The sequence below is a fragment of the Coffea arabica genome, chromosome 5c (genome assembly GCF_036785885.1).
Source record: "Coffea arabica cultivar ET-39 chromosome 5c, Coffea Arabica ET-39 HiFi, whole genome shotgun sequence".
In the NCBI taxonomy this organism is placed as follows: domain Eukaryota; kingdom Viridiplantae; phylum Streptophyta; class Magnoliopsida; order Gentianales; family Rubiaceae; genus Coffea; species Coffea arabica.
Genome location: NC_092319.1, coordinates 35,825,109 through 35,897,197, shown reverse-complemented (window position 1 = coordinate 35,897,197; position 72,089 = coordinate 35,825,109). Strand labels below are relative to the sequence as shown.

The 72,089-nt window shown below is 32.8% G+C and overlaps 4 protein-coding genes and 1 non-coding gene across 7 annotated transcripts; 3 read left to right on the top strand and 2 right to left on the bottom strand.

The window, feature by feature from the left end:
• Positions 1–4,960: 4,960 nt before the first annotated feature.
• Positions 4,961–5,562, bottom strand: LOC140007722 (uncharacterized). The gene has a single exon (XM_072050831.1). The coding sequence runs from the start codon at positions 5,482–5,484 to the stop codon at positions 5,140–5,142; it is 345 nt and encodes a 114-aa protein (XP_071906932.1). The 5' UTR covers positions 5,485–5,562; the 3' UTR covers positions 4,961–5,139.
• A 1,884-nt stretch (positions 5,563–7,446) lies between these two features.
• On the top strand, positions 7,447–14,309 carry LOC113719872 (uncharacterized). Of its 3 annotated transcripts, none has more exons than XR_011815092.1 (6): positions 7,447–7,840; positions 9,062–9,183; positions 10,215–10,306; positions 10,525–10,588; positions 13,874–13,960; positions 14,053–14,087. XR_011815092.1 is itself a non-coding variant. In XM_072050830.1 (5 exons), the coding sequence occupies exons 1-5, from the start codon at positions 7,494–7,496 to the stop codon at positions 14,155–14,157; spliced, it is 753 nt and encodes a 250-aa protein (XP_071906931.1). In that variant the 5' UTR covers positions 7,448–7,493; the 3' UTR covers positions 14,158–14,309. The 3 variants fall into 3 exon arrangements, 1 of the variants encoding a protein (XP_071906931.1); XR_011815091.1 differs by having other exon boundaries at positions 10,507–10,588; XM_072050830.1 differs by lacking the exon at positions 10,525–10,588 and having other exon boundaries at positions 7,448–7,840; positions 14,053–14,309.
• A 9,220-nt stretch (positions 14,310–23,529) lies between these two features.
• Positions 23,530–41,822, top strand: LOC113719869 (cytochrome P450 CYP72A219-like). Its single transcript, XM_072050829.1, has 5 exons — positions 23,530–23,865; positions 38,714–38,931; positions 39,615–39,859; positions 40,011–40,395; positions 41,144–41,822. Exons 1-5 carry the CDS (start codon positions 23,583–23,585, stop codon positions 41,567–41,569), a joined length of 1,557 nt encoding a protein of 518 aa, XP_071906930.1. The 5' UTR covers positions 23,530–23,582; the 3' UTR covers positions 41,570–41,822.
• Positions 41,823–48,539: 6,717 nt separating this feature from the next.
• On the top strand, positions 48,540–49,895 carry LOC140007290 (uncharacterized). Its single transcript, XM_072050006.1, has one exon. It carries the CDS (start codon positions 48,540–48,542, stop codon positions 49,893–49,895), a length of 1,356 nt encoding a protein of 451 aa, XP_071906107.1.
• Positions 48,795–48,901, bottom strand: LOC140007918 (small nucleolar RNA R71). Its single transcript, XR_011815362.1, has one exon. It is a non-coding gene; the product is annotated as a small nucleolar RNA R71 (small nucleolar RNA).
• Positions 49,896–72,089: the final 22,194 nt, after the last annotated feature.

The following is a 72,089-nucleotide window of genomic DNA, read 5'->3' as shown; positions in this document are numbered from 1 at the left end:
ACAAATTACAATGATTAGTGATAAGTTATGTTAGTTACAAACTTATAATTTATTTCAAATCAAAATTAAACTTATTTACTTACATATGTTATTGTGAAAGTCAATACACTAATACATTGATTTGCAATTCATATACATTCACTTACACTGTTTAGTTGTCTTATCTATACTTAAAACCTTAAGATTAGTGAATATGTAATGTAAATTTAGAGTACACTAATACTTGCAAGTTATAGATTACGCATTCAAATATTCAATAATTCAAACATGAATGATGTATCAAATTACCAATATCTAAATTCTAATTACTAATTATGTTTATTGTTTAATATTTAGTATTATACATATATGTATTAATTATTATCTAATTCTAGTCATGTTAGTATGTTACTCATGTATAAAATAATAACTATTATAGTTATCTTATATTGTAATGTATTACTATGCATTATTGTAGTCATATAACAATTAATAAATACTAAAATAATATAAATATATTGTACATTATTATATATTATTAGTATTATAAGTACATGATATGATGATAATACCATATACTAATTATTATTAATAGCATTTACCTATATAATATAATAAAGTATTAGTAGTATATACTAATACTAAATAACATTTATCTATATATTATATAATTTTATATATCAATTTGGTATTCGAATGCGGTAATGCGGTACCCGATTTCAATTACCGAATTTTGAATTCGAAATCGGTTATTACCAAATTCATAATCTCATTACCTATTTTATACCATATTAGAATTCGGTGAATTCGGTATGCACCGAATTGGTACCGAATTACCAAATACCCGATTTCAAATTACCGAATTGAATTTGAAATCGGTTATGAATTCGATACGAACCGAATCTGCTCACCCCTAGGAATAATCATAGCATTTTGTAATATTAACCTAACCACATTTGGTACCGTTGAGTTTGAAAATTATTGTGTTTGTAAACCTACCAGCACTTAAGGCTGTAAAAAAGTCACACACTTCATTTTGAGGTTAAACTCGAATTTACCAGCATTTACACTCGAGCTCGAGTTCGAACTCATGTTCATGCAATTCGTGTCTAGATGAGCTTAAGTTCAAATTACATACAAGTAAAATATAATTATTTAAGTGAATAAAATATATATCTAACTTTAGTAAATATAGCATTCCAATCGAGTTTGAATCGAAGACTGCCAAACTGCGTGCGACTCAGGCCTGAGTCAAGGAATGACTCTTGTGCAACCGCTAAATTCAGCTGTTATGTACCCCGTAGAATGCAATTTGTAAATTATAACTGCAAACGGTTTCTCAAAAAGCGTATGCACGATAGAATTCGTCTATTAGTGGAAGGATTGATCGTTAATTGGACAAACTTTGCATTTGGCAATCCGTTCCCTGTAAATTACAAAACTGGACCATTGATAAAGCAAATTTTAAGAGTAGGAAGAAAAGCACCCGCAGCTCGGATAAACATTTAGCCTTTAGGATAAAGGCTAGCGGAAGAGAATAGCGACAGACAATAGACATGCTATTGTTAACCAAACCATCACATGCATCTCACCTGAATCAATACCAAACAAGTAACAAGCTTGGCACGCTACAATCTACATACCAAGTTACATGTAACTTCGTTCATGATATTCAACAAATATATATATATATATATATATATATATATATATATATATATATATATATATATATTCCAACTTAAGGAAAAGATAAATAACTCAAAAATTAACTCAAGCTGGTGTTCTGTCAAGTTAAATCGATCTGCCCTTTTAGAAAGGTCAACAGTAAATAAAACAACAAAAGTGCAATCATCAAAGGAATGAAACTAGGCGAACTGGCTAGAAGACAATAACATTTTCCAAATTCCGATCTTTAGTGCAGATTATGTAGAATGAATAGGCAAGAAGATGATCAAAGGATAGATATTAAAGAACCTCTAATTTGACCTTTCATATAACAGGATGCTTAAACTCGAAATGTAAGCAATTGGAAAGCTGCTGATTGGAAAGCTGCTGAACCCAAGCTTTAAATTTCTCTATCACAATAGGAGCATTAATAGTTTCACATATTCATAGATGATCTTTCTCATTCAGTGTTCTTTCATCTGCCTAGCTTTGATCCTTCGTTCCAAATTACACATTGCAAATATACTGTCTTACCAGCCCTAAAAATAATAACCAATCCTACGTCAAACTAGGGAAGGTAAAGGAAGTCTTCTTCTATTGATGCCTGCATAATTCATGAGAAAGTTTTAGAGTAGGAAAGTTCATTCCCTAAAGAGTAGATCCCATTCAATGCAAAAAAAGCAGCTTCAGTAACATGTATATGAGGACCCTGGAGATCACCACCTCCACAGAAGCCAAGAAAGGAAAAAATTAAACCAGCTTACTTCAATTACAGCAAAAGAAACCAAACTCAAGCAGTTAGGATCAGCTCCAAAAATCTCCAAAGAAAACATAACATTTTAGCTAAAATTGCATTCCTTCAGTTAGATAAGAAAAATCATGTATAACCATCAAAAAACCATGGATATTGATAAAATACATGTCTGAATCACATATCAACACATTTGAGATTTTAGGCATAAAGTTGGGTGATGGTTGATATGATTCGATTACAAAATCTTAGCGTTATGAGCGTTTATATCCGAGGAGCAAGTAGTCAAAATCCGACATAGCAGGCTTAGAAATAGGTTTAAGGGAGATGAAGGGGAAGCAGACACTCCAGGAATTCCACCTGGATTTCCCTAGAAATAGTTGCCTGAGAGGTTAACTTCATGAAGCAAGCAGAAGGGAAGAACGCAAACCTAAGAATGCATAAATTCATCCATCTCTGATTTACTGAGCTATTTCCACTGGCAGATATATAGATAAAGAGCTAGTCTTGCAGGCTCAGACTTCTAAAGCACCAATGAAGTTTTCAGCTAAGAAAACCAACAACTAAGAAACGTAAAAGCTAAAACATTAAGCAGTCAACTTCAATTCATCAAGCCTAGGAGGCAGCAAACTTGACTTTAAACTTCCACTTTTAACTCCTAAAAAAAAAAATCTCAAGTCTAAACAAAAGAACAATCACACAATGGACAGTATGTACTCTAATAAAAATGACCGGCACCACTGAAACAACAACCAAGTTCACAGATTTGTCATTTTCTAAAATTCTTCAGATGTTCTTATTCTTATGTATGCATTCTGCATCACTTGGGCATAAATGAAATGCAACATTAAGGGCAATTAACATTATCAAGGAAGTGAGTTAGACTGAAAAAGTGAGCCTTTCGACCACTTAGGAATCATAAATTCTTCCCATCAACAGTCCAAGTAAACTTGCTACATGTTAGAAGTAGTTGTTGACACAAAATAGGTGCATTTGCCATGTGAAATGTAGGTTATTCAATTAAACATAACTTTCAATCATCAAATCTGTTGTATAATAGACATGCACATCCAATTCAACCGTAATTTCAAAATTTTATGTTCAAGTTTTCAAAGAATGATTTGTCCATAAGCCTATTTCACTGCAAAATTCATGACATGAGCATTTCATGTCTTTCTTACAACTGATCACCTCTGTGTATCTACATGACAAATTGCACTAGCCAATAGTGCTTTCCAGCTCAATCAGAGATACATTGGCAGAGTAAACAAATCACATTCTATCTTCTTCTAGATCTTTATTTTTCCCGTTCATAATCAGCAAGCACGTTGATAGATAATTATCTAGCTTGGCTAGCACCAGCATTTTGGTGACAAGCTTTGTCCTAAACTTCATTATTAGAGGCGAGTAATCATAAATAATGTCATAAGTAAGACATATAAACTGCCAGAACATTTGAAGGAGCATTCTTTTAGATCTACTCTCTTCTAGAAGGAGCATTCTTTCCTTGCAACAGCTTACTACTGGAAGCAAACAAACATTAGACTATGCACCCAAGCTTTGATCTAAAAAGTGTCCAATGCAAATAAAACACTTAAATGGCAGTACTGAAAGGACAAGCACCCAGTTAACTAGCTATATATAGGGACAAGCTGATTAAACCAACTATATCAACAAACTGGTAAGATACATTTTATCATACACAAAATGAACGAGGAGAAAAACCAAAAAGTGAGATCATACGGATTCTCCAAAGCATCAGTTTCAGAAATTGCATTTAGCTTAATTGACCTAGAACAGTTAGAGGAACCCTGAACCAGAGGGACAGATTCCTTTACGCTAGTATTACTATCTATCCATGATTTCTACTACCAGAGCCTTCTTTCATCTACAACAAGTAATCATCACTCGATTGCAGAGTACATTTTGCAAAGACACTATTTCATGGAACTCTTCTGGAATTAACATTTGCCTCTAAAATCTAAGTTGTGAAAGTAAAGGAAGTCGTCTTCTAATCTGCACATTAGCAAGACAACAGGACATGTCTATCCCATGTTTGTCTGCAAAATCTTAAGGTAAGATAATTGATATTCTAAAAATGAAATCTGAATCAACAAAACACAATCAACTCCAGTAATCATGTGAATAAGAGTCCTAAAATCACTTCTCTCAGCAGCAAAGAAAACAAATGAAAAGCAAGTTACTATTTTCCTCCAATTACAGAAAAAGAAAACAAAACTCAGACATTTTCGCCCAGAAACATTCGAGTCTCGTCACCAAACAATCAGTAATCAATTAATCAACCGAAATCAGCCATTTCGCCCAAAAAAAACATTCAAGTCTCATCACCAAACAATCAGTAATCAATTAATCAACCGAAAATGACTCCTGGAATATATCCAAAATAAAAAAAAAAAAAACTCCAAAGATCACTCAACGTAGTCAGTATAATCCAATTCAATAACTCACAAGCAAGCAAATTTTGTACATGGACAATCAAAATTAAGGTCATCCAAACAAAATCCCGAAATTCGGATCGCAAAAAAATAAAAAATCCCAAGATTAAAAAGCAAAAAAAATTAGAAAATCTTCGTTCAGATTCCAAAAGTATCTCTTATATTACAACTATTCACCGTACAAAACAACTTTTCTAATAGGATCATCATTCCTTGACAAAACCACTACAACAAATTTGCCACTTAAAATATTCCTTCGAGTAGATTCTCAATTCACAATCCAAATCAATCACAGCCCTTGCCATGGGTATGATGATCACAATCATGAACATGATTACCATTTTCATCATCGCTGTCGTCTTCATCGAAGGACTTTTCCTTGTGAAAAATACAGCATTTTTTCGAGCTTTTCTTGTTGAGAAATTCGTTGTCGACGGTGCCTTCTTTCCACGTCACCTTCTTCTTCTTCGGCTTCAATCTCAAAACCAGAGTTTCCTCACGCTGTTGCTGCAATGGCAACGGCGATGGCGACCGTGATGATGACGATGATGGGGTTTCTTGGGTTAGGGTTTGGGTTAGGGATTCAAAAGAAGCTGATGGGCCTAATTGGTGCCTTGTTGCTCTCGCCATTGTTGTTTACTGTGTGTGGTGCGTGTAAAATTAGACGAATACGGGAGGATTTTATAATAGGCTTTGGGTTTTGCAATTTGAATCCATTGTGATTTGCTTTTTCTTGGAAATTGCGTGTCCCGTTCTTTCGAGAATTACATTTGTACCCTAAAAGTTTGACTCCTTGGTCTAAGGGAATCTAGTCAAAGTACCACATATACATACATTCTTTTTTCTTTGTTTTATTTTTTAGCCAAAAAAAAAAAAAAAAAAAAAAAATTGTAGGTAGAACTTCCAATTTAATAGAATTGTTTTGGAATTTGACATTTTATATCTTTTATGATGTTTTTCTTTTTTGCATTGTATATGCATCTTTTAAAAACATTAATTATTAATACAAAACCTTATAATCTACACCAATGTAACGATCTTATGATAGATAGAAATAATAAATATTAACTTTACTTTTACCTTAAATTTAAATTAGACTAACACTTGGTCAATATGACTTATGATTAATTGCTAAAATGGTGTAACTCTGACTAGATTGTTGTTAATGTTCTCGCAACCTATTTTTCCATCAATTTACATGAAAATGTTCGAAGGAAGATCTTTTTATCCTTTTTAAAAAAAAAAATTCAAATAAGAGATGTCGAATTTAGGACCTCTTACTCACAATCTCTCCTCCTCTGCAACCAAATCCATCTCTCCTCCCTAGCTTTTTGCTCATTGATAAGATACTTTTCACTTTTGCTTCTTAGTAGGGGGCAAAATAATGAAATTACTAATTTTTCAATTTTGCAGAAACGTTTGCACATTTATACACACAGCATACTAAGGCATATTTCCAATTGTGTGCTTCCACACCGGTTTTGGAGAAATTTTATTTATTTTATCAGGGTTTGTGGAAATAAAAGGATGTGTAAGAGAACAAGCAACGAGAAGTGATTTGTGTTTTGTTACATGTTTCTTGAATTCCAAGTTCTACGTGCATACTATTCCTTGAATGCCAGTCATTAAATTGATTAATTAATGTGTTCCCAAGTCTCCTTGTGTTCTTCTAGATTTGTGGAAAATTCAACTTGTGGGTCAATGAACATCCTCACAATCATGCTTAAGAGGTACTTATGCCTAGAAGCATTGATTAACTTAAGGTAAATGTTCTGGGATTAATCTTTTCTATATTAATAATGTAAATGCTAAGTAGTGTATGTCATTGTATCTGTAAATCTTGACATCTAAAATCAAATTAAAATTAATTATTATGCATCCAGACAAACATCCCATACACGTGGGGGAAATTTAAAAAAAAAAATTAACTTTTACTTCCAAATTATAGGAACAAACTAAAATACGTCGTTTACTGGCATTATTTTATTAAATTTGCAATCTAATATTCTCAACCTTCACCTTTATAAGTAATCAAGTGGTTTATTTGTGAAGAGCGGATGAATTGTAAGTAAGAGGTCTTAAATTCAAAATCTTTCATTTATAAAAAATGAAAATAAAAAAAGTGATTTATTTGTAGTACATTATATTAAGTAGCTTAAATGAAGAAAGTAAAAGGAGAAAATAAGAGCGAAATCCAAGTTACAGAATAATCTTCTGGATGCAAATTTGGTCATTCAAAATTAACACAAATTTCACTCGTGCTTTGTAATTTATACCCACCATATAAATGTAACTTATATAAATGCTGTACAAACCTTGAATGTTATTCCCTTTTTTTGTTTGCAAAAAGAAGCAAAAGAAAACTACTTGTTCTATTCTTTTTTTTTTCTCTAATTTTTGTTGTCAATTTGGTAACCTTTTTTGCAATTTTCAGTAAATTTCTTAGAAAAATACAAATATATTAGTTTTTTTTTTTTTTTGCTTCTTAGGGATAAAAAGCGTTTTTTTTCTTTTTAAAAAATTTCTTGCCTTTTTTTTTTTCCAGATAAGTGCATACCAAACAAAGCAAAAAAGTCTATAAATAGCCTAAACATAAATATTTCCCTCAGAGCCCCAAAATAAGTCAGAGATCAAAAGAAATGAGTTTTCTTGCAGGAAGATTAGCGAGCACAGAGGGTGCCTATTTCTTGCAAGAATCCAAACAAGCTGTGACCAAAATCATAGAGAAAACCAAGCCAAAACTTCCTTCAAATTCCATCCAAAATGAACCATCATCATCAGCTGATGTTCTTCCTGAGGTTTTGAAGCATTCTTTGCCTCCGAAGATCTTTCAATCTTCATCAACACCAAATTCATCATCTTTTTCGTCACCGTCCAAATGGGTTCTTCAAACTGACCCCAAAAGACCCACTTCTGCATCTTCTGATGCTATTAATCCTCTCAGGGCCTATGTTTCTCTTCCCCAAGTCACTTTTGGTCCCAAACGGTATAATGTCTGTCAAAATTTTCAATAGTTCTTGTGGTTTTATCGATAATTTGGAACCTTTGTTGGCTCTGTATGTGTTGTTTCTATTTGAATCAATCTGGAAGCTTTTTTAATTAGTGTTTCAATTTGCAGATAACTGGGGGACGAAAAAAGAGAAAAATTTATTGGTCAAGATATTGTGTTTACTGGGCATATTGAGTATTTTCACGACTGAATTGGAGTATTAGTCATGGTTATTGATGGTTATGATGATATAATGTTGCTAATCAGTTTGGAAGTTGAGTAGCTTGGTTTGGTTCGCATTTAGTGATCAAGTAGCAGGAAGGGAAAAGCCTGTTTGATTGAGGTTTCTGTTCTGTTCTTTTGATGTATCTGATGAGTTTGACGTAATAAGGTTTCTGTTCTGTGCTTAGTCTGATGAGTTTGAGGTACTGAGGCTTTGGTCTGTGAGGCCCTGTCCCGTTATTTTAGGGATGCATTTTGAAGTTAAATAGAATAGTTGGCTCAGTTGAATTCAGCGATCTCTGCTATGTTACTAACTGACAAATCTTCTAATTGTAGCACGCTTATCTTGTATTTACTGCCACCATAGTGTTTCTTTGTTTTCATGTCTGGATAGTATTTATTAGTTTTACCGAGTGTACTGCAGGCCTTTCAAAGAGAAATATGTGTGGTGAATTTAAGCCACTTATTACTTTTCTGCTTATATGAGTGTCTTCGAGTCAATTTTCCAACTTTGCTTGTACTTTTTTGGTGAACATGTGGTGAATATAACTTATACTATGTACAGAGAAACCGAAAAAATTCATGAAGATAGTTCGCATGTTTCTGTTTTTTCTGTGCATACTACTGCTAAATGCTAATAACTTCAAAAGTATACTGCACAACTGCAGCTAAGAATAGCTATTAGTAAGAGCTTTTATTTGGATCAGTGGAAACAGATATTTGAGAAATGAGAACTACTGTTGATGAATACTGACTCGCTTGACCCAACCATGATCCATGAAGTTGAGAACCATCTACTTATCAAAAAGTTAAAATTTTCAATTTATTAGTCTACTCAACTTAGCTACTTGTATTTTCGGCACAATTTTTTTGAAAAGACAGCTGTGAGTGAAACTTTGAAGTGCATAGAATGACTTATGTACCTTTTCTATCTTATACTGCTTGTTGTTTATGTTGTTTGGAGCATTAAAAGGTTGATCACTGAATGGCATGCAGGTGGCAGTTACCCACTGCAGAGAACGCAGTTTTAGCTTCTACTGCGAATGAGTTACGGCGTGACAAGTACACACCTGTTAATCCTGAGAAGTTGAAGGCTGCTGCTGCAGGGCTATCGCAGGGTAAGACTCACGTTTCTTTGGATGCTTTTAATTATTGAACCTGAAATTAGTTCTAAATAGATTGGAAATGATTTTAGTGCATGTTTTTGTGTTGTATATACTAAAATTTGATTATTGCTACTATCAAGATAATTTAGTCAACATTGATTCTCACATCTAGCTTCTCCACATTGGATTTTGCTTATCATTTATTGCAATTAAACTTTGCATCTGACTTGGTGAAAACATTACAAGGAAAACAAACTTTTATGTTGCTGATGTCAAATCATTATGTTACACCTTGTCATTACAGGTAGCAACTATTTTTTACTCTTCAGGTGATTGAGTACTTGATAGTCCTCCCATATTACAAGACATGAAATTCCACTTCTGTTTGAAATTAACCCTGTATAACATTAGGTGAATTAGCAACAAGAGATGGATATTGCAAGACAGATTTGACAAACTAATGTGGGACAAAAAGTATTTCAGAACAGAGCATCAAGGTGCAAGCGAGATCTAATGCATCTCTTGTGGGCTGTATACTATGTAGGATAATTATTCTGTTGTCAATTAACAATAATTATTTCAGATAGGACTATTACCTGCATACCTAGCAACAGCCTGACCTTGTTTTTTGGCTTTACTCATTGACATGAATGGTTTGTTTTGCTTATCTCAATCAATATTGCCCCATTTGTCTCTGGCCCTTTTTGAAGTGCAAGTCTTGAGGCATGCAACAATATGTGATATTTAGATAGAAAGTTAAACCTAACATATGAATGTAGTTTTGGCTTGTAATAGATTCCTTCATTTGTTCAATTTTCAGCGACCAGATTTCCTCTTGGAAGGAGATGTTCAGTTGAGAAAATGAGTTGCTAATGGCATTACATTTTAGTAACTAGAGTGCCGCATTTATGTGTGTATTTGTTGAATATAACATAATGATATTCTTTTATATGCTTTGTGACTGCTAGAAGTTATGCCTATGAGAATTGCACCTATTTTTCTTGAAACCGAGTAGACTGGTATTTTTGTTCCTCTGACTACAGTTGGAAAAGCATTTATGGCCGCTACTGCTATCGTATTTGGTGGTGCCATCTTGACATTTGAGCTGGCAACCTCTAAGCTTCAGCTGCGCACTGTAAGTACATATTTCTCAAGCCTTTACCTTTGAGAGAAGATAGGTAAATAAGACGCTATTGGTTTGGTCAATTGATCTCTAATGCTTAGCATTTACCATTGACTAAACAATTTTTTTAGAGTATTTTGACTTCTACATGATTCCTCGTGCCTATGTACTACTATATTTAATTTCTGATGTAATTAAGGTTTGAACTGCAGCTCTTATCTTCAATGCAGGATTGCATTTCAATCATAGTTTGGACATGCATGAACAAGCTGGTCGGAAGTAGGAGCTGCTTAGGTCATTGTTACATACATTAAAGACCTACTGAAAGGAGTTCCATATTTTACAAGAGCGAATTTATTTTCATGCCTTGCTTCTCTCCATCCATCCACCCAGCCACCGCCCTTAGTATGACTCTTAGTTTCAGCAAATAAGCAGGTACTTTAAAAGAAATAAATAGGAGAAAGAACCATAATTGGACCTAATCAATTATTTGTTAACAAGATTAGCACAATATGAAACAAAGTTGCAAGCTACACTCAAAAGATGTTGACAAATAAATGATCTTTCGACAGTATCGTTTTTTGAAATATATGCACATACATAAGTTCATGACAGGACACAAATGTACTGTGTCTCATATAAGGATATTTGAACCCTCATTTAGCTCCATTTGGTTTCCTAATGTTTGGAATGTGCCTTAACTGGCCTGAGTCTTGCTCCTAAAGCTAAAGTTAATTCATTTATGAAATCTATTCACCTTAAAAGGTTATCATATAATTGATCCTCCTAATTCATCAGCTTGACACAAAATTTTCTAGTATCTTACAAATCTAATTCCACCTCTTCCGTAACAAGTAGCCTTCAAGATTTCTTTTTGTTGATCATTGTGGTGTATGTATTCTTTCTTACCACAATAACTATGAGCTCCTTGAGTTTGACAGTGATTATGCAGACCTTTATTGAACTTTCTGAAAAAATTACATTGACTTCTGTCAAGCTTTTTTAGTTCCACATTTCTTCATAAAGACTATAGACAGCGTGTTAAAAGTTAAAGGACTGGGTGTTTTATTAAAAGTAAGGTGAAGGTTAGTGTAAGTTTAAAATTCACAAAAGGTCTATTGAGGTTGATGGTACTTGAGGAGTACAGGAAAGCTACTATAAGTTAGCCCTAATGTTTTAAGATATGAAGTAAACTTTGGAAATCTTTATTCTTTTGATGAAAGTGGAAACCTTGAAATATTGATAAAGGCATTTCATTAAAGTTTTGTTGCCCCATTGTTCCTTTTAAACTTCACATTGAACTAAGGGTATTCTGTTAATCAAAATAGCAGAAAAGAAAAAAAAGAAAAATCACTGTCCAGTAGTGCTTTAATTATTTTTAATGTATTTAGTAGTATCATATGCATCTCTGCATTGCTTGAACTACTGTTCTTTAAGCTGGAGGATTTAACTTGGGAATGAATTGCAATAGAGAGGAAGAATGAAATAGTTGAGCATCACCTTGTTACTTTTATTCTTGGTGTTGTGTGTCTAAGCTTGATGCGTTCACATAAACAATGCACAACGATTAAGTAACCAGCAAGCTATTAGTACACCTAAGGATTGCCCTTAAGTAAGTGCTCTGTTACTGCTTCTTTTTGGTTGTGTAACCTGAGATTCTCATGATGCTATATCTTGGCAGTCACATAGTGACAATTTTAAGCTGGTACAAAACTTTTTAATAAACCATAGTATGGAGTACCAAATAGTTCCTTCAGATAACTTGGTTAATTATCTTTGCAGCTTTTTTCATAACATGTACACGTCTCTATTTACTCAGGCACATGCTTATTTATGTTAGGCATGTGTAACAGTATCAGACCTGTTACTTTCAAAAAACATATATGATATTGATATTGGTCATCTTGTGTTTATTGTGGATAGTTAGTTTTCATCAGACATTCTTAATACTGTAAAGATGAATCATTTTTTATCGTGATCTGAAAAGCTGACAAGTAGAAAGTCTTACTTATTAATTGATTAAAATAGGAAAGTACTGAAGGAATGGTTATCATTAAGGTTCATACACTCCAGCACAATGTAATCTTTATGAGACAGTCCAGTAGCAGTCGTAATGAAGTGGTAAATTTGAACTTCTTATATGGTTTCAATTTCTGATCAAGAAATTTTAGAAAGATGCCTACAAGAAAAAGGAAAGAGAGAGAAAATCATCCATAGTTGGAAAATAGGAGGTTAATTATGCCTGCCTTGGCATTTTGGCCCAACAACCATTCTACCCATTGAATTTGAAAACCTACACTCAATTGTTATGACTAAAGGATCTCCAAACCATGTTAAATCATAACTTTTAATGGCCAAGATACCTGCTGTTCAAATTGATATTCCACTGATTACTTCCTAAACTATTATAGATCATCTTAAAAACAAGATACTTCTTTTCTAGCCCATCAAGATACGGATGTTTCAGAGGGTGGCGATATCTCTCTACCTCATCTTCTGAAAGTTCTCCCTGATGGTACCACTGCCCATTTGCTGCCTTCTCGTTCCCATCCACTACCATTCTACCTCCTAGCTGCCATTCTCCTCCCCAAGTGATCATCTTTGGCTCTCAGACTCACTCATTTTGTTCTTCCCACATGCCAGCTGTTTGAAATTTGACCCCTTTCAATGTTGCCTCTCCTCCTTACCATAACCCCATTACTGCTGAACCCCTTCCACAGCTCCAGCTTTGCACACCAGTTGCCCATCGCCCCTCTCCTGCTGTGTCCACCCAAAGCAAAATTGTGTTACAACCTCCCATCTTTGCTTGCTGTTTATTGCTTTTCTTTTCTGTACCTTTCTGTTGATTTTGGTGGTTGGATGCTTGGGTGATGGGGCTATCAACAATGTCATTGGAAGTTAGCAAGGATTTGGGGGTCAAGAAGAAGCAAATTAGGGGCTACTGGTCCTGCTCATTTCTTTGGTTTTACTATATGCATCTTTAGCAAGTAAAATGGGGTATTTAGGACAGTTTGCAGCGTGTCATTTCTTAATAAAACATGGTAACTTTGACCATTAGGACGCCACGTAATTTTTGTTATTTGACCTTAAGTCGGTTCTTTGGTAATTTTTCAAAATTCTGCTGTTGGAAGGCAGTTTGGCCAAAATAGATGGCAATGGAATGTTGTTGATTATTTGATTGTTATTATGATATCTAAGGAGTTTGACGCCAAGTGTTATCTGTAGTGACAGCATTCCATTACAAAGTTTCCAACCTTCATGAATTTGCTGTTTATGATTTTTAGATTTGGTATGACTTAACACATGCTGTTTAGATCAAATATCCCCTTGAATCAACGACGGAATACCTTTTTAAGGATCAAATAATAACATCCTAGTTGATAGATCATAATGGAAACTGAAAAAGATGGGTTGTCAAGGGCATAGTATTCTGGATTGGTGGTTATGGATTAACTTCATTTGCCTCGACAAATTTGCCATCTCTTCCTTTAAGATAAATGGGTAGTGTCATATGGCTCTAATTTCCTATCATGGTTTCTGCTCCTGCTTTCAAGTGACAATGCTGTAATCCTTTGACAGAGTGATGACATTCGAACTAAAGGCCAGAATTTTATACAGCCAAAATTCGAAATGGTCAGGGAGCAATTTTCTCCCATAAGAACTTGGGTATGTTGAGTTATGATATGTATCCTCTAAATCTCTTAAATTGCATGTTAGCTGCTGACTTTGTGCAAGCTCTAATTTTCACCTGATTCCAGGCTGAAGATACCTCAAAGAGATGGCATCTGGAAAAGGATGAAGCATTCAAAGAGAATCCTCTACTGAAGGAGCTTTCTAAAACTTTCAGTTCTAAAGCCAAGTGATTCTTTCTACTTGTCTGTTGTTTAATTATGTGCAGTAGTCCATGCAAGTAGAATTTTGTGATCTGGAATTTTGTTATTGTCATGATCATTTCAGCCTCAATGCCGAGACCCCTGAATCCAATTCTCTTTAATCTAGTCATTGTTCTGCTGTAGATTATCCGCTGAATTTTTAGAAAAAGTTTGAGATTGGCTTGCTTTGGAAATTAGAAAACAAAGGACTTTGGAGGACAACTGTAACATATCTTGTTTGTGTGTTTCAAGCAAATAAAAAATGAAGATCATAATTTGTAAGGACTTCTCAATTTTTCTTGGAGTTATTTCTAACAAGCCCCTCAAAAGAGAAGCCTCTTCCTCCAATTGCCCCCCAGAATGTTTAAATGAACCTATACGCCTCCTGGGCGATTACAAATTTCCAATCAGGTAAAATTGGGTTAGGGAGCCCAACTTCAGGCTGAATTTGTCCTGTTGAAATGCACAAGGTCTCGATTGACAAATTACTTTCCTCACGTATACATTCACATGAAAGTTTTGAACAAATTTTTAGATAAGAAAATAAGTCAAGATGAATTTTGGATAATTACACTTATTATAAAAAATTTTGAACTAATAAAATATGGAGTACAATGTGCTTAACGATCAAATTTTTTTTAGTGGGTTTTGCATTTGTAACAAAGATACAAAAGATGGTAGCCAGATACTGATATTTGAAATAAACTTGAATTATTATCATAAAGACGCACAAAATTAGAATTCGTAGTGATATTGGGAATAATTAGATGTGGTTTAGAACGTATTTCTTTAAGAGTATAGGTAATTAAAAAATTTGGTAACCTAAAACCTTGTGACAAAATTTGGTCACTTCATGAAACTATGTGCGTTGCATATCACTGATTCAACCAAAAATTAGGCTTCCTATTCTAATTGTAGTTGATTGAGAAAATTACAATAGCTTAGGTGGCGAATTGGTTCAATAACATATTCAGGGGACAATATGAGAAAGAGTCATTTTCAAGAGACTTTATTACAATTAACCCTTTTTCTTATTGTGTCACTTTCCTATTCTCTTGAAATTCTTGAGATTAGAGGAAATAGAGAGATTGGATTACTTATTTACAAAAATTTCCAAATACGGAAAGAATGACTTCTCTTTTCTTGCATAATTAATAAGTCGTTCTCTTTTCTCAAGTTTTTTCAACTATTCCATTTATTACGCTAAACAATTCATGGTCTTGAATAAAGTAATTTTTCGATTCTATAGCTGTATTTCAATTACCATGGCATAATCCCTATAAAAATTGGAATTACGCTATTACGTGTTACAAAATTGAGGATGGCAGTTCAACTTAGAAAAGTTTCAAGGGAAAAGTTGATGAAAATTGAATTATTTGAAAGGATGTGCTTTTGAAGAAATCCTATCACATGAACTTGTCCTTTTGTATTACCAAATTGATAAGGGATAAGGTTGCAAATGAGTTGAGTCGAGTCGAAATTTGATATAATTGAAACAAATCTTGACTTAGTTTTACCAAACTCAAGCTTGAACTCGAACTCGACCTCAAATTTGAATTGAGTCGAGCTCGAGTTTGAATTTTAAAAAATAAAAATAATTATTTTATTTTCTAAAAAATGAATAAAATAGTAATCTTTCTTAATAAATAATAAAGTATTAGGGATATATATGTAATTTTACTATTAAAATAAAAACAATTATATATATATATATATAATCGAGTTGGTTTCGTAAGCGAATGAGTTGAGTATGTTTGAACTCGACTCAAGTTCAGTGTTGACCGAATTTGAGTTGAGTTTTAACTCAAATTACTCGAGATCGACTCACGAATGGCTTGACTCGCATACAATCCTAATAGGGAGGTATTCGTGTTTCTTTTGTTCATCCAATTAAAGATGCACTGCCTATCTCTCCAGAAGTTCATATCTAGAATAATCTGTAAGTATCAGCTCTTATTCCACCGCCTCAAATTAGTGCAAGTTAGCAACTGTAAAAACAAAGACCACAAGCCTAATAGATAAAACGACATTGACTAGTATAAATAGGCTTTATGGTGATAAGTTTAGAGCAAAGTAAGGGTACGTTTGACAAAATTAAAATCTGAAAACTGAAATCTGAAATCTAAAATTTGAAGTTTGAATCCATAAGTTATTGAATTGTTAAGTATTAAGGGTCTGTTTGATAACATAAAAAAGTGCTGAATCTGAACTTTTTCAGACATTCAGATGTTTTGAGTATTTGATAAATGAAAATCCATTTGCTGAACTTGCTAAGTAGTGCTGAACTTGTGTGTATTTTTTTCAGCATAAGAATCCTAACTGAATGCTTAATTCTGATAATAATCAATAGACTTACTTTACTTACCTTATCTTATCCACCAAATCTACCCTTGTTTATTAATTATGTTCAAAATTCTTATATAACTAAACAATCTAATATTCTCTATCTAATGATTTTCTATTTCTCTTTTCTCCCTTTTGAATGACTTTCACTTCTTTTCTATACTCCTCATATAATATAATTCATCTTTTATATTAATTTGATTTAAAAATATCTTATATCACTTTCTGTTTCACTTTTTATTATATTACCATTTTTCTTTCATATATGTTGTGTTTTAATTCTTTTTAATTTTTTTTAAATTCAACAACTATTAAAGAGTACAGGGAGCGAGAGTATTAGAGCACTTGTATCGTTTTTTGAAGTGGTAGGCCTAAGGTGAACCACACAAATCTTCCCGAGAGACTTAATCATGAGTCATAGCCATCAAATATGGGGCAAAGTGTTGAAAGAGTTCAGTCCAGAAAGCTTTGCTTGCAATTTGGTTGGGGGCCTCGTACATGTATTGTAGGATTGGCAAAAGTTTTGCTATTTTGGAAGCAAATCTGTTGGCTTTGGCAATTATTCTGCAATGCTTCTTCATCGAGCTTTCACCAATGTTTTCTAGAACCGGACCGGCCGTTGTTGGACCGCGAATCGGACATACCACCGGTCCGGTCTAGTATCAAACTCGGAAGTTAATGAAAAATCACTAGAAATCGATCGAACCATATGAACCGTTAAAAACCGTACAAACCATAACCGGCGGTTTTTAAATTTTCAAACAAAATGTTAAGAATGAAGCTGCGCAAATTCAAACCTGAGTCTCCATGTTTACATAAGACAATCTTACCACTAGACCAGCAAGTTCAGTTTGTCCTAAGAATTCTACTTAACTAAAAAATAGATTAAAAAAATGAAACCTTAACATTAAGAAAAGAAGCAACAAACGCACTTTTCTTTCAATCCATCACTTACTCGGCTTCAGGCTTCTAGGCCAACGGTTCCTCCAGTTCTCCTCTTGAATTTTTTTTTTTCAATTTTTTCTTCTTAACCCTTTCAAACCCAAATATCCATAACAAGATTTTCTCAAGTCTTCACCATTATTATCAGGCTATCATCTTCAGTAGATTGTAGACAAGTTGGAAATTTCAACTTTCACAAGATATTTGAGACTCAAGAGCTTTTCTTGTTTACCATCATCTTGGTAAGTTTAATTTTCCCTTTTCAAGGTTTTGGTTTTCCATATTATTATCTTTAGCCCATTTTTTTGCATTTTCTTCTTTTTTCTCTCAATTTTCATCCGTTTCCCCTAATTTTTGTTTTATTTTTATTTGATTAATTAAGGATGAAATTATGAATCATTAATTATTTTGCAATCATATTTGGAGAAGCTATTTTTTGGATGAAGTATTAAATTAATAAAATTTGACATGGATGAAGTATCAAATTAATAAATTTTGTATCAATGATTGTTAAGTTTTTTTTCTATGATGTTTATTGTGTTTTTATTGCTTTTTCTATGCTAAAGTAATTAGTTTACCGAACGCTCATTCATCTTGAATTTTATAGGTTTCATTGAAGCAACAAAATTAAAGACATGTTAAAGTTGATTTGTGAAAGTTGTCAAACAAAAGCTTAAAAAAAAAGTGCCAAATCGGACCACATGTTTGTATGTCTTGGTAAATCCGTAAATGGTAACCTCAGGATCCCATCAATTGACCATTTATTTACACTTGCCGCTAGGGTCGTTAGAACCATTAAATTTATTGGCACAAAATTGACTGTATCTCAATTGATGTTTGTTTCATTTAAACCTGGTTAGAGTTATTCTTACGCGAAAGTTTCATTTATTCTGTATATTAGATTTTTTTTATTGATTGGTAATATAACATGTTAATTAGTGATGTTTAGTAGCAATTAATTTTTTATGTGTTTAGTTGTATCTTTGTTTTTCAAAATTTTTTGGTTTGTTTTTGAGTTTGAGCAATTAGATTTATATTTTTATAATAAAATTTTAACTTTTTCAGGTTAAGTTGATGAAATTGTGAAGGTGGTGTTGTTGCTTATCATGCCACTGATGGAAGTTTGTTATTCAAATGGTTTGTCTTGAATATGAGTTGGACTCTTTTATGAACTTTTTTAAGTATTGTAAAAGAATTTCAATATTTATTTTATTTATTTTTGTGTTTTTATTTGTGATAATTGGTGAACATTTGGATTGTATCTATTTATGTTTGTAATGAATTTATGAAAACTTGTGAATTATGATATTTTAATTATGTTTATCATTCTAGGTTTTATGTATAACTTTTAGGAAATTTGTTATTATTTCAACTTAAATTTAGTTATGTTGGTGAATGCATTTTAGAAACTTAAGTTATCAATAACCATGTTAAATTGTAGTGTAGAATGAAGCCTTGTAAAGTACTTAACACTAAAGTTGCAAAAAAAAAAAAAAAAAAAAAGCAGAAAACCGTTGAACTGACCGGTTGGACCGATCGGACAGGCCCCCTCTCCGGTTTGCTAGCCGGTCCGAGTTTAAAAACATTGGTTTTCACTATATCCAAGCTCCCATCTAATTGACATCAGTTAAATTAGAGTATGGTGCTCCATTGATTTTGCACACGCTGTAGGATGAATACATAAAGGGAAATTCCTAATTTAGATTTAATATTGCTTATAAGTAATTTCGCTATTATTCTGTAGGTTTATAACTTAGTAAATGAAATATTCCTGCAATTTAAATTTAATGAGTTTTGAGAAAATTATTCAAATATTTTGTTGGGTTTGTTGTAGCTCAGAACTGGTTTCAAAGGTCAAAAATCTCGAATGATGCTAGGAAAAACGTAGCCAAAGAAATTTGAATTTAAAATTCAAATTTCAAATTTTAAATAATTTTCTCTCTGCTTGAGTTAATCCTGACCGTCCATCCAAATATATATATATATATATATATATATATACACATATATATGATAAAAAAATATGGCAAAGAACAAATAATGAAAATGGCTTCATAGCATGGAATGCAGATAACCAATAATAATAATAATAAAGCATGGTATTCAAATACTATTGAAAAGTAAGCTAGGTTTAACAGAAATTATTTTCTAGTTTTCAGTCATAATCTCCTAAACCACGTTCTTAATGATCAAATTTACCAACATTATTTGATTAAATAAAGGGGTAGAAAGAAAATAAACGACCGAATGGTAAAAGATCAATGAGAAACTCCTAAAATTATTACCATGGAATTTTCTACATAAAAATTTTGAAGGTACAACAAATGCAGACCCGAGATAGGACAACAAATAAAGTTCTTTTTTTTTGTTTGAATAAAATTCTTTTGTTTATATATATAAAAGAACAATTATTTGGTCAATGAAGTAAAGAAAGCTGAAAGCATAGACAAGGAAACAAAAGGGCAGACAGGAAAAAAATTGCACGTAAAGTCGAACAGAAACAAAATCCAAAAACTGATTTGCCTTTCATGTTTGTTGGACCAATTGTCATCAACTAGCCAAAAAATTTTAGAAAGCAACATAAAGTAATTGGTGGAAGTTATATCAACAAGAGCCACCACAATACTCATGACTCATGCGTAATCGTACAATTAAAAACCGCCTCTATTATAAATTGTCTGTTATTAATGTTATTGTTTTAATTAAATACTTCTATTCTAATTGTTTTTTAAAGAGAGATGTATAACAGTATTCGAGAAATTAATATAAGAACAATTCTACTTTAATTGACATACGATTTATACGACAGAGATAAATTAAAAGATAGTACAGTTATTGATTTTTAAGAGTTTCTATACTCATGTCTATCACATTGCGCATATTATATCTGTTTTTGAAGTCATTTTTTCAGATGAATATTTTCCATAGTCACTTTTTATGTTTTAGAAATTTACAAGGTACTTTAAAAATGTTTTCAACAGAATTCTACGTGATAGGCGCCACATGTTAATATTTTAAAGTTATTCCACAAACTTTAGCCTTTTAAGTTATCTCCTGTAATCTTACAATGGAATTGAAGTTAATATAAAATTTCACATATTCTTTGAATATGGATAAGACAGCTGTAATTGATTATCCCTTACATAATGCTAAAGGCAAATTAATTTCAGCATCTTTTTGTTGTATTTTTTAAGTTCAAATCAATGGCTAATTTTCAAGGTTGGCATAAACTCAATCAGCTGCCGCAAGTTGGTGATGGTCAGACCAGCATGCTTGTTGTAGAGGAAAATAGTGCAGCAGTTGAAGTTAGTGCAGATACTGACACGAGAGTCATGAAGAAGAGGTCAAAATCAATGCAAAACAAAACAAGATCAAGCAATATCCAGAGATGTTACTTGCTTGTGAATATCGAAAAATGGTCCCGCCTATGAGGTTAGTCTGGGGTTTTCTGTTGTCTGATCGTTGGACACAATGTTGCTTGTTTCCCTATCAGTGAGTTTAAGAATTGCTATGAAACATTCAGTTGATTGAGTGTAACCACAAGGTGGCCCTGAAATATCTAGTCGATGAAGATTGGATCATAAGATTGGTCCGAGATTTGTCTGATTGATTATGATTGCAAACACATAGGTTGGTGAAGAATCCTGTCAGTTGAATTGTGATTATCAAAATTACAACGTGAGTTGTCAATAAATTGATATCAAATTGTGCGGTGGAAACAATCTATTTAGATGCATGGATTATTGCAACGAGAAAAGTATTTGAAGATGAAGAACTAGTATAAAGTGATGTTGGTCGAATTTATAAGGGAGATTATTGTTCGTGATTGTGTTTAAACCTGATCCAGGAGAGAGTTTGATATAAGAGAGACAATGTTAACATATTAAATGTAGAACCCAAAAAATTCTACCAAAATTTGTAGGACATACATTTCATAAAATCAATGTATATGGAAGGGCAATTTACACATACAAATATATGTGGGAGAAGAGGAAAAATATTGATAATATATCAATAATCACACATAATAACAAGGCTATCAAATTTTACTTTTTTCAATTAACAACAATATTAAACTCTCTATTTATGGAGTAGATGATTTAGTAAACAAGCCTTATAATTATAAGAAATTTCTTACATCTAGAAATTTCAACAAAGTACCTACCTCTAGAAAAGTAAGATGCATTTAAAAAAGTTAAACGTTGGAGGTTGCTGAATACCCGAGTTTAGATAGGTGACCGTGAGAGAAGATGATACAGTCATTTAAGGATTCTCAAGACTCTTTTTCCTTGAAATTCAACCAAATTTCTTGTGAAAGTAAGGCCATGTTTAGATTTCAATTTTCTAAACAAATTTTTTTTTGTATTTTTCCCGAACACATTTCTCAATCATCTTTTTATCTCACATACATCAAATCTATACAGTATATATTTTTTTAATAAAAATTTCTAAATATAGCAATTCAAATGAACCTAACTTTACAGGTGAGTGAATAACTCTTGGGATATAATTTATTCCGGTAGTTTCAAAGAAGTCTCAAAAGTGGAAGGATTACTCCAATACTAGGAAAATAATTTTAAACTTGACAGGATTCTAAAATCAAATCCAGACGCCTTTGTGCTACCATAAGTGTTGAGAATGTCACAGGCAAATTCTCACTTGGAGTTTACATTAAACACATTATGCTTGCAGCTCCGTAAAATAGGGCGGCAAGGCTCAAATTTCCTGGCTTTATGTAATTATTTTTTATTATTTAATAAACAGATCTTATTTAAAATAAAAACCGTGTTTATCACATACAAAAATCGTAATATTAACAACATTGTGAACAATGTGAGACAAAAGGAAAATTATCTGCAATCAATTTGTGAAAAATCCATTTGAGTGTAACAAATTTTTAGACGAGTCTACATTGCAACTGAAAAATTATTAATTTTAGCTATGAAATGAATAAAATGCGATGCAGCATAAATTAGTACTAAATTGTCAGAATGGATTTTGTTAGCATCGTTGTACTCAAGAACTTCGATGCACTAATTGGAAAGTATAGAAGACAAAAGAGAGAAACTCACATTTTTATTTCATTTGAAAGTCTTAATTGGCGAAAAAAAATTATGGGGTAAGAGCATATAAGCCACTGTATTATATTTGAACTCTAATTCTCTAATTATTGCTTGAATTTTGATGACAACTGCTAGACAGTTTGTAAGAATCTATGTCTATGTGGCAGTTTCTTGCCTTAACTTTAGAATCGATTATGTTTTCGAAGTCTGAAACTTCTGTAAAACATTAAGAAAAAATGGCCCCTCAAGTAATAAGTTGATGTACTAAAACAAATAGTATGGTATCAACCTGATTAACGTTGAAAACCACCTGCCACCCAATGAACAATTCTTTACTTTTCTTTGACATCACAAACAAATAGTATGGTATCAACCGTTGAAAACCACCTGCCACCCAATGAACAATTCTTTATTTTTCTTTGACATCACAACTTTGGTAATTCTGGAACATAAATCAAAGCCCAAATTTTAAATTTTGTTCTTTGGATGTCGTAAAGATAAGGGTAAATTATATACATCTCCCCCTTGTAGTTTCGTCTATTGCCACATGACCCCTTCTAACATTTCAAAATGTCCACTTCATTTCTCCTATAATTTTACGTAAAGTGAAAACTTAACGAAATATAGCCTATGTAATGTTGTTAATTGAAATTCCAAAATGCCCTTACTTAAATACTAAATCAATCGACGGCTTAATTGCCTGGTATAAAAGTATCAGAGGATTACGTGACTAAATGGAAAAAATCACAAGAGGACAAAGTGAATATTTATACATACCATAAAGGGGTGATATGGAAATTAAAATTTTATCACACTTGCTTTTAGAGCGCGTTTAGTATAAATGTCATAACTGATTGTGTATTCTATCCATTTGCTACTTTACATAAAACTACAGGGGATTATGTGGCTATTTTGAAACCTCAGGATAATCATCTAACATTATATAAAATCATAGGGGGTTATAAGTAATTTACTCTAATGATAACTTTCTTCAACTTCCAAGTGTAAATATGAATGCAAGCTAGAGCAGCTGAACGCAAAAAAAAACCTTTCATCTACAACTCAATAATGGAGACAGCCTACAGTCCTATAGCTGTACCTTGTTCTTGTATTCTTTTATACTTTCTAATGCTTGCATGGAAAGTATTCAACTGCGCGTGGTTAACTCCCAAGAGGCTGGAGAAGCGGCTGAAAGAGCAAGGTCTCAGAGGAAATCCTTACAAATTTCTCCATGGAGACTTCAAACAGATTTCAACCTTGCTCAAGGAAGCTCATTCCAAGACAATCAATCTCTCTGATGACTTATTCCCAAGAGTTATTCCTCATCTCCATGAAGCCGTCAAGAAATATGGCAAGTACTATCTTCTTTTCAATTATGTGATGCTTTCTTTGCAAACATTTCATGGATTTCTTCAATAATTGTAATAATGTTTCAAGACTTTTTGTTTTGTTTTTGACGAATATAATTTTTTGCTTTAAGTCACACTTAATCTTCTATCTTAATAAATTTTCTATTTAGGAAGTTTCAAATAAACAATTGTTAAGTGTAATTGCACCAAACAATGTATATCTCTAACCTTTCTAGTTGAAAATTGTATAATAGATAGTGAATCTTGAAAATAATATTATTTATGTGATAGCGTGCCTCTTGTAATAGGCCAATCAATCGGGTCTAATGAGTCGGACTTTGATAAGCTCAAGTTCAACTTATTTAATTTGGAACATTTTCGGGTTTCGGGCTATGAGTTTCGGGTTCATAAATGTGAAGCTCATACTCAGCTCACATAATATTCGGGTTGTGAGTCTTAATTGGGTTTAGCCCAAACTCACTTATTACTCCTTAATTTTCTTAATATAATTACTATAACTATTAAGTTGTAAAACTAATTTAACATTTACAAAACTATAATATTAAAACTAAACATCAACAAATAATAGTTCTTAAAAAGTATATAAACCAAAATTTTTTCAACAATATTGATATTTAATTCATTCAAAATGCATGAAAAATAGTAATAAAACATACGATCATAAGCAAATACATCTTTAAAAGTTGAAACTTTTTTTTATAATCTTGTGATTTGAATCCAAACATGCTTGATGATTTGTGTTTGTAGATCAAAAAGAAATCAACCAATATTATGTCAACACAAAAATTTATTCAACCAATAAGAAAAATTAGAGATTTAGTTATGCATCACAAATATTGGCTCTCAAGAAAGTTCATGGAAGAGTCTTTAGATGTATTTTTATATTTTGTAATATATATATATATATATTTAGTATTTAAACCAAATATATGAGTGGAACGGAGTCCAAGACACCAAATATATGAGTGGAACGGAGTCCAAGTGCGGACCTTTGGTACGTGGAGCAGAGGAGAGAGTGTGCAGTGAAGCAGAGCTTCTTTCTCTCAATCTTGCTTAGTCCGATATACCACAGATCTTGTTACAGAAAATCTTTTTATTTTTGTATTTTTCTTGTTCTTCTAATTTTTGTCTTTCTATTGATTTTAATTCAGAGTATTTATGCCAAAGTAAATCTATTTTTGCTTGTCTTAAATTTTTTAGAAATGATGCGGGATGGTGGTGTGCTACTTTAGATTAGCTAGCGTCTTCTATTTGTATATGTGCTAAACACTGGTCTGTTGTTTCAATTTTCTCTAAAATTTTGTCAAAATAATAATAGGTGTCTGGTTGTTTGAGGGTTTGTAATGCTAATCTGTATGCGTTTTCTGGAGTAGATGTAAATTGAAAAGGCGGTTCAAAATTCATATAAAATATCAGGATGATTAACTGGAATTTAAGAAATAGATGACTACTAGATACTTTAAGAAAGATAACTGAGATTTTACCTTCCTTACTTTAAATCCAAATTTTCCTTCTGATGCTATGAAAATGGGAATCTTGTGATTAGGAGTTTTGCCTCACCGGATCTTCCCCTGACGCCTGCTTTGTAATTGAAAGGGTTTAATGGGTACTACACCGTCTTTTGGTCTTTTAGGATCCTAAAACAAGGTATCTTTTTTAGAGTTTCCGGTTGTTTGGATCTAATCTAGGGTTGGCTGCCTAAATCTCTACTTTTCTTATTTCTCTTTCGTCTTATGCTAGCAATATGAGAGAGCTAAAGACTGTAGAAACTGCTAAAGAACGTATGAAATTGGAGTTTTTATCGGACGCTTTAATTTACAGGATGTAAGTGCATCGTACCCAACATTGGTCTGGGACATATGCCTTTATAGACTTCTTGTGAAAACTGTGCGGACTTAAAATTTTTGACTCAAAGTCCGTGGATATGACATGTTAACTTTACGGACTTAAGACCTACTGAAATCCGTAAAAGTATCAATATGGCCGAACTATACAGTGTGGCTGACAACTAATAAAAGCTTTATGACCGATCTATACATAGATTCTAAATCAATTTGGCCAGGCTATACAATGTGGCCGACAACTAATAAAAGCTTTATGACCGATCTATACATAGATTCTAAATCAATTTGGCCAGGCTATACAATGTGGCCGACAACTAATAAAGGCTTTATGACCGATCTATACATTATAGCTTTGGACAAGATGGCCGAAAAATTATCCTTCAATCATATTTTCAATGTTGCTCATTTCTTCTGGTCCCAATGTTTCCCAATAATGATCATCATTATATTCTTCATCTGCTTCGATATCCAAATGCCTTGCTCCTGTGCTCATATAATATCCTTCCAAATATTTTTCAAAGACTTCTGGATAATTGGTACTTATAGTGAAATCTTTTTCTAACTTAAACCTGTATGGGACATATATCTTTTGTATCTTATTTTCATATACTAGTCTAATTCCATTTTCCCATTGATCTATGAAATGTCTGTAAGCTAATTGGATCATTTTAGCATTTATCAATTGTTCTTTTAATTCTAATGGACATTCCACTAGACTGCTGCTGATTTTCTCTAGTTCTTCTGTCGTTCTCCTTGCTGGTGGTATATTGCTGACTGTAATCATCATTCTATGTATTGCTGGTTCTATATCAAAAAGTCCTATCCATTTTGCTGGTGCGGATTTGATATGTACAGTTGCCCACTGTCCATAGTCTAGCATTTTTCTGATGAAGTATCCGAGATGAGTTCCAAGACAATAAGTATCTTCTGGATTTGTAACAATAATTTTTTCCAGAAATCCGGCATCCATAAGAAATTGTGGTGTTAAAATAACTCTTTCCCCATTTACTCTTAGTATCTTTGGGGATGAATATTTTGATAAGATAATAGTGGGTCTTGTTATGAAACAACTAAAAGTGTGGATGTCCCTTTGTATTTTCAAGAGGATTAATTCATGATTTATGGTTACATTATGTATAGAAGTTACAATCCATAAATCTATTCATGTAGTGGAGAAACCGTTTCATAGGTTTCTTCATATTATTGTAGTAGTGGATGTTTAATAGGATTTATGTACCTTTAATCTTGTAGTACCTATATATAGAGGTACATTGACATCCTTTGGTAGGACTTTTGTATCTTGTTGGAATCATAAGAATATCATTCTCCATTGCTCTACTTTTCCTCTAATATCTCTATTCATACTATAGTAGTTTATTAGTTTTACAACACGTTATCAGCACGAAAGCTCTACTTTTGAGCAAAATGTGAAAACGGAGGCTCTATCTTGAACAAAAGTGAAACACAAGATTTTGTCGAAATTCTGCTCGCATTTCTTCAAGTAAATTCTGAGGTAAGTTTCTAACTCACAAACTTGTTTCAATTTCTTATGGCTAATATTTGAATTATTGCAAAAAATACAAGTGCCTATTGCTGAACAACCACTAAACATAAATATATATTGTTTAACATCTTTGAGGTAATATTTCTCCTTTTAATTCTACTCATTTATCTTTAGAATTATTTATTATAAACACTTATATTCTGATGCATTGAATTTTGGAGATGCTATTATAGAAAATCAATTATATTTGAGGATCTACTTGTCCTTTGAAATATTTAAAGAAAAATATTCGATCACCTGAAGATGGTCGTTCTTGAACAAAAATATTTGGCCACCAGAAGATGGTCATTATTTCAAAAGGTTGGTATGATAAATTTACCTGTGGCTACAAGAACATAATTATGCGATTTTCAGAATAATTTTCCAGTGGAAATTGTGTTGAGAAAATTTTATTCATAAGATATATTGAAAATGATACTCTCCACAATTGATTTCTCGAATATGCTCCTGTAGTAGCAATATTAAGAGAAAATTTTGAGAAGTATTATGTACTTATTGCATGCTTGTTCTAATCCATTTCCAGAAGTGAATGTGACTAAATTTCAATTTACTAGTTATGGTTGATGCCATGACTATGATTTTGGTAAATATATATTTTACCATAACAAGAGAAAAAATTACCACTTGAAGTGGGATAATAATGATAAGGACAAAAAAGTAAGGATCCTAAGATAAATGTTTCGAAGTACCTATGAGAAATCAAAATTATAATAGCATTTTCACATGACCAATCTTTAAACATCCTGAAGGTGTATGATGCTTGATTTAATTTATGATAGTAATTGACTTTTCTTCCTGAAGAAGAAATGGATGTTAAATATTTGGGATCAAAGGATTATGGTGATGATATTTGTCCCATAAAAATTATGGTGACAATGATATGTGTCTCATTAATAAGTGCTACTACATATACTATATTCCAGTAAGAGAGACAAACACAATCAATAGTTGTGCTCAAGTGATTGAAAACTCCAGAAGAGTCACTACTATATTTCTCCTTGTAGGAGAAAAATTTATCATAAATAAAGCACTACTTTTTACCATGTCTCGAAAAATTTATTGAATTTGAATATCCAAATTGAGACACTAAATGAGACAATGACAAAAATCATGTTTAGAAATCAAATGAGATAAAGGTTAATTATATCATAATAATCATTCGAGAGAGAAATGATTATCTATATAGTTGTCTTCATTCTCATTTGATTTATAATTATCACCTACAGTAAACCAGAAGTTTACTGATCCCAATGGATATATGATTTGACAAAAGTGAGAATATTTGAGAGCCGACAAATATTTATACATACCCCCTTTATATTATATATGGCTCTAAAAGAAATTTAGAATTTATGTCGGGTATGAATCACTTTTTACGATTAAATATCGTAAAATATTTGATGAGCGATCTATTAAATGATTTATTTATTCTGATGAGTTACGATTCCCGACATTAGGGGGAGGAAGAAATCAACCGAAAGAAAATCACCTGAAAAATTGGATTTTCTCGATCCTTATACAAAATAACGTGAACTGAAAGTTCAAGAAATTATTCATTTGCAGAAAATTGCAAACCAGTTGTCAGATATATATCGACTCCAGAAGAGTTATTAAATCAACCATTCCTGCAGGAAATACCTTGATTAAAATTGATGTCCCTGAAGGACATGCACAAATGATACAAATAAATTTAAGGCCGGCCTACCTAAATAAGGTATAAATTGATTTCAAATATCTCCGGAGATTAAATGTCATGACAAAATTCAACCTCTTGAAGAGGTTGCTCCTGAAGAGCCAACTTATGAAGAGAATGAAATCATAAAAAAAAATTAATTGGAGTCTAATAAAATGTAGCACTTGATATTATAGAAGTTGATGAGGATCATAAATCTAAATCGGTTGATGAATGTCGGTATAGAAATGATTGGAAAAATGGAAAGATGCGATTCAATTTGAATTGGACTCATTGGCTACAAGAAAAGTTTTTGGACCTGTAGTCCAAACACCTGAAGGTGTAAAGTCAGTAGAATATAAATGTGTATTTGTGAGAAAAAGAAATGAGAAAAAAGAAATTATGAGGTATAAAGCAAGACTTGTAGCCCAAGAATTTTTACAAAGGTCTGGATTTGATTATGATGAAACGTATTCACCTGTAGTGGATGCTATTATATTTAGATATCTTGTAAGTTTTGCAGTACATGAAAAATTAGATATGCGTCTAATGGACGTCGTTACTGCATATTTATATGGGAATCTTGAAAATAATATTTATATGAGGATCCCCGAAGGATTCAACATGCCTGAAGCATGCAAATCGAAACCTAAAAATATTTATTCTATTAAATTACAAAGGTCTCTGTATGGGCTCAAACAATCTGGACGTATGTGGTATAACCGTCTCAATGAATGTCTGACAAAAGAAGGTTATACCAATGATCCAATATGTCCATGTGTTTTTATTAAGAAAAATGGATCAAATTTTGTGATAATTGCTGTATATGTTGATGATCTAAATTTGATTAGAACTCCTGAAGAGATTCAAAATAATGTTGAATATTTGAAGAAGGATTTTGAGATCAAGAATTTTGGAAAAACAAAATTCTACCTTGATTTATAAATTGAGCATTTGAAAAGTGAAATTTTTATCCACCAAACTGCTTATACCCGGAAGGTATTAAAGCAGCTTTATATGAATAAGTCACATATATTAAATATTCCAATGGTCGTCAGATCATTAGATTATAATAAGGATCCTTTTAGATTGCGAGAGGAAGATGAAGAGATATTTAGTCCTGAAGTACTATATTTCAGTGCAATTGGTGAAGAATATTGGAATGCAACGATTAAAAGATCTCAAATAATGTTTGCATCAGGGGGAGAAATTAATACACAAGAATAGTGTACTCTTTTTCCTTCACTAGGGTTTTTGTCCCGATGGGTTTTTCCCTGGTAAGGTTTTAACGAGGCATATTCTTTGTGTAATTGACATCCAAGGGGGAGTGTTATGAAACAACTAAAAGTGTGGATGTCCCTTTGTATTTCCAAGAGAATTAATTCATGATTTATGGTTACATTATGTATAGAAGTTACAATCCATAAATCTATTCATGTAGTGGAGAAACCGTTTCATAGGTTTCTTCATATTATTGTAGTAGTGGATGTTTAATAGGATTTATGTACCTTTAATCTTGTAGTACCTATACATAGAGGTACATTGACATCCTTTGGTAGGACTTTTGTATCTTGTTGGAATCATAAGAATATCATTCTCCATTGCTCTACTTTTCCTCTAATATCTCTATTCATACTATAGTAGTTTATTAGTTTTACAACAGGTCTGAGGAAAAAATTACTGAGTGTATATATACAATGGCTATTTATTTTCTGGTGGTCACAGGCTTCTGGATTGTTTGGGCAATGTTTTTCTGGGTCGATGAAGAAAGATGGATGTAGTCTAATGGCTGCTGTATTTCTAATTGGGTCTTTTGCTATTTCATAAAAGTATTGTTGGACTGCCATTAATTTTGAATAATATTGGCCTTGGGCTTTTTGGCTAATAATTTCTTGGATATGTAAAGGGAGGAAACTAAGTAGGTGATATGGTTTAAAAAATATTTTGGGCTTAAGAAATTCAAATGGTCTTTCTGAAATGGGCTTTTCTTTTATAAAAATTGGTTGTTTTATTGGGCCGGATGAAGAACTGGCCATTTGAGATGCTGTATGAGACAGCCTTCCTTTGAGCTCCCCAATCTCAGAAATTTGTGAGAGAATAGTATCTCCTTGTGAGCCTGAGATTTTATACATTTCTTTGAGTTGTTCAGTTAAAGATTTTATCTTTTCTTTTTGAGAAAAATCCTCTTCTTCAAAATTTCTACACTTTGAATTTAAACTTCTAATAGCTTGCTCCATACTTTTGCAATGTCTACAAAATTCTATTCTATTTGTGTTATCTTTTTCTAATGCATATTGATAATTTCTACTGCTACTAGGGGCATCTGTATGTTGATATACTGGCACCCTCATGCTATCCATGCTAGTTTTAGGATCTACATAAAATGTTGTTCCTATATTTTGCCTAGCAAATTCTAATGCTTCATGTATGCTATGAAATGCTTTCCATAAAGGATTATGAAAATGGTTTATTTGTTCTATAACGGAAATCCATTTGGAATAGATTCCAGGTGTTTTTCCTTTAATTACTACGTAATATGAAAAACTTTGTTTTGGAAGATTATTAAAATAAAATGCTAATATATTAAGATTTCTAACTTTATCAGTGCTATTTCTGCTATTCCAGAGGTTATTTAAGATATCTGCTGGATGTCTTCTAAATTACCTTCCTCTTGGTTATGGAAATGTAGACTTGTACCTTTAGGGTACTTTGTAAGTTCCCACTGGCCAATTTTGACTTTCTGGAAGTTATATGCCATCTGCTAAGAGATCAGAAGAATTGTTAAAAAACCGTGATAAAAAATCTGCTAAATTATTATCTTTACCTTTAATGTGTTCGAAAACTACTTTATATCCATTACCAATAATACTATCTACAAAATTTAACCATCTTCTAGTAGAACTTCTTTTTTCATTATGTTTATCAAAAAACTTTTTTATTGTTTCACAGTCTGTTCTAATAGTTATTTCAGGTTTGTTGATTATAAAAAGTCTAAAATTATCCAAACTATATTTTACTGCTAATAATTCATTATCTATACTACTTCTATTGTCTTTTTCCTTATATTTACCACTAGCATATCTACAGATTTGTTCATTGTTTTTATCGCTATATTTGTTTGATTTTGCAAAAAGAACTGTTCCCCATCCGGTACTACTGCCATCACATTCTATTATCAAGTAATCTGTGTCTAATGGTAATTTTAGATCATGTAAATTGCTTATTGTTTGTTTAATTTCTTGTATTAGTTTGACGTCTTCTTTATTAAAGAATTTTTGTCCTTTTAAAGAGGTTTTATTATACAATGGTGCTACTAGGTTATTTAAATTTTTAATAAAAGGTCTTGCATAATTTAATAATCCTAAGAATTGTTGAAGTTTCTTTGTTTCTTCTATCTTATCTGGAAATTCTAAAATCTTTTTACAAATATGTGGTTGTAATTTTATTTTTCCTTGTCCTATTTCTGTTCCTAAAAATTCTATATTTTTTCTAAAAAATTGTGCTTTTTTATTACTGATTATTATTCCGTGTTTAATAAATTCTGAGAATACTAATTTTAGATGGCTTACATGTTCTTCTTTGTTTTTTGAAAATACTAATATATCATCTATATATACTATGACAAAATCTTTATATTTATTAAAAATATTATCCATTTTTCTTTGAAATATGGCTGGTGCATTTTTTAACCCAAAAGGCATTACTAACCATTCATAGTGTCCTAAAGGACATGTAAAAGCTGTCCATTCTATACTTTCTTTATGCATTTTTACCTGCCAAAATCCTGACTTACAATCAAAGTTACTAAAAATATATCTATATTGGATTCTATTTATTAACTCATTTTTATCTGGTATATCATAGCTATCTTCTTTAGTATTGTCATTTAATCTTTTATAATTTATTACCATTCTGCTTTTTCCTCCAACTATTTCACTATGTTTTTTAACTATAAATGCTGCACTTCTGTGTGGACTAGTACTTCTTCTAATTATTTTTAACTTATTTAGATCAGCTATATGCATTTCGAATTCTTTTATATCATCATTACTAGCTTCTATTTTTGCTGTGCTAATTTTTAAATTTGGATTTAAAATATCTAACTTACATTATGTTTTGTCCTTATCCCAATGAATAGTTGGATTTTCTCCAAAAATTTCTAATTTTTCTAATTCACTTATTAGTTGGTCTATATCTCTATGTCCTGTTTCTAACAGATCATATAATTTTTCATTATTTAAAATAGTTTCTATTGTGTCATAATTTTCTATCTCTAAATATTCTTCAAATTCTTTGTCTTCTAAACAGTTTTCAATTCTTTGTGACGAATATAAAGGCCTTTCTCCAGTCATCTCCATATTGTCAAAAGAATTAGTTTTCTGATTCCTCCCCCTATATTCCTGGGTTGAATCATTCTTACAGCTACCTTTTATATCACATTTACAATTATCTTTTTCTTCTAGTCCTAAGAGTCTTGTAAATTTATTATCTTTATTTATTTTAAATTTATTGCTGGTTAAAAAAGTATTATATGGTAAAAAATGTTCTCTAAGGAATGTTAATCCTGTTCTAGTAAGAATCATGCCATGATATGCCTGTAAAATAAATGATAGTCCTAATATCATTTGATAAGGAAAACTTCTAATATATATTTCTGTTACCGGATATGGTTGTGTACAGTGTATGCTATCTATTTCAAAAAATAATAAAGAATTATGTAATGCTGTATCATATGTATATGTACTTCCATTCATTTGTCTAGCCGTTCTAATATGGTATGCTTTTTCATAATATTTTTCTGGAATTAATTCTTGTTGGATTACTATATTACTAGCTCCTGTGTCTATTACTGCTAATAATTGTGTCTCAAAATCTCCTATTTTTATTCGAGTTTTTACTTCTATGGATGTTATATTTGATGTTCCTGCTTGTAATAATTCTAGATCATAATTATGTTTTATTTCCTCTATTTCTGGAAAGATTTCTAAATCTATGTTTTCTATAGATATTTCTCTTTCCACTGTTTTTCCTTTGTTTAGTTTTTCTATCTTTTGTTCTAATTGGTCAACCTTATTTTCTAAAATTCTTATTCTTCTTTCCAAATAATGTTCTAAAGGCACATTTTCTTCGATTGTTTCTTTTTTAGTATTTTCTACTAAAACATATTCCTGTGCAAGTTTTTCTAAACAGTATTTGCATCCTTCTATATAACATAGCTGACATTGAAACCTTAATTCTATTGACGGATATTTATTACTGTTATAACATGCTTTACTATAATTTCCTTTCCTATGTTCCCATTTATGGATACATTCTACATCAACTAATTCTAAGTCTTCCAATACTTTAAAGTCTTCTTTCATTTCTTCTAAATATATATTATCCATGATAGTTATGTTTTCTGATTTTTCCAAAATTTCATCTATAAAACTTGTGTTTTCTTGTTCTATAAAATCTGTTAAATTTAAGTCTTCAGATACTATACTATAAATACTTTCTGTCTCTAGTATATTATCATCTATTTCTATTAAATCTTCCGAAAATAATTCTATTAAGTGAGCTACTCTATTAAAAGAGTTATGTTTTTGTGGACAATTTGTTGCTAAATAATTTGGTTGTTTACAAATAAAACAAGATAATCTATTTCCATAAGTTCTTTCTGGTCTATATCTTTTAACATGATGTTCTTTTTTGAGAAATGGTTTTCTAGCTTTGCTTTTCCTAAGATAATATTGTTTTCTAGGGTATCTTTTATAATTTTTATAAGGCTTTCTATATCTTCTTTTTTCTTTATCTTTTTCTCCATATTTTTGTGGCGTGTATATTTCTGAGCAAAAACTATATTCTCCTTTTAATTGTCTTTGTATTTTTATAAAAGTACATTATTCTACTAGTCTATTGATTATAAATCTTACTGCCGTACTCACATTTTTTAATGTTGGTTCCATGGGAGTTGCTTTGTATAAGGTATATATTTTCTTTCCTAAGTCGTCTGGTAATTTTGCAAATAATTTTTCTATAATTCCTTCATCATAAAAACATCCTGCTAAACAACTATAATATAAAAGTCTTGTAGAAAAGGTTTAATATATTTCCAGTTTCTAATTGATAATTGTTCTAGTTTTCTTACAGATTCTATCTGTGTCATTACTCCTCCTCTATTTGGACTTGTTGCTAATAGAATTTCTTTTACTCGATTAACAAAATTCATTGGATTGACCCCATGTGCCTGATCTTGTTGTAACCTATCTGGAAATTTTTGTTTAAATGCTTCCCATGCTGCTCTTGCTACTCCTTCTAAAAATGTTTCTAAATATGTATACATTTCTATTACGTTATGATCGAATCCTTTTTATATATAGTTTCTTACTACTCTAGCTTTCCAGCTTCCTATTACATCTTCTATCATTTGTGGATCGTAAGATGTTAACATTAAAGTTTTTCCTTCATCTACTGAATGTTCTTTTATTTCTAATTCTAATGGTCTTCTTTTTCCCCTAGAACTATATTTTTCCTCTGGTTCTCTATATTCATTATAGACTATTCTGGGTGGTTGTCCTGGTTCATATGTTCTAACATTTCCCGTATGACTAGGATCAGTCTGCATACCTGTTGGTCTGTTACTGCTTTCACCACTTTGTTGTTGTTGGTCCATTAATTCTCTATATGATATTATGCTAGCTACTTCTAAATTATCTTTAGATTTTTCTTCTTCTATTTTAACTCTAATATTTCCTATATTATCATAGTATAATACTTCGTTTAATGCTATTTGTCCATTTGCTTCCAATTTTCTTTCTAAATCAAATAGTTCTTTTTCTGTTAAATTCATTTTTAATTCTTTTGGATAAAGAATCCTATGATCTATTTCTATTAATTCTTCTTCTAATAAATTTATTTCGATAAGGTCTGATTTTATGTTAGATTTGTCTATTTCTTCATTATCTGTTCCTAAAGCTGTTGGTTCATAATTATAAAATCTAAGGCTTGTTCTTCCTTGACTATTTTTATATATTATACTATCTTTTGGTACCATTGGATTATTTTCTTCTATAAATTTACTAATCTCCCATTCTTCTCCTGCCAAGTTTTCTGAACTTACTTCTATTGGTTTTATTAATTTTATTCCTTTACTTGCCGTAGCCTCTACTATTGGCTTTATTTCTACCTTATATCTGGTTTTACTACTATTTGTTAATCTTCCTATAAATCCGATACTTATTGTTAAATTATCTCCTTGAAAATTTTCATATCCTTTAGTTTGTATTCCTATTTCTAAATTTTTTATATCTTCTAAGGTTATCATAAAATCTGGGCTGCAATAAAATATTCCTCCATTCTGATTCATATCTACTTCTATACTGGCTATTAATGCATCTTCTACTTTTTTATGTCTCTTGTCTAATACTGCTAATAATACTTTTTTCCCCAGTCCTTTTCTTATTAGTCCTTTAATTCCTATAACTATTAATCCTATATGCATATATGTATACTGTCTTCTAATTTGGTTTATGCTTTGTTGTGTTATCATTCCAAGATTTACGGGGTTACTTAATGCGCTCACTGGTTCTTCTCTGCTTTGTCTAAATAATCCTGTATTACTTCTAAGAAATCCTACTGAGTACAAGGTTCTTGGGTTTAATAAACTTATTTCATTATTCCTGTATATTTCCAAGTCTCTATCTACGTCTATTGCTTCTTCTAGATGCATGCTCCTATTCCTTCTTAATTGTCTCCCTATATTTAATACACTAGTTCCTACTTGTGTGTTTTCGTTGACTGTTCTGCTAGGTCCTGAAAATGATGTTCTACTAGCCATCTTTTAAAATTTTTGTGGTTTAGGATTTACCGAAAATATATTACTAAGATGTGGTTTACTATCTACAAAATGCTAATACCAATTATCTTAATATAATTACTATAACTATTAAGTTGTAAAACTAATTTAACATTTACAAAACTATAATATTAAAACTAAACATCAACAAATAATAGTTCTTAAAAAGTATATAAACCAAAATTTTTTCAACAATATTGATATTTAATTCATTCAAAATGCATGAAAAATAGTAATAAAACATGCGATCATAAGCAAATACATCTTTAAAAGTTGAAACTTTTTTTTATAATCTTGTGATTTGAATCCAAACATGCTTGATGATTTGTGTTTGTAGATCAAAAAGAAATCAACCAATATTATGTCAACACAAAAATTTATTCAACCAATAAGAAAAATTAGAGATTCAGTTATGCATCACAAATATTGGCTCTCAAGAAAGCTCATGGAAGAGTCTTTAGATGTATTTTTATATTTTGTAATATATATATATATATTTAGTATTTAATAATAATATATTTGGATATATAATTATACATAATATCAAAATATAAATATTATATATGTATACAGATAATTAAAAGGTCGGGCCTATATCGGGTTTGAGCCTAATAGGACCCAAGCTCGGCTCATATTTAATTCGGGTTTAATTTTTAAACTCAAACTCAGACCGGTTCACTAAAATGTCGGACTCATCAGGCTTTTTGTCGGGCCGAATGAGCCAAGATCGAGTTAGCCCAGCCCCATTGACAGTCCTATCCTGTTAGCATGTTGTGTTTACATCTACCATTGTCGTGCTTACATTATCTCAAAAAATCAAAAGAGATTGTTGTTAAGACCCTTAATTCCAAGTACTAATTTTTAACATCATCACGTTTTTAGAATTATAAAAGAAAAACATAAAGATAGCATCATAGCAATACTAATGCAGAGACAAGGAGGTGCTTGATAAGTACACGTTTCAAAAAAAGGAATGAATTTCAATTTGAATCATATCCATTCGTAATGTTTGTTAAAAAATTAATCAGAATCAATTAATAGGTTTCATAAACCATTTCTCTGGTTTCATGACTTACTTTTAAGGAGTAGAGTTTCATTTATTCATTATTTTTTTTATTACAAAACCTATTGCTGTAAAACTACCAATTACTCCAAGGGCTTTTATCAAATCCATTATTATTCCATAAAACAGTAAAACCTCTATAAATTAATAACCTTAGAACCATACAAATTCTATTAATTTAAAGAGGTATTAATTAATCGATAAATTAATAAATTATTAATTTATCTAGTGTACTTACAATTCAAAAAATACTCATTTAATCAATGAAAGTTCTATTTTATTTTATAAAAATATGAATTATTCTATTAATAAAAGGAGGCTAAATGTCTAAGCAATATAAATCAATTCATATCTACTTAATTTGCAAGTATAATTTAATTCTATTAATATCTTTAGTATACATGCATAACTGTTATGTGGAAGGGAGCACTCAAAACATCAATAACTTTTCATAATTTTTTATTACAATATCAGAATTCAAACCCAAAACTTTTAGATACAATAAGAAAAATTAGGGATGAAACTCAAGTAGATTTAAATTTTACGAAAAAACAACAATAGACTCATATTTTAAGAAAATATGATATGTAATTATTAATTTAGAATATGAATGGGACCAAAAGGTTGTGTAATGTTTTCGAAAAAAAAAATATTATCTTATTATTTGATTAAAATTATTAATTTAACTTGTTAGGCCTAGTCGGGACTAGAAAAAATTATTATTTAATAGAGGTTATTAATTTATCGAGATTTTACTTCATATTCTTAGTGATAGTGACGGCTCCTAAGTATCCTTGATTTATGATGTTTGTTTAATTTGAGTTAAAACGAGTGGTAAATGACTCTCAGGTAAGAATACATACATATGGCTTGGACCAAAGCTGAGAGTGGTGATCATGAACCCTGAACACATAAGGGAGATTACATCAAAGCTTTCCATCTTTCAAAAACCTGGTGGTACTCCAGATACCAAATTGTTGGTACAAGGGCTGGCGAGCTATGATGGTGATAAATGGGCTAAACACAGAAAACTCATCACTCCCGCTTTCCATGTGGAGAAATTGAAGGTCTTCTCTAATTTTTTCTGGTTTATTTAGTGAACTATCACTTCATTTTTGATAGGATCTGTTGGAAAATTTATTATTTCATTGAAATGAATGAGTTCCCGTAATAAAGTGGTAGAGTATCAGATTAAGCAACAAACAAATAGGGAAATTACTTGTAACCCCTTTGTACTTTAGCATAACAAATATCAAATGATCCCCTTAAGGTTTCAAAATATCCACATATAAAGTGAAAATTTGATGAACAAAGTCTTCATAGCATTAGCATAATTAGTTGAAATGTTAGTATTACCCATATGTAAGTAATAAATTTAATAGGAGTCTATTCATTTTGTATAAAATTATAGGGGGATTGTACAAATAGATGCAAAACTATAGGGCATTAATTACATATTTATGCAAAATCATGAGACAAGTTAAGCGGATATTATAATTTCACCACATTGAAATGCGTCTCGGTCAATTGTCATAAATAGAGATGCGTTCAGCCCATTTTCTCCATAAGGTTATACGAATATATTAAAATCTTAGGGGATCATATGATGTTAGAGAAAAACACAGGATGGTTGTGAGTAATATACCCAAACAAATATGGTATCTAATAGACAAAATGAACCGAGGATTCTTGCCAGGAAAGTAACATTTCTTAAGACTTATTTTCCCTTGTTCGGTTTTCTTGCCTATAGCACATGGTCCCATCATTTTGTACCTGTGCTGGTGAGATGTTGAGCAAATGGGAGAAGATTGTTTCGACCAATGGCTCCTGTGAGTTGGATGTTTGGCCGGATCTTCGAACTCTGGCTTGTGATGCAATTTCACGGACAGCATTTGGTAGTAACTATAAAGAAGGTACGAGGATATTTGAACTTCAAACAGAACAGGCTCAGTACCACCTAAAGGCTGTACAATCAGTATACTTCCCAGGATGGAGGTAAATGTTATTTACTCACGGCATTCTCTGTACTAAAGAAACTTTTGACTTCAAATTTGATTCTATTGCTTGGATAGATCCCTTTACACAGTTAATGTAGTTGTGATAGATAACCGTTTGTTGCTTGTTGTGAAACTGTGCTTTTTCAAAGGTTCTTGCCAACAAAAAGGAATAGAAGAATGAAACAAATTGCAAAAGATGTTCATGAATCTATCAGGAAAATTATAAATGCAAGATTGGAAGCAATGGAAGCAGGTGACGCTTGTGCAGATGACTTATTGAGTATATTACTCGAATCCAATCCTAAAGAAATTGATTATCATGGAAACAAGGGTTTTGGCATGAGTATTAGAGAGGTTATTGAAGAATGTAAGCTGTTCTATTTTGCGGGGCAGGAGACCACTTCAGTGCTGCTTGTCTGGACAATGATCTTATTGAGTAGGTATCCAAACTGGCAAGCGCGTGCAAGAGAAGAGGTTTTGCAACACTTTGGGACTAACAAGCCAGATTTGGAGGGACTAAATCACCTAAAATTGGTAAGAACTCTTTACAAATTACAAAAATCCTGTTGAAAACTTGTGTTATTAATCTTCTGATGCTTTTTCATTATAGTTTCTTCTGTTCTAGCCACCAGCATAGATGTAAAATCACCTGAAGCTCTTAAATATGAACACTCTATATAGTTTCTTGATAAGGGAAAAGAAATACTTAGCTGTAACTAATATAGCTTTGCTTGGAAGATCTTAATTTACTTGCTTTGATTCGTCTTTATTTGCATTCATTCTTCGGTATCAGAATTGAACTCTATGAAGTAATCATGTCCAGCGAGGTCTAAAGAGTTTTGCTGGGAGGTGTTTGGTAAGCGTGTTTCAACATAAAAAAAATGGGTTTCAATATCAATCACACTCTTATATAATGTTTGTTTAACATCAATCCGAATCAGTTTATGGATTTTATATAACCCTTCTATGAGTTTCATGATCATCTACTAAATAGTAGGGTTTTATAATATTTATTTATGATAAATCAAAATTAGTTAATGGATTATATATATACTCCTTCTATGAGTTTCATGATTAACTATTAAACAATAAGATTTTACTTATCCATTATTCTTATTTACTAAAACCTATTACTGTAAAGTTTTTCTATAAAATCCATAGCCATTGCCCAATTCATCATATTCAGAGTGATAATTGTTGCAGAATTTGGACCAAATAGCTCCTTAGTGTGGAATTGTTAAAACTTTAGTAAGGATTCTGAGTAATTTATTGTATCTGATAGGTCACCATGATACTACACGAGGTTCTCAGACTATATCCACCAGTACCTGAATTGGCTCGAAAAGCCGCTGAAGAAACTCAATTGGGAAATTTAACTCTCCCATCTCAAGTGCAGGTATCATTGCTAGCAATGTTGTTGCACTATGACCCTGAAATATGGGGGGATGATGTGAAGGAGTTTAAGCCAGAGAGGTTTGCTGATGGAGTCTCAAACGCAACAAATGGAAAAGTTGCATTCTTCCCATTTGGTTGGGGACCTCGCATATGTATTGGCCAAAACTTTGCTATGTTAGAAGCAAAAGTGGCACTAGCTATGATTCTGCAGCGCTTCTCCTTTGAACTTTCACCATCTTATACACATGCTCCCCGTGTAGTTTTAACTCTTCAGCCGCAGTATGGAACTCACTTGATTTTGCACAAATTGTAGTGTCGAATACGTAATTTGCTGCTGTTTGTGTATTAGCTTGTATCTGATAAATTTGTATTTCAGATGTTTAAATTGGGATTGGGATAGGCACGGTTGAGTTTAGTACAATTGACTGTGGTTATTATATTTCTTCCACAATTTGATATGTGCTTTAGACGTCATCGTATTTATGTATCAAATTGATGTACACAAATAAAATTTGTGAGGAGGTCTTGAGGCCAAACAACAATAATACTGAGGATTACGACTCCAATTATGGGAGCGCTCTTTTAAGGTGTTTTGTTTGTGATTAAGGTGAAGGTTTCAAAAATTGAAGATCTAAAGTTCAAATCCTCCTATTCTCTCTCCGCTCCTTAAGTCCCACCCGTCCTCTACTAGAAAATTTTGTTTTTAAAAAAAGGTGTTTTAAATTTTATGTTTGTAGAATTGCTAAAGCTGGTAATTTGTAAACAAGAACAGTACAAAGCTTCTGCTTCTTGCCAAGGATAGATCAAGAGGTCAATTTATTCTTTTTTTTTTTTAATTTTAAAGAGGCTTGTTTGTAAACCTTGAGTTGTTAAAATTTAATTTTTAGCAACAAAAATTCATAAGCTATCCTCACTATATATTCCTTTTCTTCTAAACGGATAATTCCAGAGATATTTATCTCTTATATATCCTTCCCATAATTTTTTTCTAGTTCATAAAGAAAAACAATGCAAACTTTGTTTTTACTAAAACATAAGACCAACTGATTGTTTCCATGGACAAAAAACACTTCCGTTGTTGTTGTTGACTTTTTTTTTTTTTTTTTAAATTTGGGTTGATTGCAGGAGATTTGAGCTATGACCAGCCTTTTGGTGCACTATTTGTTCCAATAATTCTATTACCTCAAAAATATTATAACCACACATATATAAAAAGGTGGTATAATTAATTAGTAATAGCTACTATATATTTTTCTCATCAAGTTTCAAGTTGCCTTGTTACTTATGCATTTGTGGGTATTTTGGGTTCTGAATTGAGATAGCCTACGTCATCTTAGTTAAAAAAGAATAAATTTGGAGTGCCAAAATCACAATTGTTTAGAATTGGCTTTTCCTTTTCTTTGTAAAAGAAGAGTTCCAATTGATTATTTATTCACCATAATTATTTCTTAAAAAAGGGTAACCTTTCCAATACGATTTATTCCATGGATGTATCACAGAATGATTAAAGTTCGATAGTGACATGATATATGGCAAAATCAAAATCAATTATAGTAGGTTGTGGGTTATCTACCCTTTTTATTGGTTCGATCTAGAACGAGTTGAAAAGGGATGAAACGGGGTCGTATAACTAAAGGAAGGAATCAACTTTCAAAAGCCTTATTTATAGCGGATACGCGCGCAGGTCCAATCCAAAGATAAATACTATTTTTTTTTTTATCACGATCCACAAGCGAACTCATTATGTGGACGTGGATCTATCTGGGATCCAACGCAGACAATAACAATAAATGTTTAGCGAAGTTTATCTTATATAAATTTTTTAAATAATTTTAACTATAATAATCTCAAAAAACTCTTTAAAATTTTTAAACCACGCATTTTAAAATATTCAAAAATTTACATGTTTCAAAAGTTTTTCCTACAACTTTTATAATAAATTACAGTAAAATTTTAGACAAATACCCAAAAAATTCATTTACCAAACGAGGTATCCTGCTGGTCCTCAAACTATTATGTTTATATTCTTTTATTAGTTATTATTTTTAATTTTTTCTCCCGCTAACTTCTAAAAGCACATATTTTTTAGCCTTTGTTTGTTTGGGGCTGTTAAAAATTGCACCACACTCAATCCCATATGTAAAAACCAAAGGTATGATAAGTTAAAATAGGAAAAGAGATAGTCCTTAGAAAAAGGGCTTTTATTCGATGCAAATATGACCAAATAAATCAAAATAAGGAATTCAGTGGAATAAGTGTTAGAGAATTTAACACAAAATGGGCCTTGAAGTAATTAATATGGAAATAATCACGAGTGAAAATTTAGTAATTTCGTACCAAAGTCCTTGCCTCTTTGAACTTTCTTATTCCAAGGAATATTTTGATATGTGATTCCAAAGACATTATAAAGGATTGTAAAATGGTGGTAAAACTATCTTCTTTTTTTTTTTTTTTTTTTTTTTTTTAAATCTACTCAAATCTTGCAAGATTCATAGAAAATTGAACATAAATTTGGAATCTACACAAAACCATAAAGTCTAGACGTATAATTTCATCTACATCTTGTCGTTCTAGATAGTTGTTAATCATTGGCCACCAGCGTTGACCGCTAGCAAGTAGTTGGAGGAAGAAGATGATCAAAATTATGTCATTTTGATATAAATTTTATTAGGTCTAACCGTTAAAATTGATGGAAAAATTAAAAGTGCATGGTTTTTGAAGTTGAATGACTAAAAGTATACGATTAACATTTAAGATTGCTAAAAATGTTCAAACTTAATGTTTCAAGGACCAACCAACTTTTTGTCTGGCTACTATTTCTTCTTCTTAATCTATTTTAATTGTTTTGTTGACGTGCATCGAAAAGCCACAGCTTCAGAAGGATACCCGGTTTAAAAAAATCGGTTAGTAAGTATTGTGACTTAGCTGCTTAATGAAAATGTCGTTCTCGTCAATCATGGTTTAAACAGAAATTGGCAAAATTTAATTAGGTCTTTAACAAGTTCAAAAGAATCTGAAACAATAATTTTGTATTGTTTTTTTCTCTTCTGCTGTTTTGCAGTAATTTTGTAAGAATTTAGTGTATGAATTGTATTTTGGTGTGTAGGAGAGAAAAAGGCAAATCTGGCAAGGTTAGCTAGGCAAGTAGTATTAAGGAAATGGGGCGGTCGGAGATGAAGGTCGTCGAGGTTTGATTGGCTGAAATTATTTCTGATGGATGGATTTCAGTCAGGACTTTTTTCTCAAGATGCTTTGTACTCTAGCGCTGCTAAGTCATCGCAAGTTGCCCCATGATTCACACGCTGCTAATGACATTCTGCACAAATAAACAGCTGCATTGAGAAAAGGATTTTTCTGTGCCATGACAATGTAAAATCCTTTCCCATCCTCGATTGAGACTCTTTCAATTCTTTGAGAAAACTCATTTGGTTGCTTTCGCACTTGATTTATTACTCTCTCTGCCTCCACCTTGGGAGAATGATACAGGAGTTGCTGGAGCCGCCTTTTCTTAACAAATGTGGTCGGCCAGGCATCCTTTGTTGGGATATGAAACTCAATGGGGTCCAAAAAGTTCTAGAGCAGTGTTTTTTCTTCTTCGGACTTCTAGTGCTGATTGAGGTATAAATTAGGTCGTGTCGACAATGATGTATTAAAGGAAGAAGACTTTACAGCATTGACTATTTGAGGATTAATATTCGTTTTACATGTGTGTATCAGTGGATCTAAATATATATTACGTGTGTAAAATTTTAAGTTTAATTAATATTAAAATCATTGTTCGGAGTTTTAGACCTGTTAGTAATTACCAAACTACGGAAACGGTCAGACCATCCGCTGGGGGCAAATAGATGGGTGAGTTGAAATTATGAAAGTATCCAATGAATTCTTTAATAGCACCAAGAATTTGATTATATAGCTCAAAAGCAAGTCTATACACCAGAAAATTTTCGTCATTTTTCACCTTTTCATTAATGATATCTGTAATTTTATGAACAAGTAACTTAAATTTATTTGCACAGGTAAAAGTATAACCATAGCTTTCCTCAAAAAAAAAAAAAAAAAAAAAAGAGGAAACTTGCCGCACATGTTTGACATACACCCATGTACGTCATTCCGCTTATGTCATGCTAACATCATTATAATATATATTTGTTTATAAAAACCCAAACAAATAGGACTCTTTTAGCATTCTTGGTAGCTAAGAATAAAAAGGACTGAGAGTCAGTGAGATGGTCACACAAGATGTCAATGTGGGCTCCCGCAATTCATGTTGGGGAGCCGACCCTAAGGTCCTATGGATGCTTCTTGTGCAAATATGATACCTTAAACTTGATTAATTTGTTTACAATTCTATATTAAAAAAAAGCACTTTAATTTTGAGGATGAAGCCTAGTCTGCATAACAATTAGCATACTTTGTGGTATTTGTTACTAGCAAATAGAATTAATCGGATCAAAGTCATTGAAGCAAGCAAAAGATAGAGTTAAAGTAAAATAACTCGTCTTAATTTACTTATGGTCGGCTAATGTATGAGTTTCACATGAAAGCAAAATGCACAATTATTCAAAATGTGATCAATTTTAAAATATACTTCGTTATTTGAAAGTAAATGAAATATGCCACCATGTACGACTAAATCATTCATTATGCTTGTCTTTTTTCTTTTTTCTTTTTGTGAAACTACCCTTTGAATTTTTTTGTATAAATAAGAAAATTTTATTAATAAAACTATTGGAAATCATCCAGCACAATTTTCTTAACAAGATTAAAGAGCAAGAATTGCTACAATTGGCAGATTTTGCATAGTTATTTTATTTTTCTCATGCCCATAATGCCCACAATGCACAATTTTCAATTTTTGAGATTTTGGGTTGTAATTTCTTGTGTTTTTTGTTTGTCTTTCTTAATGAAAGGATCGAAGACAACCGAATGGAAAAGATAAACAATGTAAAAATCACAAACGTAACAATAAGTAAATAAAAAGAAAAGAATTGCAAACCAATTAACTACCCAACTCCTCTTGAGTTTGTAGATTAATTCAAACAAGTTTCTTCAAATTAATGAATTACAATCACTCTTGTGTACAAAGGAAGGTTCACCTCCTCCTTGCCCCGAACTCCACTCGGTCAAGTTAGAAAGTTTTACTATCCCTCAGGACAACCCTCACAGAGCTACATGATAAGTGAATATTTAACGTACATTTTGTATGAATTTGGCATTAATTTTTGGTATGTTCTGAGAAGATTAAGCCATATTTGAACTCTTTTGGTGATAATTGCTTAAATATTGATTAAGGTTTCAAAAAATTGATAAATGAGTGAATTAATGCGTTAATCTTGTGAATTTGTGAAGGTAATTGATGTATGAAATTCATGCACAAGTTCAAAGAAATGTAAGGGTCATCCAGAGGACAAAGTACACAAGAAATTAGGAGCAAAAATGTAGAAAAAGAGAAGAAGTGAAAAACTGGAAATTGGTCAACACGGATCCGAGCTCGGATCCGTGTGCACAAGATGGATCCGAACTCTCGTCTGTACTTCTGGCGGAGAGCATCCGAGGTCAGGACGATCCGACCTCGGATCCATTATGAAATCCCTCGGATCCTGAAGATCCGAGCTCGGATCCATTTTCACTCCTCGGATCCGAGGCTCGGATCTGTCTCTCTCCTCAGCAAGTGCAACAGCCGTTTTTCTTTACCTTTTTCACAACTTTCCAGCTATTTTGAGGGACAGAAATCGGTGGCACATGCTTCTGCAACAAAAGAGAAGACCAAATGAGTATGGACAAAAGGAAATATCATATCTTTGACTTCTTTTTACAAAATCTGAGTGGAGGAAATTATGAAGTGAGAGGAATGAAATTTCTTCCACCTTTTATGCAGAAACACAGAGGAGAAGCAGGGGATGACCATACGTAGCTAGTTTTTCATTTTGTAACAAGTTTCTCTCTAGTTAGGAGTCTTGGAGAAGCATTTTGTCTTTGGAGTTTTTCACTTGTAATCAGATTGTGCAAGAGCATAGCAGGAATTAGAGAGTTTCACCTTCAGTTGGCTAAGCTTTCTTTCATCTTTCTTATACTTGTACTGTATGATGTTTTGCAGCAATAAACTTGTGATTCTGATTGTTGAATCATACATGAGTAGCTAACTTTCTTCATCTAGGGAGTAGATGAAACTTATGGCTAAATAGTATAAATTGAATGTGATGTACACTTGTTATATCTTGTATTAACTTGTCTACTTGTGTAGCTGTGATTACTTGCTATTGATTGATCACCAATAGTTTGGTTATAGTTGTTATTGTTCAATGAGAATTGGTAATAACAATGGAAACACATGAGTAGAGCTTGAGTTGTATGTTCATGAAAATAGAGATACACTTAGGTGGATTACTTAGCATTTCATGAAATAAAACAGAGTAGTAGTAGTATTTCACCATGAAAATAGGGAAATCTATATTGTTTTAGGCCATTTCATCATGAAAATGAGACTTGGAAACTTTGGAAATGAATCTCTGGTTAAGCAAGAATAATAGCAAGAAGTAAATCCATTCATTTGTGTTGTTTATGCCATAAGTGGAATCTACATCCCTAGAATCTTCCTTAAGTGAAATTTCTCTATTTGCATTCAGCATTTGTTAAACTAGATTTGTATATCAGATTTGTAGATTACAGCATTAGATTTTCTCTGCTCAAATTAATTGTTAGTCTAAATAATAGAGAAAATAAGGGCTTAGTAATTGTTTGAATTGCTCCTCGTGGGATCGACCCGATATACATCTTGTACTACAATTGCGACCTGTATACTTGCAGTCCAACGGGTGTAAAATCGGAATTAAACTTGCATTGATACAAAATATCCCGTCAAGTTTTTGGCGCCGCTGCCGGGGATCGGCAATATTAGGGTCTCATCATCTCTATTAATTTAGATAAATTTCATTATCTTTATTCAAGTTGTTGAATTAAAAGTATAAAAATTTTCTCTTGTTTTTGTTTGTAGTGTATGCACCGATCAAATCGAGGAGTTGTACATTTCGATCCGGAAATTGAAAGAACATTACGCAGACAAAGGAGGAATACATCACATCAAGAGGAACAAGAGGTTTGGCAGCCAATAGAAGATATCTTGATAGAATTACAATTTGAGGAAGAAATGGCAGAAAAAGGAATCAAATAGGAGAATTCTGCGAGATTTTGCTTTATCGGGAGCACAAGGATCTCAAACTAGTATTGTAAGACCAACGGTAAACGCTAATAACTTTGAGATAAAACCATCACTGATTCAAATGGTACAACAATCTCAATATGGAGGTAATGCTACTGAGGATCCAAATTCTCACTTGTCAACATTTCTTGAAATTTGTGATACAATTAAGTTTAATGGTGTTAGTGAAGATGCGATTAAACTTCGATTGTTTCCATTTTCACTAAGGGACAAGGCTAAGGTTTGGCTACAATCTCATCCTCCAAATACTTTTACTACTTGGGATGAATTAGCTAAGGCTTTTCTTAATAAATTCTTTCCACCTGGAAAAACTGCTAAATTGAGAATGGATATAACAAGTTTCTCTCAACAGGAAGGAGAGACATTGTATGAAGCTTGGGAGCGTTATCGGGAATTGCAAAGAAGATGCCCTCATCATGGTCTACCCGATTGGCTAGTAGTCCAAACATTTTACAATGGTCTCACCTATCCAACAAAGACACATGTAGATGCAGCAGCGGGAGGAGCTTTAATGGGAAAGACAGCTGAGGAAGCTCAGCAATTGATCGAAGAAATGGCTGCTAACAACTACCAATGGGCAAACGAACGAGGTAATTCAAGGAGAACCGCAGGTATGCTTGAAGTAGATACCTTGAATATGTTAAGTGCAAAAATGGATAATGTGGTTAAGATGCTTAATAGGCAAGTTGGTTCTAGTTCTAATCAAGGAGTAGTTGTTGCAAGTTGTACCATTTACGGCGGAGATCATGATGATTTTATGTGTTCTAGCAGTGAACAGGTTCAATATCTCAACAATTACAACCGTCCACCCCAAAACAATCCATACTCCAATACTTATAATCCAGGATGGCGTAATCACCCGAATTTTGGATGGAAAGATCAAGGGAACCAACAAAGACCAATTAATCCACCAGGTTTTCAACAAAAGCAAACACTGCATGAGTCCAAACCAGCTTGGGAATTGGCAATCGAAAAGCTAGCCAATGCATCAAATGATAAAATTGAAAAGTTAGCTAGTGCCACTACTCAACGGTTTGAAAGAATTGAGGGAAGAATGGACCAACTCACCAATATGTACAGGAATGTTGAGGTCCAATTAGGCCAAATTGCCAATGCGGTTAATAATCGCAACCAAGGGGATTTACCTAGCAAAACTGAAGTGAACCCAAGGGAGCATGTGAAGGCCATAACCCTCCGTAGTGGTAAGGAATTAGTTGAGCCGCCAGTAGTTGGAAGTGGAAGAGAGTTTGAAAAAAGAGAGAATAAGAAATTGAGTGAGTTAAAAGAGGGAAGCAAGGAAGAAAAAGGGAAAGAAAAGATAGAGGAAAATGAACTGCAAATGGAAGATGCAACACCAATTCCTCCACCGGTGCCATTCCCTCAAAGATTGAAGCCTTCAAGAAATGACAGAATTTGAGAAATTTGTCAACATTTTTAAACAATTACATATTAACATTCCTTTTGTGGATGCTATTTTGCAGATTCCTTCGTACGCGAAGTTTTTCAAGGAGATAATGACCAAGAAAAGGAAGTTGGTAGACAGTGAGACAATTGCATTAACAGAAGAATGTAGTGCAATCATACAAAATAAATTGCCACCCAAATTGAAAGATCCAGGGAGTTTTACAGTTCCTTGCACTATCGGTAATGTAGAATTTTCTAAAGCACTTTGTGACCTTGGTGCAAGTGTGTCATTGATCCCTTTAACTGTGGCTAGGCAATTGGGGTTGAAAGAGTTGAAGCGTACTAACATTTCCTTGCAATTGGCTGACAGGTCTATTAGACATCCAATGGGCATATTGGAAAATGTGCTCATTAAAGTGCAGAAATTTATTATTCCTGTCGATTTTGTTGTTTTAGATATGGAGGAAGATGTAAATGTACCTATTATACTTGGTAGACCATTTCTGGCCACTGCAGGTACAATAATAGACGTCAAACGAGGTAAGTTTAAGTTTCAAATCGGTGAAGAGGAAGTGGAATTTGATTTGAGTAAAGTAGAGAAATATCCCTCTTTTACCGACCATGTTTATTCGGTTGACATATGTGATGAATTGGCATTAGAAATGAGTCAAGTAAATCTTGATAATGATTCTCTTGAACTTTGTCTTAATGGTATAGGTATACAAGAGGAACAGATTGAAGAAATGACTGAATTTTTGCAGGCACAAATTCCTTATAAAAGGAAAAATGCATACGAGGCGTTAGGACTGAGCAAAGGGCTACCTCCACCATCATGTGAGCAAGCACCGCAGCTTGAGCTAAAGCCGCTGCCTAAGCACCTCAAATATGCGTTTCTTGGAGAAAAAGAGACATTGCCTGTGATTGTAAATTCAGCATTAAATGAGGAACAATTAGACAAGCTCTTACGTGTTTTAAGGAAGCATTTAAAGGCTATAGGATGGACAATTTCTGATATTAAAGGAATTAGTCCAACTATTTGTATGCACAGGATTTTATTGGAAGAAAATTCTAAACCAGTGGTTGAGACTCAAAGAAGGTTAAATCCAAACATGAAAGAAGTGGTAAGAGTAGAAATCCTTAAATGGTTGGATACAGGTATAATTTTTCCAATTTCTGACAGTGTGTGGATTTCTCCTATCCATGTAGTACCAAAGAAAGGGGGGATAACCATAGTACATGGTAAAAATGATGAAATGATTCCCTCTAGAGTTGTGGTTGGTTGGCGAGTCTGTATTGATTACAGAAAATTGAATGCAGCTACTAGGAAGGATCATTTCCCTCTTCCTTTTCTTGATCAAATGGTAGAAAGATTGGCCGGATATGAATTTTATTGTTTCTTGGATGGTTTTTCAGGATACAATCAAATAGTCATTGCACCAGAAGATCAAGAGAAAACTACATTCACTTGTCCTTACGGTATTTTTGCATTTCGAAGGATGCCTTTTGGATTGTGCAATGCACCGGCCACTTTCCAACGATGCATGATGGCAATTTTTTCTGATTTTAATGAGAAAATTATGGAAATCTTCATGGATGATTTTTCTGTATTTGGATCTACTTATGATGATTGTCTTAACAATTTAGATCTAATTTTGCAGAGATGTGAAGAAACAAACCTTGTACTCAATTGGGAAAAATGTCACTTCATGGTTTGTGAAGGTATTGTGTTAGGCCACAAAATTTTCTCAGAAGGTATTGAGGTTGATCAAGCCAAAATAGAGGTTATTGAGAGAATGCCTCCACCAACCAAAGTGAAAGGCATTCGTAGCTTTCTTGGACATGTGGGATTCTATCGGCGGTTTATTAAGGATTTTTCCAAGATTGCTAAACCTTTATGTGAATTACTTGCAAAAGATGTTCCTTTTCAATTTACTGATGAGTGTTTACTTGCTTTTAATAGGTTAAAGAAGCAACTTGTCTCCGCACCTATCATAGCATCACCGGATTGGAGCTTGCCATTCGAATTAATGTGTGACGCAAGTGATTTTGCAGTTGGGGCTGTTCTTGGGTAAAAACATAATAAGCGACTTCATGTCATTTATTATGCAAGTAAAATGTTAAATGAAACTCAAGTTAACTATGCAACAACAGAGAAGGAGTTGCTAGTAGTGATTTTTGCATTGGATAAATTTAGATCGTACTTAGTAGGATCTAAAGTTATCGTTTATACTGATCATGCAGCACTCAAGTATTTGTTAAATAAGAAAGATGCAAAACCGCGATTAATTCGATGGATTTTATTGTTGCAGGAATTTGACTTGGAGATCAAAGATAAAAAAGGATCCGAGAATTTAGTTGCAGATCATCTTTCTAGACTGGAGAACATGCAGCAAGATGACCATTTGCCCATTAAAGAAGAATTTCCAGATGAGTTTTTAATGGCAATTTATAAGTCACCATGGTATGCTGATCTAGTTAACTTTATAGCTAGTGGAGTGATACCAAATGATTTGAATTCTCATCAAAGAAAAAAATTCTTAAATGATGCTAAACATTACTTTTGGGAGGAACCATTCTTTTACAAACATTGTGCAGATGGAATAATTAGAAGATGTGTTCCGGAGGAGGAGGTACATAGCATTTTAATGCATTGTCATACTCTTGAAACGGGAGGTCATTTTAGTACTACTAAAACTGTAGCAAAGATATGGCAATCTGGATTTTATTGACCTACTATGCACCAAGATACTAGAAATTGGGTGAAAAGTTGTGATCAATGCCAAAGAACCGGTAATATCTCAAGAAGGAATGAAATGCCTTTGACTACATATTTGGAAGTTGAGTTATTTGATGTTTGGGGCATTGATTTTATGGGACCATTTCCTAGCTCATATAATAACAAGTACATCCTTTTAGCAGTTGATTATGTCTCTAAATGGGTGGAGGCCATTCCTTCACAAACTAATGAGGCTAAAGTTGTGCTTAAGTTCCTGAAACGGAACATATTTTGTAGGTTTGGAGTCCCAAAGGCAATAATAAGCGACGAAGGTAAGCATTTTTGTAATAAAGCTATTGACATTTTGTTGTTTAAATATGGGTGCAGGCATAAAAAGTCACTCCCCTATCATCCTCAAGCTAATGGACAAGCGGAGTTGGCCAACCGGAAAATTAAAATCATTTTAGAAAAAACAGTAAACCGATCAAGAAAGGATTGGTCAAACAAGCTTGAAGATGCTTTATGGGCGTATAGAACGGCATTTAAAACGCCGTTGGGAATGTCTCCATATAAGCTTGTTTATGGGAAAGCATGTCATTTACCTGTGGAAATAGAACATAGAGCTTATTGGGCTGTTAAAGCAATTAACTTTGATTTTAAATCTGCAGGTGAAAAGAGAATGCTTGAGTTAAGCGAATTGGAGGAATTGAGGTTGACTTCGTATGAGAATGTCAAGATTTACAAAGAAAAAGTGAAATTTTGGCATGATAAACATATCCTCCCTAAGCATTTTGAAGAAGGGCAAAAGGTTTTGATGTTTAACTCAAGGCTTAAATTATTTCCTGGAAAGCTTAAGTCTCGATGGTCCGGTCCATTTGAAGTGGTTCGCATGTTTCCTTATGGAGCAGTGGAAATAAAAGGAGAAAATGGTGCTCCATTCAAAGTAAATGGCCAAAGATTGAAGCTCTATTTGGCAGGAGAAAAAGTTCCTAAAGGGGTAATTTACTCCTTAGGAAATGCAAAGGAGAATTAAAGAAGTTATAGGATTGTCGAGCCAACGACTATAAACAAAAGCGCTTGTTGGGAGGCAACCCAATAATAATAGTGTATTTGTGTGTTTTTAGGTGTTTCTTACATTTTGGTGTGATTTAATTGACTAATTAGATGTATTTCACTTGTTTGTAGGAGGTACGGGAGTTTTATCATCCATCTCGGAGGTGCACTTGAAGAATATGTGTAAAAGGGAGTTTTTCTTACCAAATTGTGTTTTAAGTGCTCAAAAATTCCCATGCATATACATACATTGTGCATTTCAAGTATATTTAAGTGAGTTTTGGTGATATCATGGTTATAAAGGCTCATGGACTCATTTGATATACATTTAATGCTCAAAAATGCCATGTTAGTGTAAAAATGGCAAAAATGATCAAAGAACCTCACCCCTCGATTTTCAATGTAGATGTGTTTGTTGTGTTTTGAGAGGTTGGATATTATGTTTATGGTATATTACATGTGCATGGGACGTTGGAATTGAGAAAAGGGATGTCCAATGTGTAATTTGGAATTGGCCGAAAAAGGGAGAAAAAGTTTGAAAAAAATTGCAGTTTCTGCAATTTGTTGCAGAGACACAAGGATCCGAGCTCGGATCCTAAAAGCCCAGATAGATCCGAGGGCTCGTCTGTGTTTCTGTTGGGGCTGATCCGAGCCCTATCGGATCCGAGCCCTTCCAGAAAGGATCCGACCTCGGATCCTTTCACGATAAGAAAGGAAACGAGGCCTCGGTTCCTCATTTTTCCAGATTTCCCTTTTCTCTCTCTTCGAAACCCTATTCCCTTTCCTCCAATCTTCCATTTCATCCATAACATTCCCAATTTTTCACAACAAAAACCTTCACTAACCTCTTCTGAGCATTAACCCTTAACAATTTGAAATCAAAAACATCAAATTGAGGGGTTTTGATCTTCAAAACGCAAATTAGGGCCGAATTGAAATCTTGCAATTTGAGGTCGCGTTTGGGCTTGGTTGTTCTCCATTTTTGCATCATTATCATCCTCCATCATCACTCCATCTATTTGAGGTAACACATTTCGAATTTCTGTGACATTTTATATCTCTCATTTTTGTATATTTTTAGTTTTTCAATAAATTTTGCTAATAGCTTAATTGTTGCAAATTCGTGATATAATTGTGATACATTGTGCTCAAATCAGTTGTTATAATTATTTTCATGCTTATTTGTGTGAGAATTATGGATTTGGTGATAGTTTTGAGATTTCCTTCTCAATTTTTGGGCTTGAGCATGTTAGTGGTTTAAACTTGTGAATTTTGCTTTCTGTGAATATATGAACTTGTTCAGAGAGGTATAAATCACTGTTATACCAATTGAAAATGATATGCTAAAGCAATAGCCCATTGGGTAAAAGTGTGTGTTCCCGATCAAGTTAAGCACATTGAACCACTTTTACTTGAAATAATTAGTATTTGGATTAATTGGGACTCATATGTCGTTAACTTAAGTGTTAACGAGTGTTATGAATTGGATTGGAGATATTCTCAAGTGTTTGAGTGTTCATTCTTGCAAATGGATATAATTTAAAATTGTTTGCACTTAATATGCATGAAATGATTTCTTTACTGCTAATATCCTTTCTGAGTGTGGGAATTGGATTTGACAATTGTTAGGAAGTTTATTTGTTTAATTTTGGGTACATTTTGGCAGGGAGTTTAGCCCTTTTTCAAGGGGAAACTCTGCCGAACTTTTCTTAAATTCTTATTTAACATGTATGAGAGAGTTTCTATCGTCTCTAATAAATACTCATCTTGTTTATAGGTGCTATGGCTCGTACAAGGAGGGCTCGTATTCGTACTCCTACACCATCGTCAAGTGAAGAACATACACCTTCTGTGCATGAGGAGTCGCCTGAGGAAGAATCCCCTTTGCCTGAATCACCACCTCGATCTCGCCGGAAAACTGCATCCACTAGCCGTGACGAGCCACTTCCTGACTATGATACCACTCGTTTCACCTCGCTCGAGAATCAACAGTGGTACGAGGCTGGTTTGGACAAAGAGATTATCGTTGAAAAACATTTGGCACCGGAGGTGGATGCACACTACCACATCTCCACGGCATTTAAGCGACTCGGATGGGAGACTATACTAAATTTGCCAAAACATTACTATCCCAATCTGGTCAGGGAATTCTACGCCAATGTAGAAAATAAACAAAGTCACAGTGGCAACCTCATCGTCTTGTGGGTTCGAGGAAGAAGAGTGGCTCTCAATCGCGATACATTGAGACAATTCATCAAACTCAAAGATGAAGGCGAAGATGTCAAATTGACCAAGGAGTTCAAAGCTCGAGACCCTTGGGAAGTGGGAGAGGCCGTGGGACGGCTAAAGGGTCAATACCGTGAGCGAGGAAGTTCGAAAAAACTCACGGTATATGCCGACTCCTTCGAGCATCGGTACCACCTGATTTTCTACTTTTTTGCCTTCAATGTGGTACCGAAAAAGAGTGACAAACGGGAGATCCGAAATAGCGATCTCTATTTTCTGGATAAAATGATACATGGAGTGGGTAGGCAGTTGACTGGTATTCCTCTACCCAGCATTATCATCAGCTATATGCGAACCACAGCTCGTATGAGGGCCGGCGAGACTTGTTTTGGATTTCCTCGGCTGCTATCCCTCATCTTTGAGAAGCTCAAGATTCCCATTGGAACCGAGAGAGCTGTGGTAACTAGGTCGGCCGAGGAGGTAAATGATTCGTTACTCAAATCCTTGGGTATTTCTACTGATTTTGGAGCTACTTTGGTCCGGGACACAGGAGAAGCATCGACTTCCACTCAGCCTCCGCCTCACACTGAACCACAAGCGGAAACTCAAGAGACGGAGGCACAGCAGACTCTTCCTCCTCCGGTTCCACGACCACCTCCTCAATCGCCCTCCAAGTGGCAAGAGCTTCTCAATGCTATTTGCTGTATGGAGACGCGAGTCGTCGAGCGCATTGACCAGACGGAACGGATGATGACTGAGCGACTCGACCGACATGATCGCCGTTTTCGTGCGATCGAGGATCATTTTCATATTCGACGGTCCCCTACACCGACACCTCATCAGGAGGAGGGCCATATTGGTACCTCACAGGGTCCTCATGGAGCCGAGGAGGCAGTAGACCCTCGTTCCCAGCAGCCATGATGCTTTTTAGCGCATTAGACCTTTTATTTCTTTATTTTTCTTTTCTTTTGTTAAGACAAACTTTGTAGCTTTTATTTTTCTTTGATTTAAATCATTTTGTGCTACATATGGTATTTGGTACCCTTGTTGTCTCATTTTGGACAGAAAATGGATGAGCGTGATGATTAAAAGATTCAAACGGCATCACCACCTATTTTGAGGGAAGTTTCAGTTCTTTTACCTTCCTCTACAATGAGGACATTGTAGATTTTAAGTGTGGGGGAGGCATTACTTATCTTATGGGTGATTGTGTGTTGAAATGCATGATTTTAGTTGTTTATGGCTTAAAAATGTTGGAATTATATGTGGAGATAGTCATGAGGATAATTTTTGTGAAAATTGAGGTTGTTGGCAGGAAGTTTCATCCATTTTTATGGGGAAACTCTGTCAAAATTTTTCTAAAATATTTTCCAATATTTCATTACAATTCTTCCATAAAAATGACCAAAATGTTAAAATTTTAAGTGTCTAATTCTTCCATTGGATAAAATGCTATGTGTATTTTGGAAAAGTTTAGTTCTTATTTGGCCTGGAATGAATTATTATGCAATTAGGATATTTACATTTTAGAAAGTATATTTGGTTAAATAAGAAAAATTATGCTTAGAATTTTGCAAAATTAATGAGATTTATCATTTTTACTTAATTTTATAAGTAAGTGATTGATATAGTCAAAAACAAGGCCAAATTCTTCCTTTAATTAAACTTAGAGGGAAAAAGAAATTATATCATAAAAAAAAATATTATTATTTTTCTACTCCAATGATTCATATACTGAGTAACCGGGGGTTGGCATTTACAAATGTCGACATTCGCGTAAAAAGGTATTGGAATTAAGAGTATGCTTAGCAATTTAAATAAGTGAAATGTTGAGTAATCGGGAATTTTCACCTAAAAGTGTTGATTTTCGCGTAAAAAGACATTTTCATTATTTAAATAAGAAGAAATGTGAATAAATCCCTCTAAATTGATAAGTTTTGGGATAAGGAAGACCATAAAATTGACTATGTGATTTACTTATTTGTGAAATTAGGATAGAATGAGAGAATTGATTTGAATTTGTTGAAATTAAGGCATAATTATTTTTATTTAATTAAATATTATGAGTATTTAGTGTAATCTGAGAAATGGCATAATGATTGGTTTCTAGGTTTTTGAGGAATTAAATTTGACAAAAGTACGTATATTGTTTTATCTATTAAAATAGTTGAAGTAAGTTGTAAAAAAAAAAAAAAAAAAATTGCTTGAGGACAAGCAATGATTCAAGTGTGGGGGAATTTGATAAGTGAATATTTAACGTACATTTTGTATGAATTTGGCATTAATTTTTGGTATGTTCTGAGAAGATTAAGCCATATTTGAACTCTTTTGGTGATAATTGCTTAAATATTGATTAAGGTTTCAAAAAATTGATAAATGAGTGAATTAATGCGTTAATCTTGTGAATTTGTGAAGGTAATTGATGTATGAAATTCATGCACAAATTCAAAGAAATGTAAGGGTCATCCAGAGGACAAAGTACACAAGAAATTAGGAGCAAAAATGTAGAAAAAGAGAAGAAGCGAAAAACTGGAAATTGGTCAACACGGATCCGAGCTCGGATCCGTGTGCACAAGATGGATCCGAACCCTCGTCTGTACTTCTGGCGGAGAGCATCCGAGGTCAGGACGATCCGACCTCGGATCCATTATGAAATCCCTCGGATCCTGAAGATCCGAGCTCGGATCCATTTTCACTCCTCGGATCCGAGGCTCGGATCTGTCTCTCTCCTCAGCAAGTGCAACAGCCGTTTTTCTTTACCTTTTTCACAACTTTCCAGCTATTTTGAGGGACAGAAATCGGTGGCACATGCTTCTGCAACAAAAGAGAAGACCAAATGAGTATGGACAAAAGGAAATATCATATCTTTGACTTCTTTTTACAAAATCTGAGTGGAGGAAATTATGAAGTGAGAGGAATGGAATTTCTTCCACCTTTTATGCAGAAACACAGAAGAGAAGCAGGGGATGACCATACGTAGCTAGTTTTTCATTTTGTAACAAGTTTCTCTCTAGTTAGGAGTCTTGGAGAAGCATTTTGTCTTTGGAGTTTTTCACTTGTAATCAGATTGTGCAAGAGCATAGCAGGAATTAGAGAGCTTCACCTTCAGTTGGCTAAGCTTTCTTTCATCTTTCTTATACTTGTACTGTATGATGTTTTGCAGCAATAAACTTGTGATTCTGATTGTTGAATCATACATGAGTAGCTAACTTTTTTCATCTAGGGAGTAGATGAAACTTATGGCTAAATAGTATAAATTGAATGTGATGTACACTTGTTATATCTTGTATTAACTTGTCTACTTGTGTAGCTGTGATTACTTGCTATTGATTGATCACCAATAGTTTGGTTATAGTTGTTATTGTTCAATGAGAATTGGTAATAACAATGGAAACACATGAGTAGAGCTTGAGTTGTATGTTCATGAAAATAGAGATACACTTAGGTGGATTACTTAGCATTTCATGAAATAAAACAGAGTAGTAGTAGTATTTCACCATGAAAATACGGAAATCTATATTGTTTTAGGCCATTTCATCATGAAAATGAGACTTGGAAACTTTGGAAATGAATCTCTGGTTAAGCAAGAATAATAGCAAGAAATAAATCTATTCATTTGTGTTGTTTATGCCATAAGTGGAATCTACATCCCTAGAATCTTCCTTAAGTGAAATTTCTCTATTTGCATTCAACATTTGTTAAACTAGATTTGTATATCAGATTTGTAGATTACAGCATTAGATTTTCTCTGCTCAAATTAATTGTTAGTCTAAATAATAGAGAAAATAAGGGCTTAGTAATTGTTTGAATTGCTCCTCGTGGGATCGACCCGATATACATCTTGTACTACAATTGCGACCTGTATACTTGCAGTCCAACGGGTGTAAAATCGAAATTAAACTTGCATTGATACAAAATATCCCGTCACTACACTCATGAAAGATTCACTCACAAATGAAAAGCTTACAATGAACCTCACACTACTAAGACTACAAATCTTTCTTGAAGAGTTTTTTCTCACTAAAATCACTCTGGATCTTTTGTATTTTCAGTGTGCAAAAGTTATTTGAAATATCTGACCAATCACTATTTATATAGGACCAAGAAAGTGACTCATTAATGCTTCCAACGGATAGAAAGTAGTTGAAGAGTCAACTAGCCGTTGGAGTATCGGACGTCCGATGCTTGCGTCCGATACTGTCGGACTTCTGATGCTTGCGTCCAACAGCAAGCAGTGAGTTTGAAAAATTTTCTTCAATTCTATCGGACGTCTGGTGCAAGCTCTTTGTGCGTTCAATAGCAGACAAAGAGATTTGAGAAATTATCATGTTTCTATCGGACGTCCGGTGAAGACATATTCAACGTCCGATGGTTTCGTCGACTTCGAAGGATTTTATCGGACGTCCGAAGCATGCGTCCGAAGTTGTGCAATGATTATCGGACGTCCGGTACTGTCATCACAAGCGTCCGACAGCTTTCAGCAACCTTTGTCTTCTTTCAATTGCACTTGTTCATGGAATCAAATAACTTCATAATTGAAAAATATCTTGAAGAGATATTAGTATCATCCATTTGTTTTGTAAACATCAAAAGATAGGGATCAATATCAACATTCTCCCCTTTTTTTATGATGACAAAATAATGGATGGAAAGAAACAAAAATAAGTATAAGCTCCCCCTCAAACATCGCATCCAAAACTATTAAGAGCCAAATTCATAATCTTAGAATAACTCCTCCCTACACATAGCATCCATTTCTCCCCCTTTTTGTTATCATAAGATGAGAGTAAAAATCTCATATCGTAATCCAGCAATAAAAACAGGGAATCCAATATTCCAAACAAAAACAGAGAAATGATACAAGAAAAATACCAACATATGACAGAGAGTTTAACAAAACAAATTATCATTAGATCAAAATTGTCCTTTTTTCTCCCTTTTTTTTTTTTACATCATACAGATTTAGTAATATTCAAAAATATCAAGAAAAACTCAGTTCAAATCATCAAAAGAGAATTACAAAAAAAACATTATAAACACGAATCTCACCAATCTTACCAATATCTCCTATTTGTTAGAATTAGCATCATGTCTAACTATCCATATGTATTTTATGCCTTTTTTCATATTCTTTCTCACATAGCAATCACTTTTCATGTAACCTTTTTGACAACAGAAATACACATAATCAAGGAGTTATTTACATAAACATGTTTAATAAATCTTACTTGTTTTCTCTTATAAACAGTAAATTCGTTTGAATTAGAATTCAACATATTCTTTTGAAAATAGACTTGTTTCTTATGTTTAAACAACTCATTTAGACCATCCATTCTTCTTTTCAAATCACCTTATTTCTTTTTGAACAATTCACAAAGTTTTGTTTTTCTATCAAGCTCAAAGTGTAAGGTAGTCTCACTCTTTTTGAAGTAATCATTTTCAGCTTTCAACTTTTTATTTTGTTGAAAAAGATTTGCATTATCTCGAAACAAAAAACTAATTTTCTATTTTAACTCCTTGTTTCTAGCATAGGATTCTTTCAAACTATCATGTAATTTTATAATGAAAGATTCAAGATCATCATCAGTTTCATCATCACTTTCAAATTGAGAGTTACAAGTTGTTACCTCGTCATCTCCAATGGCCATAAAAGTCAATTGAGCAGATTCTTCTTCCACTTCAATTTCACCATCGGAGTTGCACTCATTCCATGTGAATTGAAAGTTGTTGACTCTTGGTTTTCTTCCTTCTTTCTTCTTTATCATTGGACATTCACTCATGTAGTGTCCAAGTTGGCCGCATTCATAGCATTTGTCACCTTACTTTTTGTTGGCCTCATACTTTTCTTTGTTTCTTGCATTATTGAATTGATTAGAATCTGAATTGCTAGGTTCTCTTTTTCTAAACCTTCGTTTGTTGAGAAATCTCTTTAAACTTTTTGTGATAAGAGCAAGATTACTATCATCAATTTTCACATCATCTCCATCTAGGGAGGTAGAATCATCTTCAACTTAAAATGCCTTTAGAGCAATGTTCCTTCTTCCTTTTGCATCCTCTTCTTCTTGCACTTTGGACTTAAACTTCAGCTCGTAAGAGGTTAGAGAATTAATAAGAGATTCAATAGGTAAGGAATTTAGATCTCTAGATTCTTCAATGGCAGTCACTTTACTCTCCCAATTCTTGGATGAGACATTCAGGATTTTTCTATTTTTCTCACCTAGAGAGTATTCTTTTTCCAACACTTCTAAATCCTTAATGAGTCATTGAATCTACAATACATTTGATCAATATTTTCATGAGGTTCCATCTTAAACGACTCATATTTAGTAATTAAGATAGATTTCTTTTGTTCTCTAACATTCTCACTACATTCACGAATTTCTTTCAATTTGTCCCAATTTTCTTTTCCTGATTTGCAACCCTTGACTCTAATAGATTCACTTGAGTCTAAAGCACAATATAACACATTCATGACTTTTGCATTTAAGGTGAGATGAGCTCTATCCATAGCAGTCAGTTCACTTCTTATTTTTGGTCTAGATGTATGAGTATTTTCATCTATAAAAGAGACATCATATGGACCTTCACTAATAATAAGCCACAATTCAATATCAATTGATTGCAAAAAGATAATCATTCTTTCTTTCCAACCCATATAATTTGACCCATTAAACATATGTGGTCTAATCACAGATTGTCCTTCCAAAAACATGACATTGTTGGTTGTCATCTTTATTCCAAAGTCGATTGAACTTAATCTCTAGGAGACCAAGCTCTGATACCAATTGAAAGGATCGAAGACAACCGAATAGAAGAGATAAACAATGTAAAGATCACAAACGTAACAATAAGTAAATAAAAAGGAAAGAATTGCAAACCAATTAACTACCCAACTCATCTTGAGCTTGTAGATTAATTCAAACAAGCTTCTTCAAGTTGATGAATTACAATCACTCTTGTGTACAAAGGAAGGTTCACCTCCTCCTTGCCCCGAACTCCACTCGGTCAAGTTAGGAAGTTTTACTATCCCTCAAGACAACCCTCACAGAGTTACACTCATGAAAGATTCACTCACAAATGAAAAGCTTACAATGAACTTCACACCACTAAGACTACAAATCTTCCTTGAAGAGTATTTTCTCACTAAAATCACTCTGGATCTTTTGTATCTTCAGTGTGCAAAAGTATTTGAAGTATCTGACCAACCACTATTTATATATGACTAAGAAAGTGTCTCATTAATGTTTCCAACGGATAGAAAGTAGTTGAAGAGTCAACTAGCCGTTGGAGTATCGAACGTCCAATGCTTGCGTCCGATACTGTCGGACGTCCGATGCTTGCGTCCGACAGCAGGCAATGAGTTTGAAAAATTTTCTTCAATTCTATCGGACGTCCGGTGCAAGCTCTGTGTGAGTCCGATAGCAGACAAAGAGATTTGAGAAATTATCCTGTTTCTATCGGACATCCGGTGGAGACATATTCAGCGTCCGATGGTTTCGTCGACTTCGAAGGATTCTATCGGAAGTCCGAAGCATGCGTCCGAAGTTGTGCAATGATTATCGGACGTCCGGTACTGTCATCACAAGCGTCCGACAGCTTTCAGTAACCTTTGTCTTCTTTCAATTGCACTTGTTCATGGAATCAAATAATTTCATAACTGAAAATATATCTTGAAGAGATATTAGTATCACCCATTTATTTTGTAAATATCAAAAGATAGGGATCAATATCAACACTTAATAGGGGTGTAATAATTCAGACATAATGCTTACAGCTGAAACTTAGACCATAGTACTCAAAAGTACAAAAATAAACTAGAGTTTCCTAACTACACATGAGCAAAAATGCACTATTGTATGTGTAAGTGAGTATATTATTCCTAATAAGGTTATTTGGTATGAAATGGGGTTGGTTCATTGTCGATACAAAAAGTTTCAACAATAAATCAAAAAATTTGCAAACAACAAAGGGAGATTATTGAGGGTTTAATGGCAAACTATTTGAATCAAGCCACTGATACAAAACATAAAGTATTTCACCAATAAGGTATTTGCGTTTCTTTTTCTTTTTCTTTTTCAATATAAGACTTTATACTTCAACACAGTACATACATAATTTCTTGTGGCTATATTTTATTAGGGATTTTTCTTTTTGTGCAACAAACACATTAAAATTTGCAACCCAGTCAATAGTCCACTTGGATCAAATATTCATGAATTTTTACCTGTTTTAATTACTTATGATTTTTTAAAGCAAAAATAAGAAAACAATTAGTAGTTACCATTGGACTCAAATAAGGAACAAGAAAATTCAGAATGTGATCGGTCAAAGAAAAGGATCGGTAGAAAAAAGTTGAGAATCTAGAAGGGACCTTTGATAATTTTCTGATTTACAGAAATGTGAAGAATTGAAGAAATTGGAGAACCAGATACATAATAATTTGGGCTGGATTTGGTATGAGAATCTAGAAGGGACATTTTTGAGTTCTAAGTAGATGAGAACTCAATGCAACCATTCAGACTCGGAACCACCTCATGATTTCAACACACCTAGCTGCTGAATGTCACTTTCAAATCCTAACTGATGTATGATCTCTTAATACAAAAATTCCTGTATAATTCCACTACAATCAAAAAAATTTATTCCTCTTCTTTGATTGTGAATATAGTATAATGATAAATGAACACATTCATGGGATGAGATGAACCTTAAAAAATAAAAAATTTAAATTTAAATTTAAATACAAAAGATTAGATGAATTTTGGGATTTCAAATGGTATATGAGGAAAATAGGATACATGTAATCAACGAGTTCTTTTGCCTTGAGAACGTCTTTGGCTTACAATGAGAAAGAGAAGGTCATGAGTTAGACGAGATGGTTGGTCAAAAAACTCGGCCACAAAGTTGCTCATAAAGCAACTTTTGTGCAATTAATCCTTATCTTTTCCAGTACTCTAATGAGCTGATATCTGGAGCATGAGTGGTAGAAAGATAATGCACTACCACGTAAAATTTGCTGTTTTGCCTTCATTTTTTATCCGAAGACTTCAATGCTACATTGGGTTTACTTAGTTTTGGAGTTTTGCGATATTCTTCAGTCCATCCCAATGCCCTTTTGCATGCCCTCATTTAGGAGTTAATTTGATGCTTACTTAGTGCTTTACTAGATTAGACTTCAGGATCTTATTTAGTGCTTAAACTTTTGATCAGGTGATTAATAAGATGACCAATCATGTATTTCCTAATTAGTAATTTAGTTTTGAATCGCTCAATATATTTTATATGTAAATATCTATCGAGTTTATTACCATTGTTTTGCTAATATTGTATGCGTTTTTTATTTCTAATCTAAGCTAATCTTACTCCTGCTTAAGCAGATATTGTTTTGTCCGCTATAAGAAAAAGCCCCAAGTGAGCAAAAAGGGAGGTCATCATGGATATTCAATGCCTAAAGTCATTGGTACCTCAGCAGTGAGCAACACCACCTGTACGTCCAGCAGTCATTATGCAGATTCTATGCCCCAAGGCATCAGTCAACAACACTTAAAGCTGGCTAGGAATGTACACACTAAGGTGCTGTTTGGACAGCAATTTTCTCCAAAAAAAAAAAACATTGGTATATTTTCTATGAACTAATTTTTCTATCACTTTTTTTACCTCACATATATTAAATTGCTACAATAATTTTTTCACAAAAAATCCAGAAAAATGCAATCCAAACAAGGCTTCCAGGACCAACCAGGTTTTTTGCTGGCTACTGTTTTCTTCTTTTAGATCTATTTTGATTATTTTGTGAACGACTTATCATGCTTTGATTTGACTAATACTAGGCTAGTTGCCATGCTAATGCTAATACTAATATGGAAAAATGTTGCGGCAACCTTTGATTCACAGAACAAAAACTATATTAACTGTAGCATCAAAGTTAAAAGTTTTCTAAATCGCACCAAACCCAAAAAAATCGTTGCCATTTTTTAATCTTTTTTTGTCCGCTATAAAAAACCCCATCCCCCCCCCCCCCCCCCCGAACCCCAAGTGAGCAAAAAGGGAAGTGTTCTTCTTTCTTATCTTACCTAGAAAACTTCATTTTCTCTATGTCAATTGAGAGCTCCCAAATGGCAACTGCTGCAAACACAAATTTCTGTACCATTAATCTGCGCACAAACTTTAATACTCTCAGATGCTACTATTTTCCAGAATTGCCTAACTTGGTCTCATCCCAGCAGGTTATTTTTGCCTTCATTATCGCAACTTTGCTCAGCTTCCTCCAGATCATGTATCACCACCAACCCGAATCACCTTTCGAAACCCATCAAAAAACGATGCTCTTGGCCATCGGAAGTTTGCTCATGTATTGTTTATTATATGATATCAAAGTGAGACTGAAAGTCTCTGAAAATCATCATACGGCGGACCACCTTTTCCATATTTGCATGGCATTCTTTGGTGCCCTATCCGTGGCCTGCTTACTATCAATCTTTTTCCCTGGGCGGCTTTGCACCCTCCTTCTGCTTACTACTCTACCCATTTTGTACCCACTCAGTTACTTGCCTGGATTCCTCATTCAAACCACCTGGAACTGGTGGCAAGCAGTTACCACTCTACTTCGCCATCAGCAGCAGCAAAGAGCAGTTGCCACTCTACTTCGCCTTCAGCAGCAGCAAAGAACATCACTAGGATCTACAAGGTTTGTTTCAGTTCAACTGCTGCGGATCGCAGAAGATGATGTTATAGACCAATTCAATCTGCTTCCTGTTTGATCATCTGGTTATGTAGACTATCAAGTAAGAATCCTGACTGTCCTATATGTATGGGAATTTAGCATTCAGAACAATATTCTGGCCAAATGCCCCATTTGGTCCAGTCCAATATACATGATTTGATCATATATGTATACCTTTTATTTTTTTTTTGGTTTCAACCTACACTTTTCAGGAGACCGTCAATGATTAGTTTGTAGGGGTTTCAAGCCCGCATTTGGTTGCTTGTGAATAGACTAGGCCCTAAAAATACCCAAAAAACGCAAAATTTAAGATTTAAAATATGCTAGAAATGTAAAACACAATAAAAATAGATAGTCCAATTGGAATAACACTTTGTTACCAGGTTGATGCTTAGCCTCGTTAGCAAAGAAAAATGGATCCACTTGTAGGTGCTGTTCATAATTTAGATCGTGTTTGGATTTTTAGCATGTGCCCAAAAAAAAAAAAAGGAAAAAAAGATTTTTAGCATGTACGTATTGCACGTATTGCACGATAAGATGTACGTCTTGCATGATTTGCATCTCACGTTAGATTTTATATGTACAGAAACTAGAAGCATCAAAAAGTCAACCGTTCCTGCACAATTCTTGATCAATTTATTAATTTCTATTTTTCTATAATATCTAATAGTTGTGTTTTTAAAATTTCCGTTTCTCATCTTTAAACAGGCCGAAGAAGATGTGGGAAGAGATGGGGCATCAAAAATGAAAAGATTTCACGAGACGTAGAACGTATGAAGAAAATTTGTCTAAAGAAAGTCAGTAAGATAGTATTATTATAAGTCAAAATCTCAAAGGCGATGTTGTACTAAGCCCGCTGAAAGCAGTGTTTGTCAACAATATTTTGTTGTTTAACTACTTCCTCAGAATATTTTCGGTAGACAATAGTTATTAAAAAAATATTAAAAAAAGTAGTGAGAGGTCACACTTTTGTTTCTTTGAATCAAAATGAAGGCCATAATTAGTTCATTCAGTTCAATAGTTAGTTTATAAAGCTAAACGAAACCAGACTTTGGCGTTTCTTTGGTTACAACAAAATAGACAGTTGACGGTTTCTGTATTGATAACCACCACACTATCGATCAAGAGGCCATCAATGGAATAAAGCGCATCGGATTTTCTGTCTCGTACCCTATACCATTTTTGCGCTTTACACAACGGATCTTCTGTCTCATATTTTATACTACTTTCTGTGCCACTTTTTACTATATTGTTATTTCTCTTACATAAACATCATGTTTTAGTTCTTTTTTTTTTTTCTAAAGATCCAATAATTATTAATTAAGGTAAAAATAAATACAACAGTTTCCAATAATATTTATTTTTTACTTAAATAATGACTTTGCATTGATATCTACACAATCTTTTCTTACAACAAAATAGACAGTTGACGGTTTCTGTATTGATAACCACCACACCACCGATCAAGAGGCCGTCAATGGAATAAGTATTAGAGAGTTTATCACAAAAAGGGCCTTGAAGTAACGTGGAAATACTCACAAGAGTGCAAAGTTATGTTGTGAAAATTTAGATAATCTCATAACAAATCTTTGACCAGGCTCTTGATAGGTTGCTTGCCCCATAATGGTTGGGAGTGTTGAAATTATATATATAAAAAAAATTTATACTAAACCACATATGATTTAAACGACAGAAACAAACTAATGGATAATTTATCTAAGAATTTCCATATATATATATATATATCAATTATAAATGACATGATTTAGAGTCATTTTTTGTTAGTGGCCTCACAAAATTATTCAATGAGTTTTTTACAATACCAAGAATATATATATTCTAGCAAGGGTGGGGTAGAATTAAAGAATCAAAGAAAGGGGATTGATACACTGGAAAATTTTCGTCAATTTTCATCTTTTCATTAGTTATGTCTGTAAGTTTATGAAATAGTTGTAAACATTTTTGGTGTATTAGGATAAGCTTTTATTTGCAAATTTGTTTCTCCGTAAACAAATTTATTATATTTTTTAGGAACCTTGGCCGGTAAGGTAGACATTCTCGACTCGACTTTGCCATGCTCTCGCTCTGATGATGCTCGTTTCCCGTCGCCCCCTTTACATCATCGTTTGACAAAGGTCAAAGTGGAATCTTGTTAGGTTTCACACTATGTGCTACCACTGTTGATAAAAAGCAGGGATAATTTTAGAAACATCCCCTGCGATTTCTGACAATTTTACTAAGCTCTCCCGAGATTTAAAAAATTATACATACTTCACTTGTCATTTAAAATGACAATTTTATCTTTAAATATTTTAATGAAATTCTCTTATTTGGTATGCTTATACTTAAAATGAGTTTTAAAATTATTTTTTTTCCTTTTCTTTAAATTTTTTGCCAATAAAACTGTAGAACTACCACTATTTCCTATAAGTTTCTATTATAATCAAATGTTGAACTATTGATTTTTTTAACAAGTTAATTTTACATGTAATCCAATGTTTTTGCTGATCTTTGTTTTCTATTTTTTGGCATTAAATTGACAATAAATAAAAAAGAAATGGCCCAAAAGCACTACTAAATTATGATAATCCCACGACTCTAAAAATTTATAAACTCTAAATAAATTGTTTCAATATTTCTTTTCTATCTTATAAATCTAAATTTATAATAAAATACCATAAAAAATATCTTATCATAGTAGTAAAATTATTATTATTATAGTTATTTATCAAATAATAGATATAGACATGAACAATTTGGCACCTTTTCCTTATAATTATACTAAATAATCTTATAATTGTATAGGAAAATAAATTAAAACTCATTCCACAAGGGCAGCTTTGGATATTCATTTAAAAAATTGTCCAAATCAGTATTATTTTAAGATTTTGTTACTAAAACTATCAAATCAAAGAAGGTAAGTGAAATTTTTTAAATTTTAGGGGAGCTCAGTGAAATTGCCAGTTATCTCAGGGGAGGTTTCTGAAATTATCCCTAAAAAGCACAAGTCCAAGAATGCAACAAAGTTCTTTAGATTGTAATTTTTCTCACTAAATTTTTTACGTTTCTGTGAGTATATTTTTTAAATTATTTTTATTTCATATGTATCAAATTATTAAATATATTATTTTTTTATATAAAAATTATAGTGCACAGTATTTGAAACGGGCTCTTAGTCTTTCCGTCTTCGAGTAAAACAGGACACCTAAACCCAACAAGTTATCATCCATTGACACTTTGACTAATAGTGGGGCAGCATTTTACGGGGCAGCTTATCATGCCATGAAATAATTAAGATAGATATTATTGGATTATTATTATGGACTCAGGGTCAATAACGAACCATCATTGTCCGCGGCGTCCGAAGTCATAAACAAAGTGAGATTGCTGACGTTGGGAGCACAATTGAAAAAAAAAACCGTAATTCATGTTCTTCCAATTTGCAACCTATATTTCTATTGAGGAATGTGCCACAAAAGTTAATTCTGCACAACAAAATAATTTATGATTGTTTGAATAGAAGATTTCTTAAAATAATTTTTTTTTTAAAAATACTGTAGCAATTATTATTATTTTTTTTTACATGATGCATGTAAGATGAAAAGATAGTTGAAAAAATATAAAAAAAATTGATCAAAAAATACGTTTATAATACAATCAAATAAATTTTTACAAACATTGAACTATCAAAACGCACGTAATATGTTAGTATCTTATATATACTCAAACAACTGTTCGATACTCGAATCGAACTCGATTTGGTAAGAACTTGTTCTTTTTTTGTTTGCCAGCTAATCAAACTAAATTTGAACATCAGATTTTATTTGGTAAACTTTCAAATTCGACTCAAACTTGACTCCATTAGCATATAAGTAAAATTTACATATAAAAAGTTTAATCTACTCGAATTCGACTTGAGTTTGACTCAATACAAACTTGTTCGACCTCGGTTCTAGAAGTAAACAAAACAAAATTTTATTCAAATTTTAAGTTCTTCCAAATAATCAAACAAATTTGAATATTAGTGTGTTTGATTTGTTTAAACTAATTTATACCCCTAGATAAAATTTTATTATCCAATCAGTATAGTAATCTCCTTAATAGTTTACTCTACTCAAAGATGCAAAAGGACACAATAAGGAAATTTTAAGACTTTGTAGAGATCAGGATTGAAATTCAATGATACTTTTTAACATTTTTATTAATATTACACAATTTTGCACTGCAAAACAATAGGTAGAAAAGAAAGACTGACCTAAGGTGTGATTGATAAAACTGAAATTTGAAATCTGAATTATGAAGTTTAAAAATTAAGTGCTGAAAGTAAGTTGCTAAATTGTTTAAGTTATATCTATTTGATAACTAACTGGATTATAATACTGAATTGAAATATCATACAAATATCGTGTTTATGTTTTTTTTTTTTAAAAAAATTGCCTTTATTATTTATATTTAGAGAAAAAAATCAGCATGTGTGTGTGTCAGAGAGAGAGAATATAATAAAACAATTTAAAGGTGGTGTTTATGTATGTACATTTCTATTTAAGAAAGTGTGTGCATGTGTGTGTCTGTGTATGTTGAACATAAAGAAAACAAACACATACCGTGTGCAAGAACAATATAAGAATGTATTATGTGTAAGAGAGGTATAGCATGTGTAGCCAATTTAAAAGATTCAGTGAAAAATTTTCACTTAAAATTTTATACACAAATTAAACAATGCTTAATACATTAAGTGATAAGTCATTTCTATTATCAAACATATTGAATTCCCAAAAATTTCGAATGAGTTAATTTTCAATATTAAGTGGAGTAATCAAACGCACGTAATTAGAATTGACATTCATTCAAATCTTCTCTAAGATTTTCAGTTGCACTATGTTGATAAAAAGGAAAATTAAGTCAGACAGCAAAATTTGTGAGAATACTGTAACAAAGTAATTTGGCTACTAGCTTCTCATCTCACCTTGCTTAACAATTACGCGATTTGGAAGGGGGTGGGCCGCGGGGGTGGGAATGGTCGGAAAATGATGCACTAATTAAGTCAAGTCGTTGGCAATTTGGCATTGGTGATTTTGACTTGTATTAAGCCGTAATAGCTTTTAGTGCTATTCCATAGTGAAATAATAAACTATTAACATGAAGATGTTCGATTCATCACACAAAAATTAATCCTTAAAATCAATTTATATTTCTAGAAGTTCATGTACGCATTACCTATTCTAGATGTTCGATTCATCACACAAAAATTAACCCTCAAATTCAATTTATAATTCTAGAAGTTCACGTACGCATTACCTATTCTTTCAACTGCTGACTCCAAACTGGACCTCAAATGATTACTTAAACTGTCGGCAGAGTACAAAGTGGAAATGATCAATCTGGAATAAATATACGGTATTGAGGTTCATGACTATTTCATTGGCCTCCCTCTAGGTTTTAAAAATTATGCTAATCTCCCTTGAGGTTAATTATCTTGTAACATTTAG

Bases quoted from the DNA above. Each gene is read 5' to 3' on its own strand.
- LOC140007722 (XM_072050831.1), bottom strand. From the start codon at position 5,484: ATGGCGAGAGCAACAAGGCACCAATTAGGCCCATCAGCTTCTTTTGAA.
- LOC113719872 (XM_072050830.1), top strand. From the start codon at position 7,494: ATGAGTTTTCTTGCAGGAAGATTAGCGAGCACAGAGGGTGCCTATTTC. The intron at 7,841-9,061 runs GTATAATGTCTG...AATGGCATGCAG, and splicing joins GTCACTTTTGGTCCCAAACG to GTGGCAGTTACCCACTGCAG. The intron at 10,307-13,873 runs GTAAGTACATAT...ATCCTTTGACAG, and splicing joins CTAAGCTTCAGCTGCGCACT to AGTGATGACATTCGAACTAA.
- LOC113719869 (XM_072050829.1), top strand. From the start codon at position 23,583: ATGGAGACAGCCTACAGTCCTATAGCTGTACCTTGTTCTTGTATTCTT. The intron at 23,866-38,713 runs GCAAGTACTATC...AATGACTCTCAG, and splicing joins TGAAGCCGTCAAGAAATATG to GTAAGAATACATACATATGG. The intron at 38,932-39,614 runs GTCTTCTCTAAT...TCTTGCCTATAG, and splicing joins TCCATGTGGAGAAATTGAAG to CACATGGTCCCATCATTTTG.
- LOC140007290 (XM_072050006.1), top strand. From the start codon at position 48,540: ATGGTACAACAATCTCAATATGGAGGTAATGCTACTGAGGATCCAAAT.